Source organism: Gadus morhua, chromosome 4 (genome assembly GCF_902167405.1).
Source record: "Gadus morhua chromosome 4, gadMor3.0, whole genome shotgun sequence".
Classification (NCBI taxonomy): domain Eukaryota; kingdom Metazoa; phylum Chordata; class Actinopteri; order Gadiformes; family Gadidae; genus Gadus; species Gadus morhua.
Genome location: NC_044051.1, coordinates 16158374 through 16230462, shown reverse-complemented (window position 1 = coordinate 16230462; position 72089 = coordinate 16158374). Strand labels below are relative to the sequence as shown.

Genomic DNA, 72089 nt, shown 5'->3' with positions numbered 1-72089 from the left:
ATTAATTCATGTCCCAATTGATTTTCAGAATGCATCTATGACAACGACTGAAGGAAGACAATAAACTGGGATTTATTTTCGACAGGCTTTGTTGAATTATTACCTTTTGGTATAACTTGTTTCATGTTGTTTGATTATTTATTACGTGCAAAGATATTACAACCAATCACAAGAGCAGCAGTCTAAGGCCCCACACACACAATGTTTTTCGTGTTTGGATTCGTGTGGCCGCCAGATACGCAAACGATGGCGTCATCGCCCCCCCACCACGAAGGAAACTTTGGAGGTCCGTCAAATTTGTTTTGTTTGATTTGATTTGTTTGATTTTTGTAGCTTTAAATACAGCCCCTTGCTAAATTGTATTACTAACTCTACATTAAAAAGTATTCTCTGCAAAATCTAAAAGGTTTAAAAACTGCTTTCCCCGCCTCGTCTTCTTCTTTTAATGGTGGAGAATCAGCGCCACACAGTGGCCCTGAATATATACCACAGCGTTTCTACAGCTAGATGCGATTTCGCAATGAGTGTCTTTACAGAGATATTCCTGAAACGCATCAAAGGAAAACGGAGGGGAAAAGATTGTTGTCGCCAGTGTGGACGGGGCCTTAGTTAGAGCCGACACTTGTACAGTCTCACACTGTGAGACTGTATAAGTCTGACACTTGGTATATCTGGGGAAGGAGATATTGTGTTCAGTAAGCTACAAATGCACAGACAAACACATTTTCTACTGTAAAGTAAATATTTATCGCTGAATATTATTTGCTGAATACACCACCTGAAAAGTAACTAACGAAAGTGGGGTTGTTGTCACCCTTTTGAAATGTCACAACATTATTGTGAATTTGGTTGATTTCAATCAGTTAACTTCCTGTTTGAAATAAAAAAAATTAAAGCTACGTTGCACGAAGTCTGTTTCTTTAACCAGCCGCTATGCAGAAGTTGACACAGACACCTCCTGAAGTGTGCTCTGTCCCACACTCTCAGCAGAACTCAACTCAAGGCCCAGTCCTTGGCCCTCTATTATTCTCCATGTATACGTTACTGCTAGGTTAATCTGTTTCAATGGTTATGTGTTGATGAATCCCAGCTATTTTAGGGATGTTAAAGGGCCCCTATTTTACTGCCATGTGTGAGTGGGAATAGCCATTAAAAGCGATTTCAAAATCTCCTTTGTGATATAGTGACTTCACAAGGGAGTTTCCACCTAGATGTATGATGGATAGATAAGCCAACCAGCTTGTATTTTCCACTGGGTAGGCTGGTATGGTAGAGAAATCATGAATGCATACATTTAGATTAAAAACACAATATTTACTGCCATAGAAGCAGTCAAGCAGATACATATTTCAGTGATTCTGTCTTACCTCTTGATTTTACTCTGTGTCTTTAAATGTCTGAGACTGTATAAGGAATTGGAAGGTTTATCTATAAGATCATTTATAGATAACCCTTTCAAAGATTTGGCTTATTATTATGAAAAAGTGAGCGGAACATTGGGTTTTTTGGCAAAGTGTGGTAAGGAAGGGCCACAGCATAATGCAGTGTAACATGTTTCACTTCGTTGTGTCATTTTCCTGCAAAGATAAAAACAATACCAAAAGGGTACTTCCATTCTACATTATAATCCATATTTGCATTGGATGTACTGGGAAATGCTGCTGGGAATCCATGCAAATCAATTTTGTCACACTGCATTTTAAAAGCAGAAGTTTCGATCAAACGACCAGGTGCACATGGGGTGAAATTCATAACAATCCCTATTACGGCTTTACTTCTACTTAGGTTATATCATTACATGAGAATAAGTCGTTTTTGTATCGTCCTGTTTTGATCAGTATATGCCAATGTTGTTATCAATAAAAAAAGGCAAGCAGATGCACTTCTCCATGTTGATAAGAGCATTAAAATGAGGAAAATCAATGTTACAAAGAAATCAAGGGATATTTAGCATAGACATTTTTTTTAGCAATCGCGATTAATCGTGAGTTAACTATGACATTAATGAGATTAATCGCGATTAAATATTTGAATCGCTTGACAGCACTAATGAGAATAGATATCCTCATATCAATATCCATTGGAGTCTGTTCATATTATCTTTGGCGTTTTTTCCCCTAGTTATTCATGGTTTAATGTTGGCCAGCAACCAGTAGGGAGAGCCGTTCACCTACTCAGCAGAGTCCCTGCTGTACTGTCTACAAACGCTGGCCCGGCCCCACTTCAGAAACACCATCAGTGCAGCAACGTATTTTCCACAGGATGGAATTGAAGAAAGCACACCACATTCTTGCCGTCGCTGATATAGTCGATTACATTTACATTTAGGGCATTTAGCGGACGCTTTTATCCAAAGCGACTTACAATAAGTACATTTGTCATAAGAAGTGAAACAATATATCGCTGTCAGTACAGTAAAGATGTTCAAAGAACCAAGTGCCAATACTAACAATCGCTAGCCTAACCCATTCCCTGTGTACAGCAGTGATAGCAGCTACTGCAGATGCAATACAATTAAGTACTATAAATAAGTGCGTACAATAAGTGCGTACATTAAGTGCCAGGACGTACAACATACAATGGTGGCCGGAAGGGGCTGGGTGGCTATGCAGAGTCAAGGTGAACTCTGAACAGGTGAGTTTTGAGTCTTTTGCGGAAGCTGGTGAGCGACTCCGTGATCCTGACATCGGCAGGGAGCTTGTTCCACCACTGAGGTCCCAAAACAGAGAAAAGTTGTGACTTTGCAGACGACCTTTGCTTGCTCTTAGCGATGGCCGTACCAGCTGCCAGCTGAGGTAGTTGAGCGGAGGGATCGAGCTGGGGTGTGTGGCATCTCCTTCTCCAACTGCCAGAAACCTCGGTGTGGTACTAGACAATCAGTTATGCTGCACCGCAAACATCACCGCGGTGGCCCGATCCTACAGATTTGCACTTTACATTAGCAGGAGCTCAGTCTTGTTGAGGTTATGCCTCAGGTGATGGGCAGTTGTCCAAGTGCTGACGTCTGCCAGACATTCAGATATGCGTGTTGCAATCAGGGCTTTGTCAGATGAGAGAAATAGCTGAGTGTCATCAGCGTATCAGTGATAGGAAAAGCCGTGTGATGTAATTACAGAGCCCAGAGATCTGGTATAGAGGGAGAACTGAAGAGGCCCCAGTACAGAGCCTTTAGGGACACCAGTTTCAAGCGTGAAAGGTTTGGACAAGGAGCCATTCCATGTTACCTGATAAGTGCGATTCGTCAGATAGGATGTGACCCAGGAAAGGGCAGATTCAGCAATGCCAAGTTCGGGGCGAGTGGCAAGGAGAATCTGGTGGTTCCCGTGTCAAATGCTGCAGACAGGTCAAGGAGAATGAGAACCGATGAGAGGGACGAGGCTCTGGCAGCACGGAGGGACTCAGTCACCGCGAGGAGAGCCGTCTCACTGTCCGTCCACACCAGAAGCGAATTGAGCGACCAAATCGCCGGAAGTCATTCACTTTCTATGGGCAAGAGCGACCAAAGCGACCAAAGCGACCAACGCTACCAGCGGCCAAAGTTGAGCGACCAGAGCGTCAAAAAGAAGTTGAAAACTTTTTAACTTTATGCAAATGACTATTATTCGCTTCAGCGACCAAACACTGACATCCAATCGGAATGTAGACGCTCTTCGCTTGCGTGGATCTCAGGGAACATCGGCAGGCACTTTGGTTCCTACCTACCTTTATTCACTCACTGAACAAAATGTCGGCTGAAGTATTAATCGCGGCTGTAACTGGGCACCCGGTGTTGTACGAACCCACCCTTTTTCAGTTCAGAGATCGAAACGCCATAGTGGTTTGGATATCAAGTGATGATAAGCGGGAGTATTTATAGGCTACATCTAGAACGTTCGTATTTAAGCGGGAATCATTATAATTTGCTCTACATGCCACCAATCTAACCAACCAATCGCGTGTAGCATGCTTTAAACAAAACCAAAAAAGTTTTTGAAATCGTCACATAAACAAACTAATCGACAAGACGAGGCTCACACCTCAAGCTCCGTGAATAGTGGGGAATAGAGGGATAAAAGACAAGAGATTTATCCCTTGTCATTTATCCCTCTATTCCCCACTATTCACGGAGCCTGAGGTGAATAATTTTTAATTAAATAGTCTAGATAGATAGATAGTCAAGTCTTTATTAATACCAAACGACACAAATCGTCGGGAATCCATTTCGGTGGTTCGTCCCACACAGGACAGTAGCCTACAAGACCACACAGAACAAGTCTGACTGGACATACACACAATACATCACATTAAAACTAGACACGCGTTGATAGATAGATAGAAAGAAAGAAAGGCCTAGATAGATAGATATGTTCCATTATTTGCCTTGCGGAGCCAACCAGTCCTGTGCACGTATGCAAATTAGCCATGTGCGCTAATGTCTATTTGTTTGAATGCGACGAATGAGTGCAGATCATGATTTGCAGATCCAGATCAGTGAAACATATTTTAACTACTACAGCACGCAGGGTTTTTTGTTCTCGGTTGTAATTAGCCTACATTTTAGGATTTTTTGTATATTGGGGGGAATCACTGTCCTACTTGTTGTCGAAGCACTTTATCGAACAAGAAACCGTCTCGGCAATATGGCCAAGGTGTATGGGAGAGTTCACTATTTGATATGGCTGTCTGTAGGGCCTACTAAACGCATACGGCTCCTTTAAATGCGTCTGCATAGTTGAATTGTACGTCATGAGCGACTTGAGCGACCAAAGCGAACAGAAAAATTCGCAGCGAAACTTTGTGAGCGACCAAAGCGTCTTTGACGCTATGGTCGCTCCTGGTGTGGACGTACAGTCAGTGGAGTGTGCCATCTTGAAGCCTGACTGGTGAGGTTCAAGTAGGTTGTTGGATGAGAGATAGGAGGAGAGTTGGTTATGTAACCCACAGTATTTTTAATTAGGTAATATAACACAATGCAGTGGTGCATCAATTCCAGGTTATAAGGAGACTGGCTTGTATTCTTAATAGAACTCTGATAAAAGGAATAACACACAGACACAGTGAGGCACGTTTGACCTTTTATCTAACGATCACTCAGAATCAATCAAAGATTATTCACACAATACTAATAACAACACTGAACCTAAAACACTGAACTCAAAACACTGAACCCAAAATAGGTCCCTAAGAAAAATAACAAACTAAATAAAATGGGTACCCAGCAAGTCTTTGAGTGCACTCAATTCAATGAAAGGGGGCGTTGCATACGGGCGTTTAGAGAACAGGGTTGTGTGTTAGACGTGTAGGCGGGTGACCATGCACAACCACACACACACAAATCATGTATGCAAAAGTATTGATAAACAATGGAGTCATAGTAGTCAGGGTGTGATAACCAATCAGACACCACAATGGTCGTTTTGCGACCAACCGGTTTCTCTTTGTTAATAGGGAAAATACACTTCTTTAAACATATGTCCATTGTCCACCTTTAATAATAACCCCAGCCGGTGATGTTCATGGAGAGAGTTCTTCTAGGGAGCCACATCACCGCTAGGCTAGTCCAATGGCATTATCTTAACTCCTCCATGACCGCCATCTTCTCCTCTCTCCCCTTCACCACCTTCTCACCCAATGCGCAATGCATTGTAGATCCGTGCGCTGAAGGCTCCGTCAAAAAGTTGAAAAATGTTCAACTTTTTCGGCAGCGACGGATACGTCATCCAATCAGATCACGTATGCGAATTTAAGCACTGTGACGCTCTGACGACCCTGGAAACCTCCCCCATCCGTCAGCCACGCCTTCTGACATCCTTTGACTGACGGTGCAGTGGGCACGAGGCGAACACTTGGGACCAGGGTTGGATTTAGTGATTCGTTTCCGTGATTCATTTCGCGTCATTCAGTTTGCCAAGAGGAGTCGTTCGCGAATCGTTTGTTCATTCGTTCAGTCGAGTTTCCGGTAGCGGTGAATCGAATCATGTACGGTTCTCTGAGTCAGTCAGACTCAGCCCCTCCCTCGTTCGTTGTTCGTTCGTTCAGTCGAGTTTCCGGTAGCGGTGAATCGAATCATGGAATGCACGGTTCTCAGACCCTCGTTCTCATTCTCAAACGTCAACATTCCAACTTTAACCAAACGCAGCGGGATGGGGGCGTAGTTGATTATTGGATGTTTAACATGTCAGCAAGATAATATACTTGATTTAGCAATGATGGTGGGGGTCCCGGGCGTTTTAGGCTCTCATAAACAGAACCCTGTGCAGCCCAAGACTAAATCTACCTGCCAAAATTAACACTGCCTTCCAAACGAGAGCTGGTTAATTGTGAAAAATGCATTCAACTGTAATCAGACAACACGGTTATATGCTATATACCCTAGAGCAGGGGTGGGGAACCTTTTTCACATCAAGGGCCATTTCAATTTTTCCAAAGTCCTCAGAGGGCCATACCATTATGAACACATAACTAAAGATGAAAAAAAAGACAAAAAAAGTCTATAACTGCTGTGTTACTAGGCCTCATGTTTGCTGCATTTCTAGACTCACCTAATGTGATGGCTGGAATTGTTTTTCTCTAGCAAGGCGTCTGATGTCAGCTGGCAGTGATGATGATGCTACTCAAAGCTGGTTTTCCAAGTTTGAGTCAGTCAGTCTTTAGCGGAAGCGAGTCTTTGCAAGAGTCAGTTTTGAAAAAGAACTGTTCACAGCGATACGTTGTCCCAAACAGAGATGCAAACTTCAGGGCATGTCTCCTCAGGATGGGAAAATCCTCAGCACGAACATACAGTTTGTAAAAGTCCAGCAGAGAAAGGTTGTGGTACTTGGCTTTGAGCTCGTTGTTGTTTTGCAGATCAATTATTTCCATTTGGAGGTTGTCTGGCACATCAGACGGTTGCACATTAAATGGTGTCGCAAACACGTCGAGTTCCTTTTGTATATTTTTCACATCATGAAACCTCTCATCAAATGCCTGGATGAGTTTTGCACACTCACCAGCATATTCAGTCGTAACATCAGGCTTTTGTTCTTGTAGGGTGGGAAAGTGCACAGTGTTTCCCCTTTCCAGCTGTCCTTGCCACAGCCTTAACTTCACTTCAAATGATTTCACATTTGAAAGCAGAGAGCTGATGAGCTGGTTGGGACCTTGCAGCTTGATGTTTAGCTCTGACAGGTGCTTGCTGATGTCCACCATGAAGGCCAGATCACGGAGGAATTTGCCATCACTGAGCTCCATGACAGGTTTACCCTTCATCTCCATGAAGCGTCTGACTTCTTCCCGCAGTGTATAAAACCGTGCGAGCATATTTGCACGACTCAGCCATCGCACTTCACAATGATAAACCAGATCACCATACTCCAACTCCTTGAACTGGCGGTTGTTCAGTCCTCTGCTTTTAATGAAGTTTATGGTGGACACAACTGTTTATCACATTGTTAAGCTTCAGGGAATGTGCACACAAACTCTCTTGATGTATGATACAGTGGCATACAACTAAATCACTTGGATCCAGACTCAGTCGGCTCATTTCTTTTTTGACTAAAGCAGTAAATCCTTTTTGCGCCCCAACCATTGCGGGAGCTCCGTCAGCGGCGATGCCGCTCAACTTCTCAAATGGCAGTTCAAAATTGTTCATGGCCACAATAACTTGATTGAACAAATCCTCACCTTTAGTAGTGCCATGCATGGCTTGCAAAGACAGCAACACCTCCTTTGTTTCAAACTCAGACGTAATCCCACGCAGAAAAATGGCAAGCTGCGCTGTGTGTGTGATGTCTGTTGTCTCGTCACAGGCCAGAGAAAAATACTCAAAGTCTCTTGCAGTGTTCTTGAGTGTTTTTTCAATATCTTGCGCCATATCAGTAATCCTTTCTGAAACGGTTCTCTGGGACAAACTGACGCTTTGAAATAATTTCACTTTGTCGGGCGCGAGCAGCTCCGCGGCGGCTACGAGGCACTCCTTCACGAACTCTCCTTCAGCTTCGTGGCTATCAGTTCATTCACCACAAAACTTGCACGCGTAATATTCTCTCTGTCAGTCTGTGGCCGTGTGAAAGCTGCTTGTTGAGCACCCAAACTCCGACGAAGAGCGTTAATTTTATCCAAACGCATTTGTCCTTTCAACTCGTCGGGTTTAGCATGTTTCGAGCTGTAATGGCCCTCGACATTGGCCTTTTTCATCACCGCAAGCGCCTCGCCACAAACTAGGCACACTGGCTTGCCTTTCACTTCAACAAAGAAAAAGTCATTTGTCAATTTTTCCTGAAATACGCAGCATTCTGCGTCCACCTGACAGTCGCCATGATGCATCACTTGTCTGTGTCGGTACTTGTCATGTGTCAGTCACTCCGACCCAATGCAGTGGTACGTACATCACATGCTGTATTCACTGACCCTGACGTTGACTCGGACATAGGACTCTCTCTCGGAAAACTAATGACGGGCGATATTTTTTTTTTCCTGATTTTTTTTTTTATTCATGTATGCATATATGAAGATATAAAATATAAAAATTGTATTGCATTGCGGGCCAGTTGAAATGGCCTCGCGGGCCGTATACGGCCCGGAGGCCGGACGTTCCCCACCCCTGCCCTAGAGTATATGTGGTATAAAAAATGTCTCTCAGTCAGCCCCTCCTCACCACTGAACCACAGTGAATGAACTGTAAGCGAGTCAGCGACTAGTGGGTCTGGGAGGAGTCGAGTCTGAGAACGAACGAGACGAACAAGACGAACGAGAGAGAGCAACCAGTTCGGTTCGTTCGTTTTAAAGATTCGTTCCTTCGAACTGATTCGTTCGCGACCGAGCCTACTGTACTCGGGACGGACTTGTCAACGCGCTGCGGCATCACTTACTTGATGTTGTTTTGATTGAAGATCGGCAGGTTGAGTGGGTGCGTGCGTGAATGAATGAGCGCGTGTATGTGTGTGTGTGTGTGTGTGTGTGTGTGTGTGTGTGTGTGTGTGTGTGTGTGTGTGTGTGTGTGTGTGTGCGCTTTGCGAGCGAATGCAATTTCAAAGTAACAAACAAACTCAAAGCCGATGCATGCATCCAAAACTATCTGTTCAAAACCAAATAGACAAATCAAAAACAGAGTCGCTTATTCGCTTCAAATACCTTATTTTCTTTTCAAAACTTGGGAATTAATACGGCGCGGTACCGAGCGGTTGAAAACAATGTTGGCGTCTCCTGTGGCTGGCTTGCGCACCTGCGTTCAGTACCGCGGGAAGTAGGGGTGCTGGGGGTGCTGCAGCACCCCCTGTCTGAGACCCTGTCTTATCACAGAAAACGATTATTTCTAAAACCTCCGGCCACAGTGGAGATTTCTGAAAACGCCGGTTATGTGTTGTCGTGTCAACGGGGAGAAACGGGATTTTAGGTTCTGAAGCGTCACATTATGCACCAGGAAATGCTTAACGTCATGTGAGCGCCCGCTGTACCGTATTGGTCCGAATATAAACACAAACCCGACCTATATTTGGAAAAAAGATTTGAAGACCAGATCTTGTTTTTATAAATAAATAAATTGTATTCATTGAAATAATATACGAAAATTAAAAGGCATAGAATAAAACACTGCATTGCCACTAAACAGTAGTGCAAATAGGCCGTACTGATGTGTACACCAAAGACTATTCCTGACACTCCTCTGCCCCGCTGTGTTCGCTCTGGCTGTGGTCGCTCCGCACTGTTTCGGCCCGTGGCAAAGCGGGTCATCGTCGCTGCTGTCCAAGGCATTTTGAGACGCAGCATTTATTTAATGCTCAGATGACCTAGTGCTGAAAAAAAGTTATATGAAAAAGTGTGAGGGGAGCGGTGGTGCGCTAAATTTGTTCTGTGAGCAGCTGGATGTGAACCATGGTGTGACACAACGATCGATTTTCGACTGTGCGCGCATGCACTGGTGTAATTGAGCTGCGCTGCTATATATCTTTTTTATCAATGTAGCGAGTTGCGAGTTTAGTCCAGGCTGTTTTTTTTTCCAGCACCCCCTGCTGAGAATACGTTCCTGCGGCTATGCCTGCGTTACATTACTTAATGGCAGTAATGTTGCGCCATGCAAGCAAGTGTAAACGCGAGCAGCATAGCTGCGGGCCTGCCTGCTTTCACGAGTAATTGATATTATTTGTTAAAAAAAAGAAAAAAAACTATTTTTTCAAAAGATATTTATCAGTCACAGCCACATACCTATGTTTTTCGTATCCGTGCTTCCGTAAATTTACAGAAGGAGTCGCTAATGTTTTACGTACGGACATGAATTTATTTACGGAGAAAAGATGGGGGAGCGTATGGTAATGGACGTTTTTAGGAGACCGGTACTTTGGAACATGAGGATCGACATATGCAGAGATAAAAACAAAACCAACCAGGCTTGGAAAGAGATAGGCAACAACCCTAACCCTAACCCTAGATCGGCGGGGTAGTCTGCCCTTCGCCGGGTTTGAGAAGGTGAATAATAGGAGTCGGAAAATGCCTAGATCGGCGGGGTAGGATGTCGTGGTAGCCTAGCCACCGCACACCTACTTACTTCTGACATCCCTCTCTCTCTCACTCTCTCACTCTCTCTAAACCTAAACCCTTCAACATTTTAAAATTAAAAGGATTCTATTTTAATCCTAAACCTAACCTTTAGCTGTATTCCCTAAACCCACCCCTAAAAAAATAAGACTTTATAGAGTGTAGTGTGGGGAGGGGGGCCTTGACCTTGGTGACCATTTTGTATTTATTTAGAATGATAGTCACAGATTTTAAGCACATAAACTGCCCCCACATAGCCACTAGAAAGCAGGATCTAAAGGCACGAACCCACCAAACGCGTATCTCGCGTAATTTTTACGCGCGTAACGCAGCTAAAATGTTGCTTGACCAATTTGTGTCAAAAATGGTCCTACGCATACGCTCCTAACGCGCCTACGCTCCTAGATGAGTCCATGTCCATGCAAGTGAACGGAGCGTTCCCTCTTCGTCATAACTATCAAACCAAACATCCTTCACATTCACCGAGCGAACATTATGAAAGTAAAATGCACATTTCTCGCTAAAAATGTTTCCATAAAAGCATTTAATGGCGTAACTATGTTACTATTTCCACCCAGAATAAAGAAAGTTGTCGGCCGTGGCTGCCATGGACATGGCTGCGCTGGAGTCCGAGGTAGGAAGCCCAAACGCCGCCGTGTTTGGGTGATAGAGTTTAGATCGGGTTAGATTAAATAATCTCGGATATAAATAACAATAATCGGGTTAAATAACTTCACATGGTGTGTCTGGTGTGTTTCCAGCATTCGTAGTGTTGATCAGCAGATATATAGTCCGCCAAGACGTTGAGGTTGCTTAGTAACCAGAGACTCTGTCCATGCAAGTGAACGGAGCGTTCCCTGTTCGTCATAACTATCAAACCAAACATCCTTCACATTCACCGAGCGAACATTATGAAAGTAAAATGCACATTTCTCGCTAAAAATGTTTCCATAAAAGCATTTAATGGCGTAACTATGTTACTATTTCCACACAGAATAAAGAAAGATGTCGGCCGTATGCTTCTGTCCAAGCTCACTACTCTCTGCCAGTGACGTCGGGTCAAGCTCAACGCTGATTGGGCAACGCGGCTAATCGTCATGCGCAGTGGCGTAACTATCGGTAAGCAGGGTATGCGGGCGCGTATGGGCCCGGGCCAATCAGGGGCCCGCCCGTCGGTCTACGAAATGTTCCACTTACAATGTGTGTTCCGGTGCCGGCCGCGTGTCGTCATGCCTTCGTTGGTGTCGTCCTCTCACGTGCGTGTGCGTGTCGTACCTCAGTGAACGGCGTGAGCACGGTTGCGGAGGCCGTGGGCGAGCGGCTGGCGGGGGGGAACATCCTGCATACGGGCCCGTCGTTGCCTTGTTACGCCACTGGTCATGCGTATGAGCGTAAAAAGTTAAATTTTTTGAACTCCTCGCGTACGCGCGTAAATATACGCGGCTAACGCAGGAAAAATGTTGCTTTAGCGCATGTAACGCGTGTACACGTCTCATACGCGCGTAAACCAATGGTTCCCTATGGAAAAATTTACGATTTTATACGCGAGGTATGCGGGTAACGCGTTTGGTGTGGCCGCACCTTAACACACAAGCTGCATAACCCTCACATAGCCACTAGGAAGCGGGATCAAACACCATTAAACAGGCTAGGAGGGAGGAACCATTACGTCACATTGGCTATGCCCACTTGACCCTATAAAAGTCGACAGAGAGATGGGCCTATCTCACAAAAATCGGAAATGACGTCACACCGGGTAAACATTCTTCCGGCGTGGTCATTTTTGTATTGCCGTCAATGCAAAAATGGATCGTTTCTTCCCACTTCCCTGGTGGGTATTCCCAAATTGCGATTCGAAGATGTGCAGAAGATTGCGGAGACACACTCAGCAACACCACAGCCCAGGCTGACAAAGGGGTACACGTTTTTTGTGGAGGAGTTTGTACACAATTATCAAGGTAAGTTGTCTAAGGTGTTTTGTTGTCAGTAGGCTACTCAATGGCCGCCTTGCTCATTCATGTTTTGTGATGACAAGCAAACCATATACGATCCATATAAATCGTCAGAAATATTGTCTGTGTGTGAAATGTGTGTAAATGATCATATTTGTTACGTGTAGACTATAATATTATGAATATAATTAGCCATGGTGGCTATGAAGTCTCCGTGTGTAGCGTTAGCATTTTAGCATTAGTTTAGCCAAGGATAGGTTCAGCTAGTTATTTGCTGACCAGTTTTCTTCCGATCAGCGACATATTATTAACATTATGTATATGCTTATGTATAAGTATAAGTGTCAAATATAGTTGATGGAAAGGTGGTAGTGACTATGCAACCGCTCGATGAGGAGCCCCACATACTACAGGTTTCTGCTGAGTTAGGGCCCGTTGGCCCAAGTCTGTTAGTTTTGATAGTCTGTCTGGACTAACAACTGCAGTTGCAGTTTTCCTCTTCTTCTGAAGTTCAGATCATTTTCATTGTTCTTTCTTACAAACAGTAGCGTGCTTAAGACTTGGCCCACCTAGCTTGCTGCAATGTTGTGGCTGTACAGAGTAGACCTATGTATTTTTCTTCCTCTTCATTAAGGCACAAGCCGTAAATAAAGGAAATGTGTTGAGTGCATTAAAAGGACAAACATCTGGGCTAGTTCCATGTTATAACATTGCTAAAACAACAGATTGTGGCATCCCGCCACGTGGTCCTCGGCCTGGACGGGCCCGGGGTACCGTGGACGACGGGGTGTACCACCCCCACCCACCAGCCGGCGATGGAGAGCAGCCCTTTCGGCACCCCAATCAGGGTGATTGGGGGACACCTGGCCGAAAGCACGGGAGCCATTTTAAAAGGAGGCACAGCACAGCACGGGTCGGGAGCAGGAAGGAAGGGCTCGTGGCAGTGAGAGAGCCTGGAGGCCCTAGAGACCACGTCCCCTTCTTTGATTGTTTGAGTTAAGTTGATTGTTAAATAAATGCCTGCCATGGCTTTAACCCCAATGCCGAGCGAGTTTTGTACGTGGATTCCTGCTCAACCGAGCACCGGGATACCACACTTGGTGGAGAATGCAGGCAAAACGAAGGTCCCACTACGGCTCCCCGGTACAGACGCCGCCGCCGCCGCAAGGGCCGCCGCCGCCGCCGCAAGGGACGCCGCCGCCGCCGCCGCAAGGGACGCCGCCGCCGCCGCAAGGGACGTCGCCGCCGCCGCCAGAGACGTTCCGGCTCAACCGAGCACCGGGATACCACAAGATGTAATGGTGGCCCAAGAGTTTTGCACAGAACTGTACATGGCTTTTCTGCGGTTGCAGGCTCCTTGCCGGTTTCCAATGGCCTTATATCAAGGTCCTACCTACTAAGTTCAGTAACTCAATTCTTATGGTGTTCACAGATCACCCTGGAGGCTGTTGGACAACTGGGTCTCTCAGAGCTGTAGCTGTGCTGCGGGCAAAGGCTTCTGTAGCCATATAACCGCTCTGCTGTTCCAGACAGCGCATTATGTGCAGCTGGGCCTTGATGTGGTTCCACCTTCCCTGGCCTGTACCAGTCAACCACAGATGTGGCATCGACCTCGAACCCACGTGTGCTGTTGTGTCCTCTGTTCAAATCATACACAGTATTTGTCTAAAGTATGAGCATTTCCTGTATTGTTGTTCGCCTCAGGGAATCCATCCAGAGGCTGTGAGTGACCTGGTGGTGAAGAAACCCAAGTCGGTGGGGAAGACTGGAGTCAAGTCTACACTCTACAGAGCGTATGCTGGTAAGACATTTGTTTTGCAATTTGCACTCTGTTAAACTTGCTCATTATGAAAAGATGCATATTAGAATACATCTGCTATCACTACAATATAAAAAAAAAGTCACATTTTTATTTGACGTTTCGCCCTTTGATGTCCCACATCCTAGAGGGAATATCCAGCTTGGAGTTGGTACCATCTCAGCTGTGCTAACCTGGAAGATGTCAGCAATGACCTGTTCTTTAAGGCCAGTTGCTACTCTACAACAGTAGATGAAAAACTCATCAATGACTGGAATCTTCCTTGAAGGGCGTGGTGTTGGAATCGCCTCTTGTCCAATCCTCTGTGCTTTGCTCCAATAAAGAATATATCGTGTTGAGGGGCAAAAAAGACTCCCAAAACACTTGAAACACTTCTTGAGATGGAAACCGAGTATAATATGTCATGGTCTGATCAGACACACAAAACCTGTTGAGGACAGTTTGTGGCCCCATGGACATTTCTTGCAGCCTTGCCTCCAGCTCAGCAATAAACTCCAGGGCATCATCCAGTGCACCTACAAAAAAAGAAGACAAATCAGTCTTCATTACCATTCATTCGTATTCACCCTTTCTTTTTATTGTATTGTTATTCTGTATACTTAAGTTTATTTGTATTTCTTATTTTATTTGTTCTGTTTTTCTTTTTTATGTACTATAGGTTGAGTGTTGTACATAGAGTAAAAACCAAAGTCAAATTCCTCGTTTGTTCGCAAACCTGGCCAATAAAGCTGACTGTATCACACAGGGACTCTTCATCTTCTTCTGAAGCAGACCTTCCACGGAGGCGAAGCTCTGGACGGACCATCAGCGCTGATAAGGGACTTAGACATATTTGATCTCTCACGCATTATGACTATGTATAACCGTTGCCACTTTACTTAATAAATCCAAGGTCCTCGTGCCGACAGACTTTATTACCTCTCCGTCTCATTTCATCTGGTCCAGTAACTAGACAGACCGTTTTTCCCCTCACTATGTACACCATAGTAAATTATTGATATGCCGCATAATGTCCTCCTTTTTGGTGTTATTGAAATAGTCACCCTATCCTTGGGTGAGAGTGTCTTGTGATAATGGCCGAAACACTCGATGATCCCAAGGTCCACGACTGAACATGTCCTGCAACCCTACAAGGGAATTTTCAACAAACATAATTTTAAGAGGAATAACATTTCCACTAATACCTAGCCTTGGTTCCAAATGGCCCTCCAGGCCCTTACGGACTACCATCCGAAACAATCCGGGGTTCTTCTATAACAGAATACGAAAAACCTGTCAATCTATTAAACCAAACCAGAAAGAATAACATCTCCACCAATGGTTTCAAAATTAATATGAATAACAATTCTATCAATGCTCAATATTGGCTCCAAATGGTCCTCCAGACCTTTATGGAATACCATCCGAAACAATCCGGGGTTCTTCTATAACAGAAGGCGAAAAACCTGTCAATCTATTAAACCAAACCAGAAAAAATAACATCTCCACCAATAGATTCAAAAATAATATGAATAACAATTCTATCAATGCTCAATATTGGCTCCAGATGGTCCTCCAGACCTTTACGGAATACCATCCGAAACAATCTGGGGTCCCAATAAAACAAAATACGGAAAACCCTTCTATCAGAAAAAACCCCAACCGGAATGAAACAAACACTTTTTTTTGGGTCAAAAATGCATGTGGACATCTAGACCATGAATGACAAGCGCCGGCCCGTGCCTTGCCTTAGATCTCTATTTAAACCGCGGAAGTCGACGGACGACCCGGGGAGACCTATGGGATACGAAAAAACACCTAACCCTAACCCTAACAAGATAGATAACAAGTCGTGCATGTATGCAAGTGTGTGTGGTTTCGTTTTTTTAAGTACCGATCGAGAACCGTTTTAGCAACGGAACCGTTTGAAAAGTACTGAGTAGGCACCGGAATCGGATAAAACCCAAGCGATACCCAACCCTACTCGTAAGGGTGGTGTAAGAGCATGGTAAAGTTGGTTTTATATTGGACGTTGGAAATATATATTTTGATTTTATATAATTTTTAATGTTGATAAATGCTTTAAATCTATTATGTGGCCTCACCTTTTGACTTACCCTTGTCAAAACACATAGGTAGGGCCATATGAAATCGGTTTTATTTTTTTCCAAATTCCGTTTTGTTTTTTTCCAAATTCCGTTTTTTCCGTTTTAATTTTCATTAATTCCGTTTTTACACTTAAAATCATCAGAACGAGTGTCAAATAAGTGCGAACGAATACAATTTAATCAGATAGAAGACTACATTTATTAAAACATCACAACATTGCACTGTTTTTAGTGCTTCAAATAAAAACATGACATAAATATTAAAGTGCTTATAAACTATTTTTTTATAAACTCAAAGTGTTGTTTGAAGGGGCGTGCCCTGGCTACGGCGTTCATTGTTTTTCATATGGATTTTGGACTTCAAGTGGTCATCGCACGTATCTTTGCGTTTCCAATCGATAGTATGTTGACATATTCTACAAAACACCTGAGTGATAAAAGTGTTTTGGATATTGTTCGGCTCTGAATTTGGGGTTAGAACCGAATTACGGGCGCTTCAACTTCTTCTTCGGCTTCTTGTTAGGAGCGGGACCTATTGTTTGCGTGGTGGACCGGGGATTTTTTTTTAACATTGTTGTGCTAGTGACTGCTAAACATTCAGTGACGTTAATGTCACCTGTGTTGTTTCCCTTTTCCCTCGAAACTGAATTGCACCAAAATAATGGCGAATTCCGCTGCATTCCGCTGCATATTGTAAATGTGACGTCTGATGTGCCTTGTCCCTGTTGCATGTTATATGTGCTGAAGAACAGGAACCTGCTGGAAATCAGTTATTTTACTAAGACAGGCCCGTTTTAAATTGTAACTTTGTTACTTTTAATACTTTCCTGCTTAATAAAATAAATAAAAAAATAAAATAAAAAAATAAAAAATTATCAGTTGATTCCGTTTTTATTGTCCAATTCCGTGATTCCGTCCGCGTTTTCGTTATCGCGGATTTCATAGGGCCCTACATAGGGTGAACTCCAACTGCCAACTGCCCTACACATAACACAAAGCTTATTCTCTAAAAAAAAAACTCCCTTTGATTTTATAACATTTTTAAATGTTAAATGCTATAAATCTATTATGCGGCTTGAACTTTTGACCTACACATGTCAAAACACTTGTGATGAACTCAGCTTACTGTCCTACACATAACACAAAGCTTAATTTCTCAAAAAAAAAAACACTGTTTGATTTTATATATTTTTTTAATGTAAAGAAAATGCTTTAAATGCTTCAAGTCTATTTTGCGGCTTGGCCTTTTCACCTACCCATGTCAAAAGACATCTGATGAACCCAGCTAACTGTCCCACACATAACAGAAAGCATATTTTTTCCAAAAACCGACCTTTTGATTTTAGACTATTTCTATAATGTTAAAAAGGGCTAAAAATCTATTAAGCGGCTTGACCTTTTCAACTGCCCATATCAAAACATATCTGGTGAACTCAGCTAACTTCCCCACACATAACACAAAGCTTATTTTCTCAAAAAACCCACCCTTTGATTTTCTAAATATTTTTTACTCTCAAAAAAGGATATAGATCTATTATGCGGCTTGACCTTTTGACCTACCCATATCAAAACACATCCGATGAACCCAGCTTACCCACACATAACACAAAGCTTATTTCTTCCAAAAACCGACCATTGATTTTATACTATTTTTTTAATGTTAAAAAAGGCTATAAATCAATTATGCGGCTTGACCTTTTGACCTACCCATATCAAAACACATCTGGTGTAATCAACTAACTGCCCCACACATAACACAAAACTTATTTTCTCAGAAAAAAAAATGGTATAAAATCAAATTGTTTTTGGAAAATAAATAAGCTTTGTTTTACATAGGCAGGCCTTGTATTAACACATCTAAGTTGGTTTTGTCAAAAATTTGTCCATCGAAGCCAGTGCTAAATAGATTCTTCGAATGTATGGAATATCCAACGTCCAATATAAATTAACTTTATCACGCTTGGTGTAAGAGGCATCTGGATCACACCATAAGAGCCTTCAGCCCTTAATGTCCCAAAGGTGGTCATATCAAACAATCCGTCTGAAACTAACAATTACAATAGGATCCCCCGCACTTGGTGCTTGGCCCCCTATATGGTAAAGAGGAACTACACAATCTCCAACATTTCTTTATATTTCCCTGTTCTCTTTACTTCCCCATCACAATGGTTTACCTACCTACCTTCCTTCCTCTACCTCTATAGACTAACACCACATAACATTGCTTTGACTTTGTTTGTAAGCCTGTGAAGAAAGTCTCCGCTGTATTTGAGTGAATTTAAAAAGTGAAGTTGAAAGTGTATGATGTCCAGGACTGGGAATGGGAATGTGGCTGCTGGGGACACCACCAAGGGGGTTAAGGAGAGGATTGTGGATATTTACGTCAGTGTGGAAAGTCTGTTTGTTTACGATAAACCCTGGAAGGAAGGAGACAGTAAAGGGGCAGCTGTGGATAACGAATACTCAGGTATGAGATAACAACACAATGCCTTATAGTATTTAACATGATAACACAATTGAGTACTAAATGTTTAAGCTGCATATTTGATAGAGACATACGTTAGCACAGCAGTGTGAGAGACTCTTAAATGTTCTCTTCCAGAAAATGATGTTAAATAGGTCAATATATATTATATAGCACCGGCATTCCTGGCAGAATGAAAACATTAAAATGTAAAACAGAAATACAATCTATTATTTTCTGCAGGACTGTGTCACTGTGTATCAATGGTAAAGCATTTTAACAACATCAGAATTGTATCAAGGATCTGATTTATTATTAATGTAATTCTTGTAGTAGCAGCCGTGGTAGTGGTAGCAGTAGTAGTAGTGGTAGTTTTGTAGTAGTAGTAGTAGTGGTCGTTTTGTACTAGTAGTTGTATTAGTTAGAAACAACATGGTCAGTCTATTATGTTCCATGCTCCACACTCCCACTAGGACCAGTGAGGGCTTGAGACTGCAGTCTCTAACCGGTCAGTTGTTCTGTTCCTCTCTCCCTCTTTAAGAGGTGGCCGAGGCTTCAGGGCAGAAGAAGGCCTGCAGGTTCCGAGCCGTGCTGCCTTGGCTCCTCGTGGTTCTCCTCCTTGTGGTCGTCACAGGCCTCGGAATCGCCCGTGAGTAGAGCCAAGATGGCCGTACTCGATCATACTCAGATGATTCCTATGCAGTATTTGATGCATTTGGCAAAACAAACCTTGAATCTTATACAAGGGCATATCTTTTATTGATTGCGATAAACCCATTAGACAGAGGACAAACACAGGAATCGCTCATAATAACATTTATTATGGTTCATTTTTGCACCAAGGCACGATGGTAGACTAAACTAGTAAAGAACAGTTTACTACCAGTGCCCTGGTACATCAGAGGAGCAGAACCATCATTAGTGTGATGGGTGTTAAAGGGGACCTATTATGCTTTTTAGACTTTTATGACCTATAAACGTTGTTATAATGATTGATAGTCATGTTTAACCATACTAAAGTGTCAAATAATGACATACATGCATTTCGACGTATTGCCTGCTGACAGTCTGGGGGGTGTGTGCAGAGCGCTGAACACTCGGAACAACGATTGCGATTCACTTGCTCACATTTCCGGGAAATCATCTACGTAGAGGCACTCCTGCCACGCCCCCATATGCCTGGTCAAATCTGCCCGCGCGTGCGCTTCAAGTCTGCACTTTTCACTTCACAGTGTAGCTTTGCACGTTTGTGGAACAATGCCTTCCCCTCCCAAAAAATTTTTTTTTGGTTGTGAGGGAAACTTATTTAATTTATTTGGTTTTCCGAAAGACCCAAGTACCAGTAGTAGGCTACATGCAAGCGCAAAAGGAGGGGGTGGAGCTCGACTGCCCTTCGCAGGTCTTCCGGAAGGTAACCAATCACAACGGAGTGGGGTTGGCAGGAGGGGGGCGAGGGGGCGGAGAAGGGCGAAACCAAGCGTTGACAGAAAATGCTGAAAGCGCCCAGATGAGAGGAAGAGTTTCCCGAAAATCTGCATCGTCTTTTGTGCTGTGATTCGTGTCAGGTTGCGCTATAGGAGTCATTAATAACAAATTAAGACCAGAAAAGTTGCATAATAAGGTCTCTTTAAGGACAGGCCATTTCCTTTAGGAGATCGCCACTTTATTCAATCATAGGGCCAGGTGATCTCGGTTCCTAAATTAGTTATTCCGTTATTTTAAATGTCTCCGGCTTGCTTGATATACAATGAAATGGGATTTGACAAGTATGGGACTAATGTATGGGCTAGATTGATTTGATCCCCCTGTGACCCGGAAGTTCTAGGGAGTTCCCTATTTTTCGATCTGTATTCTGACGGAGAGGGAGAAGGCTTGCTCCGACATCAGGGACTGAGACGGCACATCCTACCGCCTGTCAATAGGAAAACACGTTGAAGCCAAGAAAGCTGGAGTGGGGGTACCGTCGTCTATCCATTTCGTCGTTCAATTGAGCAAGCCTTGTTAGTTTTACATCAGGCTAGAGAGCGGTTTACGCCCTGATACACTATGAAGCCGGTGATGCAGGAGGCTTGTGATCTCTCTGCCCAGTGTACCGTGACGTGAACGCCACCTGTGTTAGTCCTCAGTGACGCCTCTTTGAAAAGAGTCTTGTGTGATGAGTTGGCAAATGACAAATTTAAGTAATTGATTGACTCTCACCCTGAGGGGAAAAACGGTCTGTCTAGTTACTGGACCAGATGAAATGAGACGGAGAGGTAATAAAGTCTGTCGGCACGAGGACCTTGGATTTATTAAGTAAAGTGGCAACGGTTATACAGAGTCATAAAGCGTGAGAGATCGAATATGTCTAAGTCCCTAATCAGCGCTGATGGTTCGTCCAGAGCTTCGCCTCCGTGGAAGGTCTGCTTCAGAAGAAGATGCAGAGTCCCTGTGTGATACAGTCTTATGCTGTATCCTCCTCTCGATGAGGTGTGTGCGTTTGAGGTGTGTGTGGTTCTGTGTGTTTTTGCTTGACCTTGGCTCCCAGGCCCTAGTATATGCATGTGTATCTTCTTGTGTTCTTCCTAACGGGGGAGAGCTTCAAAGTGTCTCCTGTGTGATAAATTAATGTGGCTCTCCCGTTCTTGAGGATGACTGGTGCATTGTCTGAGTGTCTACCATTTGCCTGCTTGGGAAATGGGGCCTTGGCTCTGGCCTTGACCTGACTATATTATCATGTTTGTGTTATGTGTTAAAAGTTGACTATATTGTAATGTGACTGCCATGTGATGTGCTCATCAGGCTAGGGTAGGAGTTAGCTATATTTGTAATGTACATGTGATGTACTCAGCAGGTTATTTTTCCCAACATATCCCCCTCAAGTCGTCGCAAGACGACTTTTACTCATTAGGGGTACGAGGGATAGGACTCCAGCGCGGGACTACCATTAGAAATAACAGAAGGAAGGCAAAATGATCATAAAAACAAACAACCATGAGCATGGGACTAAAACAACTCGCTGGACCGGGTGTATGGGGAACCACGTGGGAGAAACGCTACCCATGCTTCAGACATGGGTATGCCATACACACCCCACCTAGGGGGTGGCATCCATCCCGGCCTTACATCGCGAGCAGACAATACCAACAATACTGGCAGCAGATGATACACAACAAAACCAACACCAAACCATAACAACAACAACAAAATGCAACAACAAAACTAACAATAAACAATAACGATATAAACAAAATGCAACAATCACACAAAAACTACACAATAACAATCACAGGAAAGAAATGTAACCATGAAACGTGTCCCTAAATAATAATAATAATATCAGAAAGATATGAGGTACACAACGAATGGCAATCCCCCTCAACCCATCCCTAGATGACCACACACTAAGGATGTGAGGAGGAGTTAACTGGTCGTGTAACAATAAGCAATCACACGCATGGGGTATCCAGGGTAGGCCCGGGGCACGGGAACAACTGAAACCACGGAATAGTCCTGAGCGTCATCACGGGCAGGTGGTCGCAAGGCGCCACCTGAGCATTAGACCCTTTTGGTTGCGTAGACGCGGGCATAGATATGGGAGCGGCTAAAAACAGTGAAGCGTACAGAAGCGAATACAGCCAGGGGCGCCCTCAAGCCTTAAGGGAACGGGCCGCAGCCCCTGGTACCGGAACGCAGATCCCTGGTCCGGTCGACGTGGGTGCATCAGGTGGGAGGGGGGTGGTGCCGTTGGCGGGGACAGGAATGGGGCAGCCCACCTGGAGAGGTTACTAGCACGTCACAGGCGGGGGGGGAGGGGGGTGTGGTGGTGGGGCTCTTGGACAATGGTGCAGGGGGTCTATTCTATGTTCTCCAGCCAGATCAGGTCGGGCCCCTCTGGTGGTCCCTCGTCCAAACACTCCGGTGTATACTCGATCCCCAGGTAAGCTTGGATGGCACCTGCTGCACCTGTAGCACCCATCGCTCATAGGGCTCTCCATCCATCCTGTGAAGGGGTCATTAATGCCGGAGCTCTCTGCCAACTCTAATCTGAGGGACTGTAACCCTGCCAGCGCCCTGGCCACCGACCCATCCGTACTGTGTTATTGGGGATAAAAGTACAACATGTCGTCCTTATCATCCCAAACACACCTCCTTGCTCTGCCAATAGCATATCTATATCTATATAGTCCCTTGACCTTATCCGTGGAAAAATTGACAAACCGTTGCTGATTATAGTATATATTATTTATCCAATCAACATTTTTGTTAATAGTGGACCACCAAAACAGGACTGATTCAAACCCTGCCGAAATTTGATTGCATCATTCTTGGGTAGTTCGTCGGCTCCGGGCGTGTCTGCATCTGGCTCCTCCTCCGGCCCTGGAACTTTGTGTTGCTCTTGCTGGAATTACAAACTTATGTACAACAGTTAGATGTTTAAACATATTTTCCTTAATTCTATTTCTAATTACTCTACTGGAAGTCCCTTTTGGGACCCTCGAATGTTAAGTGAAGGCATGGGTCGACCCTTAAGCATTTCATGCGGGGTTAGATGTGTCGTTCTGTTAGTTTTCATGCGATAACTCATTAGTGTCAGTCGTAGTGCATTAGTCCTTTAATTTAGTACTCTAATTTAATTTTGTTAATCTTTGTCTGAAGCGTCCCATTCCTCTCTCCACCATACCTTGTGGTTTGAGGATTGTAGACACAGACTAGTCTTTGTTTGACATGCAGATGTTAAATCACTCGTTTGAGTGTTTTCTGAATAAACACTGCCCTATCGCCTGAGCTAATTTGTGACGGAATTCCAAACCTTGGCATGACTTCTCTAGTCAGAACCTTGATTACCGTAGCCGCACTTTGGTCTTCTGATGGGACTGCTTCAACCCATCTGTTGAACACTGTTTTTTCAAATATTTCACACTCATTTAGCTGGATGTCAATCATTGTTTGCAAGTATGGTGAAGAAAAACCTTGTTTTCAAAAAATTTCCTAATTCTCCTCAATACCTCCCCCCTTGCGCAATGGTCAAAACCATGCGCATTAAATGATAAGCAAATCTAAGAACGCCGTTGGTGCAACCAACGTCGAAACCTTAAGCATCAGCAAACTGAAACCAATCTTTTGGGAAGGGAAATCGAAACCAGTATGTCCAAATCCAAAGCCCAATATGGGTGGGTTTACCATCAGCCGCCTGAAACCACGCTGTTCCAAAGTCATGCACTAAACCGAAAAAACGTACATGCGTTAGTGGCCTTCTATACCACAAAGGTAAAATAAAATAAAACGCGACATGCCCCGTTCCAAGACCACCTCTGCTGCAAGAGCTGACATATCTGACTCCTGTTCCTCCTCCACCCTACACCCCATCCGGCACTTCCTATGATTGTTGCAGCTCGTCACTTCATGATCAAGTGAGCCAGTGCCCACAGCGACTCTGCCAAGTAATCGTGACTGTGCCTGCCTTAGGTCGTCCCGGGCTTCAAGGTGGGATCTTACCCGTCGTTGGCTAACCAGCCTTCCATACTGGCTTATTGCAGGATGCCGTACCTGGGATACGATCAATCCCCACCTATATGGTGGTATAGATCGCAAGGTGGAGGGATGGAGACAGAGTCTTCAGCCGCTTCTGCCCTATGCAGCGTGTGTGTGCGTAAAAGATACACCTCAGGGAAACTATAAAACAAAAAGTCATTTATCAGAGTTAAAATTATTAAAGTGTTGCAGCAGCAGTAGTGGCATTTGAAAGGTAAACCCACTACTTCCGAATCCAAATTGACAACATAGCATGTAGGATCCCTTCCCAGCAGATGTAGCGCTAATCCCCGTCATCCTTGACCAAAGAGATTTACCCCTATATTTTAATTGGTGTAGTCCTACTTGTACAGTTTATCAAGATTACGTTTTTACTTTATGTATATATTTTTAATTATTATCCTCATCTTTATCATATCCATATTTATTCAATTATTCTTTCCTGTGTGAAAATAATAATAATCACTTAGTTAATAGCAACACCTTCTTTAGTCCAATTGCATTAGATTATCATTACTGTTGTCCTAGGAAGACAAAAAAACAAAATAAAAACTAAACTTAAAGAAAAACAAATTAGCCATAATGTGAATATCCACTGCATGTCTCCCTGTGACTCTCTCCCTCCTTCAGGAGAACACGCTCTCTCTCCCTCCTCAGTACGGGGTGCTGTTTGGTGCAAGACAACAGATAAGGGTGGAATGTGGCTTCTCTCTCTCTCTGCGTGTCTCCCTCCCACTTTGGGTGCGGCCATAACGCCTTGAAGCGAGCGTGCTCCGGGGGATGGGTGTGGGAGAAACCAGTGGTAGTTCCTTTTCTAGGCCAGCAGAGGGGTTGTTCAGGTGAAACCTATGGACAGAGACTACAAAGAACTTCAAACATGGCAGATGGGGAACTACAAATTTATCAAAGCCTGAAAACTCAACAGAGCTCTACCTGTATTCCTTGGATATGTGGTATTTTATGGCGTATGGCCACCACACGCTTTCAGTTGAACACACTCTATTTCCTTTCTCTGTACTGTGTGTTAGTGTGTCTCTCTGTACTGCCTTAATGGTGTAGGTCGACAAATGGGGGTGAAATGTGTTCTCTCTCTTATTCTTCCTCACTCCCCTTAGGGTCAAGCAGCACCTAGGATTGTTAAAAGATAAGCCTGGAATGCAACATCCTGAACTCCCCATCATGGAATAAGGCCTTATAACTATCTCTCACACACAAAAAGAACCTTCTGTCCCTTCATTCACAAATAACTTTTCACTTTATTATAAATAACTTAATACTGCTCCCCCTTTCCAAATTTCTATATACACAAAACTACGAAGCTGACCACCGAAATTGGTACAGGCCTCGTCAGGCCGAACCAAAACACCCTCACAGGTTCTAACTTCCATACAATTCTAGGGAGGGGAACTTCAACATGAGGTGGAGTAGAGGACTTCAAATATGGTGGACGGGGACCTCAAATGGGAGGACTACACATATGGGAAAGGGGATTACACTCTGGGCCTGAAAACTATACAGAGTCCCTTCTCGTGGTCCTGAAACAACCGTTCATTGTTAGAAAAACACGCACTCTATCGCTACCTCCAACTGACTCGATCGTCCTCCGACTTTAGCTCTCCTTGCTATCTCTCTCGCTCCCTCTCACACAAACGCACATTGACATGTACATGCTGTCAAGCACATTCACACTGACTTCACACACGGCTCCTCTCATTCTGTCTCCCGCAGACGCACACACATAAACGCACGTTGACGCATACACGCTGACACGCACGTACACACTGACATACACACACAGAATCGCTCACAGCCTTTCTCTCTCTCTTTCTGACACACATGCACAGGGAGTCTGGACAGAGATATATGCCCAGCCGCTCACACCTTACTAGTGAGGGGCAACAGGTGTCTACTATTCCCGTCCGCTATGGTCAATGCAATTATCCGTCTGCTACCGCACTCACAATCATCAGACACGGCAAAATAGCGTTGAGCATAACAAAGCAAGCAAGCGTTGCACACATAGCCGGGTTATCATTGATTTATTTATTTCTATATTTAGCCGGCCCACAAATACGCTCGCTCTCTTTCTTTCTCTCTCTCTGGGCCTCTTACACACACACACAGCCACTCTGTCTCTCTCTCTCTCGCGCATACACACACTGTCTCTCTGGTCTTGAAGGTGGGGGTGAGAGGTCTCTGCTATCCCTAGTCTGCGTCAGTTCAGGTTTCTGTCCGTCAGTCCCCGCATATGCAATGAATATATGGCCAAGAAATCGTTGTGCTTCTTCGGGCACCTCAGATTCACTTATCAAGGGCGGCGAGCCTTAGGCCTCGAGGGTGTTCTTTCACCACGCAACGAGCCTAGTTTATCTTATTCTCTCTGTGTGTCACTCATGCCCCAGGCATACCGTTTCCTCTGCAAAGGGACTCTAACCCTGATAAAGGACTCTAACCTTCTTACCACATAGAATTATTCAATACACAAACGCCGGTGGGGACCCTAACCCTCTTTAAAACGCCGGTGGGGACCCTAACCCTCTTTAAAACGCCGGTGGGGATAACAAACCTCTTTAAAACGCCGGTGGGGATAACAACCCTCTTTAAAACGCCGTTGGGGATACTAAACCCTCTTTAAAACGCCGGTGGGGATCACAACCCTCTTTAAAAACGCCGGTGGGGATCACAACTCTCTTTAAAACGCCGGTGGGGATTCTAAACCCTCTTTAAAACACCGGTGGGGATCACAACCCTCTTTAAAACGCCGGTGGGGATACTAAACCCTCTTTAAAACGCCGGTGGGGATCACAACCCTCTTTAAAACGCCGGTGGGGATACTAAACCCTCTTTAAAACGCCGGTGGGGATCACAACCCTCTTTAAAACGCCGGTGGGGATACTAAACCCTCTTTAAAACGCCGGTGGGGATCACAACCCACTTTAAAACGCCGGTGGGGATACTAAACCCTCTTTAAAACGCCGGTGGGGATCACAACTCTCTTTAAAACGCCGGTGGGGATACTAAACCCTCTTTAAAATGCCGGTGGGGATCACAACCCTCTTTAAAACGCCGGTGGGGATACTAAACCCTCTTTAAAACGCCGGTGGGGATCACAACCCTCTTTAAAACGCCGGTGGGGATACTAAACCCTCTTTAAAACGCCGGTGGGGATCACAACCCTCTTTAAAACGCCGGTGGGGATACTAAACCCTCTTTAAAACGCCGGTGGGGATCACAACTCTCTTTAAAACGCCGGTGGGGATACTAAACCCTCTTTAAAACGCCGGTGGGGATCACAACCCTCTTTAAAACGCTGGTTGGGATACTAAACCCTCTTTAAAACGCCGGTGGGGATCACAACCCTCTTTAAAACGCCGGTGGGGATACTAAACCCTCTTTAAAACGCCGGTGGGGATCACAACCCTCTTTAAAACGCCGGTGGGGATACTAAACCCTCTTTAAAACGCCGGTGGGGATCACAACCCTCTTTAAGACGCAGGTGTATTTAATACACATCCATTACTTGGCCATCGGTAGTCTTGTATCACTATGCCCGATTCTTATAGGCCCTATGGTCTCGTGGGTATTCCTTCACCATGCAACGAGCCGATATTCGATGTGTCACGCGCTCAGGGTCAATTGGGTTTATGGGGAAATGCTGGGATGCAGTCCTATTCGTCCCCACGAGATATCCCGTAGCGAACCGCTCTCACAGTCTCACCTCCTAATGTGGTTCCTATATAACTATGCAGAGTTTGGATTTTATCAACAGGTTCTGCCTACCTTTTGTTGGGCCCGAGGTGAGACTGCAGGAATCGGTCCGATGCTCCGGGGTCCCGAGGTTGTGCCGCTCTCCGTCTCTCGTTTCCCAGTTGCGGTTCAATTCAGAAAAAATCACGTCGGGGTCACCAAATTGAGGGGAAAAACGGTCTGTCTAGTTACTGGACCAGATGAAATGAGACGGGGAGGTAATAAAGTCTGTCGGCACGAGGACCTTGGATTTATTAAGTAAAGTGGCAACGGTTATACAGAGTCATAAAGCGTGAGAGATCGAATATGTCTAAGTCCCTAATCAGCGCTGATGGTTCGTCCAGAGCTTCGCCTCCGTGGAAGGTCTGCTTCAGAAGAAGATGCAGAGTCCCTGTGTGATACAGTCTTATGCTGTATCCTCCTCTCGATGAGGTGTGTGCGTTTGAGGTGTGTGTGGTTCTGTGTGTTTTTGCTTGACCTTGGCTCCCAGGCCCTAGTATATGCATGTGTATCTTCTTGTGTTCTTCCTAACGGGGGAGAGCTTCAAAGTGTCTCCTGTGTGATAAATTAATGTGGCTCTCCCGTTCTTGAGGATGACTGGTGCATTGTCTGAGTGTCTACCATTTGCCTGCTTGGGAAATGGGGCCTTGGCTCTGGCCTTGACCTGACTATATTATCATGTTTGTGTTATGTGTTAAAAGTTGACTATATTGTAATGTGACTGCCATGTGATGTGCTCATCAGGCTAGGGTAGGAGTTAGCTATATTTGTAATGTACATGTGATGTACTCAGCAGGTTATTTTTCCCAACAACCCCTACGTCCAGTCAAAGAAGAACAGGCCGATAATGTCAACCAAACCAGCACACTAATGGAGGTCCTGGAGAAACTATGTGGTGAGTGAAACAGTACTGCATAGCAACATATATAACAAAGTGTTATGTTTGTTCCTTATATATGACAAACCAGGCGCAGCAGCATGTTTAGTTCCTAGCACTCTTCAGGGCTCTCAAGTTTTGAACTGAGTTCAGAGTGAGATTCTGTCGACTCTTTATTGCATTAGCGGTCCAACACATGTACTCGCTCATAGCTCTCTCACAAAGGCTATCACCTGCCTCTAACTGGTGCTAAGCCTTATGGGAAACATAGTCCAATAAACCTTATCCACACATCTCCCTTCCTTTAGAAGTAAAGCATTTTCTTTCTAAACAAATGCATTCAAAATAAGTAACTGCATTACCACATAACAACAATTAAACAACATTTGTTTACTTAATTATTTAGCCCATAAGCATCAAACTTTGTTTTCTCATTATAAAATATTCAAAGCGAAACATAAATTATACTGCCATAACCACAGTTACAAACATTCACTTATTTATGTCCCCCCCCATTTTGCAGTGGCGCGCTCCTGTAGATCAATAAACTTATGTGAAAGTCCTCATTTCCCTCATGTGCTCATTATTCCTTTGATGATCGTAACTGAGCTCTCTGCAAGTCCATTTGACCTTGGGTAGTTTGGGCTTGACGTGTGGTGGTTAAAACCCCACTCTTTAGCGAATGCTTCAAATTCGCATTGCAATCGAACAAGTCAACTCCGACCTTGTAGTATGGGTATTTCGGCACTTGGTGTGGCATCAGCGGCTCTGCCTGCTGTTTTGGTCTGTATGTGAGACATAATTCACAAGAAGCCGTAGTATGGCTGATATCTGTGTTCATTATTGGCCAATACATAACTTCTTGTGCCCTCTGCTTGCATTTTTCTTCTCCCAAAGGTCCTTCATGTATCTTTTGTAACATTTTCTTCGCATTGCAGGTGGAATGACAAACCTGTTTCCTTTGTATATGATGCCATCCACAACAGTGACTTTTGTTCTACACATCAAGTAGTCCTGTATTGCAGCTGGACATGTTTGTCTTTGTTCAGGCCATCCTCTCAGTATTGTCTTTTTTTCTCGATCCGTGCATATCTAGTTTCATCTGATGTCAACGCTCTGGACGCATAGGCAACAGGTTGCCAGTCTTTTTCATGTAGCTGTAGCAATACTGCCTCTAGTCCGTACTGTGACGCGTCAGCTTTAATCCGTGCCTCCGGGTCATAGAACTTAAGCACAGGCTCGTTGGTGAGTATCAGTGTTGGGCGTAACGCGTTACAAAAGTAACGCGTTACCGTAATATATTAAATTTAGGCAGTAACGGAGTAATATAACGCGTTACTAACTATATTTCGGTAATATTATTACAGTTACTGAGTCCGGTAACGCGTTACAATCATGGACATAATAAAGGATGGACCACGGACTGGAAAGTGGCCGCCCATTCATTCCTATACAAACTGCTCAGTGGCGCAGGGTAACATACAGGAGCGATTTGCTTCCGCGTTATGGGGCCAAGACACGTGGCCTAGTCCGTGACGTACCGGATGCAGAAATATAGAACGCATGCGTGCCCACCCCCCCACTCCGGTCCAACAACAATATAAAATGATACCGTAATGCACCTGTTCTTTGTCTTTGGATCTTTTGAATAAATGGATCAATACATGATGAATCACAATGATCGCAAGCAGAGGACCGTGAGAGTTATTGAGCAGCAGATGAACCAGTCCAAAAATCGGACACGTTAACGGAGCACTGAACTAGGCCCTCTCGGATGCCATTTGTTTCACTACGACTCCTTTCAGCTGCACACCCCTCTTCCCCAGCGAGATAACGGCTAATAAAACGCTTGAGGTGGCGTTTTGAGGACATGGCATTTAAGGTAATTATGAGCCTTTGATTGATATCCAGACATTTTTTGCGGCGACACATTCCTGTTCCCCACTTGTATTGGAGTCAACGGAGATATCTACTTCTGGGTCCCATGATTTGAGGGACCCGTCCACAGCCCGCTTAAACAGCTGCAATACCAGGCTTGGCCGCTGAGCACTGGTGGATTGCGGAAGTATGCAGTGTTCCTGGGGGCTTGTTTACAATCCGAACCACACAAACTCCAGCCCTTGTTTGGATGTATATTTTGTCTATTAAGACTTTGTTGTTTGGTCCTAACCAAAACATTAATAGGCTCTAAGCATAAGTTCCTTGTAAAGTCTCTGTGGGACTGAAATGTTGAATGTGTTTCATTATTTATGCTCTTCTCATGCTCTTTTTTATTACTGCTATTTCAGGGCAGGATATATGCTCAGGTTCTAAAATACTTACAAAACATGCCCTGTCTGGTGGCTGTTAGACGTCATTCTTGAAGTGCACTTTTATTTTATTATTGAAATAGTATAAACTATTAACATGTTTGCTTTCATGGGAATGCAACTTTTTTGTTAAATGTTTGTGTGGCTGCACTTTGTAACTCAGGAGCTAATAAATGAGGCATAGAAAAAGAGTTTGTGTCTTGTCGTGTAAAGGTTTTGGTTATTTAATTATTCTATATCATAACATTATTGTAATTCAGCTATTCATGGTACACACTACATGCAGATGCAATATAGACCTCATTAGACTGTAATGTTTGCCCCCCCCATCCACCTTGTCCTGAATGTTTATTTTGGTGAAAGTAGTAAGTAACTTATTACTTATTACTCTACACAGAAGGTAATATTGTAAAGAAACTTATTACTTTCAAATGCAAGTAACTAGTAATATGAAATATATTACATTTTGGAAGTAACTTGCCCAACACTGGTGAGTATTCCCTTCAAGTTTTTAAAGCAGTCTTCCTGTTCTGGTGACCATGTCGATTCATTTTTTTCCTCCAGAGTGGCGCTGACTTTGTTGACAGCTGAGGTATGAATTTTGCAAGGGGAGTTACCATACCTAGAAACTAGGGATGCACCGAAATTAAAATTCTTGGCCGAAACCGAAAACCGAAAATGAGGAAACCAAGGCCGAAAACCGAAAACCGAAACACTGAAAGAAATTATTATGCCAATTATTAGTACCATTTAGGGTTGCCGCGGTATACGGTATTACCTGTGTTACCGGTGTTGAGGCCAACACCGAGTTATTTTTTATAATTTTTTTCCAGTAATAAAAAAAAAATCGCCATTATCTTTAGGTCTATTTGATTAAAAAAAAAGTTTGGCAGTTTGTCTTTGCACTGTTTTATTTTTGATGTGTTTTATTCATAAAAAAATTAAATATACAAACCTAATAGATAGGCTACCTATTAAAGCGTTGGTACACACAAGACCGGTAACTATAGCAATACCTGACAAATCCCTGCCTCAGGGACAACATCCCGAACAAATGTCAATGACTTTAATCCAAACAGGCATATATCTTTGTTGAGTTTTAAGTTTACTTGCCGTGTCAGGTCGAGCACCTGTCTCAGTCGCACATCATGTTCTTCAGTTCGGCTGGACGCCCACACGATGATGTCATCCATCATGATATCGACTCCTGGTATGTGTTGAAAGAACACATACCAGGGTTAGGGTTAGGTGTCAGCGCTTTGGCGCTGACAGGATCCCATATGCCAGACGTAAGAATCTGTACCTTCCCTCTGGCGTGTTGAAAGTACAAAGCTTGGAGCTTTCCTTGGAATATTTTGCTTTTCACGGTGAGTTTCTCATACTCATTCACAGATATGGGGTTGACTGAGGCTCCCGTGTCCAGTTTGAATGGAATGATAGTGCTGTTAACAGTCTATGGCACTATCCATTCTTCTTAATCTTTAGCCTCCTTTATATGCACAGCATCCACAAAGAACTCCTTATGTTCCTCTTCAACTGCAGGTGCCTTCTTTTTCTTAAAGGCGTCCGCTTTGCAGTATTTTGAGAAGTGGTTATTTTTCCCGCAGTTATGACACTCCTTGCCATATGCTGGACACGACTGGTTTGTGGCTTCCTCCACATTTCCCATATTTAAAGTCTGTTTTAGCCTCTCTTTGTGACTTCTATTTATTTGGATTTATTTGGCTCTGCACATGTTAATAGTTTTGTCCAATGTCAAGTTTTGCTGCCGCAACAGTCTTTCTCTGAGTCCATTATCGGGTATGCCACAGACGATTTTGTCTCTAACTAGCTAGTCTTTCAAATTTACAAATTAACACGTCTTATTCAATGTGTGCAACCTACTCCTTCTTTTTGATCACATGAGAAAAACTTATATCTCTCAAACATAATGTTCTGTTTTGGCACAAAGTACTCTTCAAACTTGTCCATTAGCTCATCCAGGCTCGCATCATCATCAAGTTGGGAACTGTTGCACATATCCAATGCATCCTCACCTATCACGTGCAGCAAGATTGACGCTTTTACTTTATCTTCTTCTCCACTTGCAGCCATAAAGTTGAATCTCTGCTTAACAAATACTTTCCCGCAACAAATGCCCTAAATAAATGCTTCTTCATCAATTGCCCTGCCTCCAGGGAATTCAATTAATTATTAGTGTGTCTATGTCAATTCATGTTTTTTTCGTATTTTTCGCAGAGCAAATGGGGTGTACTCATAATTGGAAAAGACTTCCCTGCAGTGGTTACTCCATCTGCCTGCAAATTGAAAGCCAAGAAAGAAAGAGCAGTGAGGAAAGCGGAAAAGATTGTGTCTACACACAAGCCGACCTAGCCAGCATAACCACTAGAGAGGAGCAGGTGAGCTGTCCTTCTCCTTAACATTGAGCGTTACGTTGTCGACCTCTCTCCCCCCAACCGTGCTAATCAATGATCCCTTTCATTTGGTCATTCTCCATTTTTGTGAAACAAGGAAATTGTTTCTAGATTGTCTTCTGACAAGCCAGCATGGGTGGGTCTGAAGAGCAACGATGATGGAGAGTGTCATTGGGTGGATTGTACTCGTCTCCCCACTAAAAGGTAAGAGAACTATTTTTCAATAGATATTCAAAAGAGGCCTGTGTGTCTGAGAAAATCTCAGTAGGATGCTTGTTTCAGCATCCGTCGGGATGGAGAGGGTATTTACTTTGATTGGCATGGGGTTTGTAGGGGGTTAAATTATTACCATAGCATTAAATAATGATTAATGGAATAATTTGCATAATTTCAACTAAACGTAAGCAAACAACACGGCGGTGGTTACATTCACAGCCTATCCAAACCATTCTCCACAAGGTCACTCCCATCACCGTTGCTTTGTGAATATTAGGGCTGGCCCGAATACCATTTTTCAGGCTTCGAATACTCGTTGGTTTTTCCGAGCGAATATTCGAATACTCGTTCCAGAAAAACACACCATCAGTAACAACATTAATAATCCCTATATACTCCCTGGAACCGATTTAGACAGTATCTGCATATTTTGTTGAAGATTTAATAGCTTTTGAACGTTAATTATTAGGCCTAAGTAAGTTGGAGTTCCTTAGTTTTTCCCCGTGGAAGCGAACAGCTGTTGCTCCGTTCCAAATCAGCTGTCCTCTGGCATCTCAGCCCTTAGGGGAGCTTTTCAATTCATTGTGGAACGTGCATATTTTCAGGGAATTTGAACAATAAATCCATAACAAATACTGAATATTGATTGTCTTATGTGTCCATATTATATCCATTATATTGACCGGGTATTCCCAAGACGCACACGCTCTGCAGCAAGCCAGTCACAGTTGATTGGCGCAGTGCTGTACAGCGAAAGTAAACAAACTAAGCTACGGTTAGCATTTCGCTAAGCATTACTTTTCCTCCCGAGATCCCGCTAATGTTGTGTTGTAAAGTAAAGGGAAACAAGATATCTATTCTTCATCCACCTCTCTCGCTTCTCTGCTTGGTGTCGCTTATAGTTTGCCTCCCTCGCTCTGGTAACGTCAGGTACGTGGAAAAAAAACAACGAAGCTCAGAATACTGATTTAAGCTTCGAATACAAATTTTCCGAACGAGTATTCGAATATTCGAATAATTCGGGCCAGCCCTAGTGAATATCAGACCTACAATCCCTTGATGTGGAAGTACCCCTTTCAGAATCATGGTCACCCGATGTATCTCTGAAGATGCTTGGTAAATGCTGCCGATGATTTACCGGTTGTTTCTTTCACAATTTCAGGCACGACAGCCCGGAAGAAGAACCCTGTGCTTTGGGACCTCTGAGTTGTTTCGCCTGCAGCTCCAAACAAAACTGGATCTGTGAGAAAATAATAGAATGAGCTCACCATGGCAGGGTACAGCCAACCAGCACACCGACACACTGGTGTGGAAAATGGTATCATTTTAATAACATCACAGATACATTTGCTCATCTTCTTTACTGTATCACTGATTCACTTAGAAAGCCCTTAGTGTATGTATTTAAGTTACGTTATTTGCCGTCTACTAAATACTTTGAACATGTGCACATTCCACTGTCCTATTTTGCACATTCTTGCATAGCAGTAAAGCTTATATTTTAAAGAACAGACTGTTCTAAATCTCTTTTATATTCCTCAGATATTTGCCATAATGTTCTCTTTAAGTAAATGTTTCTATTTCTATAGTTTTCTGCTTTCAGTGCTTGTGGCTTATTTTCTCACTTTACCAAAGTTTGTTTGTTATTGATTGCACCAAATACCAAGAAAAATTCCTTGTAATAAAACACATTTTGAGGAGGATCCACCTGATTGGAGGTGTGTATTGCTTGTGACAGGGGGAGAGGATGTGTGAGAGGGATCCTGCCATAATCCGTCTTTCTATCACGAAGAAAGTGTATTGGACTAATTTGGCCTTCCAGCGGCCATGTTGTTGCAGGCAATGGGTTACTTAGGGAACATTTGGTCATCGTGCGGAGAAACAAATGTCTACAAAGTTTCAAGACCGTAGCAGGGGCGGATGGTGTACAGGGGCGATGTGGGCGACGCACTACCAACTGAGAGAAAGAGGATTTTTTTAGCAAATTCTATCACAGAAAAAGTAGTTTTCAGTGTTCTAGACATATATTGTCATTGTCCAACAAGTAGAGTTTCAAATGGTCCCGCCTCTCATTGACGTGGAAAATCGCCCAAGCATTCGACCATTGACTGTAATGTTAAAACTTTTTTTTTCTGAAAATGAGCCTTCAAAGCATTTTCAATGGAGATTTGGGACTCACCCTAACGTGCTTAGGTCATACATAACTGAGCAAAGAGCGCGAAGGGCTATCTTTGATCAAGTGCGTCTCTGAAAGAAGTTCCATTTAGTCGACGATCCAATTCAGACAAATTGGCATTAAAACAATCAGGACCTCCAATACCAAAATTTATAATTAAACAAATTTCTACAAAGGGGGGAAACTCCTACACCCAAAAATTTTCAACAAATTGGTACGAGAAAAAAAGCTGGCTAGCAGGTTGTGAAGAAGCTAACAGTCTTCTGCTACCACTGCCTACTCTTCCACCCTGACGACAGACAGCACTGTTTGGCTATCGACTGGTGTGAAAGATGCACCATCTATCTGAGAAAATCAAGAAGCATGAGATGCCAAAGATCCACATGGATAGCTGCTTGAGATTTGCGACTATTGGGAGGGTGAACATTGCCACTCAACTGGACGAGGGATACCAGCTAGCTGTTCGTCGCCACAACGATGAGGTGAGCAAGAAGGGGTCATCCCTATGTTCCCCGGGTCCTATGTTCCCCGTTTTTCCCAAAAAGGGTCCTATGTTCCCCTGTGGCCATACATACCGGGGACCATCGGACCCTTTTTGGGAAAAGCGGGGAACATAGGACCCTTTTCTGGGAAAGGGGTCCTATGTTCCCCGCAATCTATCAATCTTTAAAAATATTTAAACTTTGACGCGACATTAGCGTGACGACAGCCAATCGGCGTTCAACAGCGTGGCTACTGAGTGACATGTGTAACGTAACAGCCAATCAGCGTTCAACCGGCCAACTCTTTGGTTCAACCGGCCAATTGTAGTTATCTCGGCCGGAATTTGAGTGAAGTTACCAACACAATAGATAAAAAACAGTGTTTAACACTAATATTATGCATCCCTGCCCATTTTAAGTGGGTATACTGACATCTTTGTACTGGATAAAGTGTGAACATGTGCATCACGTAGACTACAGTACTGTACACAGCCTAACAAACAAATTATTGGTTTGTTTGCATTCAGAGACTTTGACCAGCTGCAAGAGCCATTAGGAACAGACGAAGCAGAGGCTTTCTGAAGAGTTCTGCGACACCATCCTGGCTCACACCAAAGCAAGGTTCTCTTTCACTGGCCACCTTGTGAGTGCTACCTTAGTACAAGGAAATATGTTTGAAAGGTACTGCCATTAATTTCATGCTGATGCTCTGAATGCCACTGTGAAGGCATATCCAATGCTGAACAAGGCAAAGCTCAAGACGGAACTGTCTGATCAATGAGAATCCTGAATTCAAGGCTTGCAGTGGTGCACTGGCACTGTACCGGATTATCATGAGCTACAACCTCCAGGAGACATTATCTGAGACTGTGAGTTTGTTGAACATTATCATAACTACTCCTGAGACAACAGCTGAAGCTGAGAGATGTTTCTCAACTTTGAAAAGAATGAAGACATTCCTGCGAAATTCAATGGGCCAGGAACGTCAGAATGCACTTGCCATGCTCTCCATGGAGAGGGAACTAGTCCTCAACATGCGTGATTTCAATGAGAAAGTCATTGACCGCTTTGCTGCACTGAAAGAGAGACGAGCAAAGTTTCAGCACAAGTAATGTAGTCTCTCTCTGTCTCTCTGTCTCTGTCTCTCTCTCTCTCTGTCCCCTTCCCCTGAGGATGGACACTGGGTTACAGCGGCCCTCACAACAACCCCCACATCCCCCCTTCCCGTGAGGATGGATACTGGGTTAAAGCGGCCCTCACAACCCCCCCCCCCCCTTCCCCTGAGGATGGACACTGGGTTACAGCGGCCCTCACACCCCCCCTTCCCCCCTTCCCGTGAGGATGGATACTGGGTTACAGCGGCCCTCACAACCCAACACCACCACCCCACCCCTTTCGAGTGTATATTGTATATAGTTCTCTTCTAACCTATGGTGGCAGCATGCCTTCAGTGTGCATATTGTATATAGTTCTCTTCTAACCTATGGTGGCAGCATGCCTTCAGTGTGCATATTGTATATAGTTCTCTTCTAACCTATGGTGGCAGCATGCCTTCAGTGTGCATATTGTGTATAGTTCTCTGCAAACCTATGGTGGTATCATGCCTTCAGTGTGTAGATTGTATAATTCTCTGCAAACCTATGGTGGCATCATGCCTTCAGTGTGTATATTGTAAATAGTTCTCTGCAAACCTATGGGGGCATCATGCCTTCAGTGTGTCTTGAACAACCACACATAAAAGGTTGCACATATTATATTGATATTTTATCGTATTTTTCTAATGCATACTTGACTGTAGTTAGATTTAAGGGTGAAGATACCAGCGCAATAGATTGGCTCTAACACACTCACCCCTTTTAGAATCACTTTCCCTCTCCCTCTCACTCTCTCATAAACACACATACAGATAGAGACAGAGAGAGAATGTTAACTTGTGTAAAATTCCCAATTATTATTGATGTATTTGCACTTTTAATCTTGCTGAATTCTACAAGGCAAATAAATCAAGCTAAAACTTTGTTCCCCGCCTCCATTCGTCTTTGTAAGGAAATGTTCTATTTTGTCTTTATTATTTTGTCAGAATGCACCAGCATGCTTATTTTGTCAGTGAAAATCACAAAAAATCTCCGGGGAGGATGCCCCCAGACCCCCCTACAGGGGTTTGGTTTACAAACTTTCAGCCCCCCCTAAAGAAAAATCCACCAGCCTCCACTGGATTGTAGGCTAACGGGGTAAGGAAATACGACCATCCAAAGTTGTTTGATATATCGCCACCTATGGCCCAATCTGGATGGCCTTCACATTAATTAATCATCACCCATGTGGCTTTAACTACCCCAAGTTTGATAATGATTAGCTGTTTAGATAACCTCGCCTTTTGGCTCCTTCCGTTTGATTGGGCCATTTTATGCGCCTGACGGCAATATTCTTTTGTCAATCGACTTGCTCTTACTTGAGCAGTTATGCTGCGTTCTCTAGCGAGAACATGACGTAATTTCCTGGCTCGCAGCAATTATGGCGTTCCCATTTGTCATTGGCTAGTCATTGTTATTGTTAGCTCCATTAGCCTCTTTAGCAAACCAGCTCGAAAACAAACTACACAACTTTACATTGTATTGCATGCACAGCAAGACCGTGAAATGTATACATTGGTGACCGGAATAAAGTAGAAATGTATCAAGCGTGTAAGGGCATTTAAAATCGACATTTTAAAATGGCCAACGTGGTACAAATACAAAGCAAATAAATCTCTTAACGGGCACAGCCATTTTTGTTGTCGAGTCGTACAGTCAACCTCACTGAACTCGGTATACTCTCAGCATTCACGACTAGGACTGACCAAAAGAGGCATTCCTCTGTGAAATGCCGCAAGAAATCTTGGAGATTTCCCCACTTGCAATTCGTAAGGGTGGTGTAAGAGGTATCTGGATGACACCATTAGAGCCTTTGGCCCTTAATGTCCCAAAGGTGGTCAAATCAAACAATCTGCCTGAAACTAACAATTACAATTGGATCCCCCGCACTTGCTGCTTGACCCCCTATATGGTAAAGAGGAACTAGACAATCTCCAACATTTCTATGTATTTCCCTGTTCTCTTTACCTTCCTATCACAATGGTTTACCTACCTACCTACCTTCCTCTAGTTCTATAGATTAACACCATATAAAAGACACAATACCATGTATCTTTGACATTGTTTTGACTTTGTTTGTAAGGCTGTGAAGTAAGTCTCCGCGGTATTTGTGTGAATTAAAGAAGTGAAGTTGAAAGCGCATTATGTCCAGGACTGAGAATGGGAATGTGGCCGCTGGGGCTGGGGTCACCACCAAGGGGGTTTAGGAGAGGATTGTGGATTTTTACGTCAGTGCGGAAAGTCTGTTTGTTTACGATAAACCCTGGATGGAAGGAGACAGTAAAGGGGCATCTGTGGATAAAAAATACTCAGGTATGGGTTATTATTAACCCATACTCAGGTATGGGTTAATAATTAATTGTTATTGAGTGTATATTAAAGGATTTATAAACCTTAATAAGCATGGTTCCCACTTTAGATCCCGTACCTGCAAAATGCATAATTGGCAGTTTAATATAGGATTTATTAACCTTAATAAGCATAAAAAATGCCTAGCAAAGGTTTAACAATGACATAATTGGTAAGTTAGTAAGACTCAATAAATGGGTTTGTGATGTCTTTATTAACAACTATAAGAATCTCATTATTATATAGAAGACCATTATTAATGTTATTAAGCAATCAATAAATAGTCAACAAGTTTATATAAAGTGCTTATAAAAGTCTTATTAATCTCACAATAAACATGTTTATTATGTCGTTATTAACACTTAATGATAGTCTTAATAAAACAAATTCATGTTAATAAGCATATAATAAGGTCTTATTACATATTAACTAGGGGTGTAACGGTACACAAAAATCTCGGTTCGGTATACGTACCTCGGTTTTGAGGTCACGGTTCGGTTCATTTTCGGTACAGTAAAAAATCAAAATGCTAAATATAAATGTGCTTCATAACATGTGCTTCAAGTTGTTCATAACACACTTTTGTGCTTTTTACAATAATACAACATTAGACAATACAAAGCTAGAATTCTGCTCAAAAATATAAAGATTCTGAAATGTAGAAATAAAAATAAATAACATTGGCTCAGACAGTTTTTTTAAAAACAAATCTTTTCTCAATCTAATGTGCAACAATGAACAATTGCAACACTAAACAGTTTCAAGTTGTTGCTCAGATTAATTTTTACTCCCCCCCCCCCCCCCCACCCTTCATTAACCCTGATGACTTTCACTCAATCTTTATGTTTTTTGCCAGAAAAATCTCCTTATCCACATTATCTGCAGGATAATAATACCCAAAATTTGAGTGTATTGTACATACGATGTACCCTACATGTTACTCCCGTATACCACAATGCAATGTGGTTGTGTTTTTCCGGAGGAGAAGAAGAAGCTGAATAACTGCGAAAACGAATATATTTAATGATGGAGTCTCCGGCTTTCGTTTAGAAATGTCAACAATTTATTTGGGATTTAACACAGATGTGGGCGCATCTGTCTGCGTGAATGTTAAATAGAATATCTAACATTCAAAATTAATTAAAAAAAAACTTGAACAAGGAAATGTAACATTCAACATCAATACAACCTCCAGCTTTCCTCGTGAGTGCCCGGTTTGTTTACAAGATGTGGGCGCATCTGTCTGCGTCACACAAATACCCGGCGCATTTACTGACGCAAATGACGTTTAGAAATGTTCAGCGTAGTGTCCGAATTCTCGTTTGTTCGTTCCCTAAATAGTGCACTATGTCATGAACACTATATATTTAATATTGATTGAGTGAGTTAAAGGCATATTGTACGATTTTCAGTGATATGCACTTTTTAATATGTTGTTGAAATTGGTTTTTACATCCTGACAGCAATAAATAACTTATGGGCAATGAAAAAGAAGCGAAAAAAAAACGAATTCTGTATCTGCTATAAACCTGTTAAAATGCTTACCAATCGGAGACATTGTACCCGAATCTAAAGAACCAATCACAAGCCTGCGCGTTCTCTCCCCTCTGTGTACGAGCCTGAGCCGGCCTGAGCGCGTTCACGGAGGGCAAAGAAAGCGTTGTTATCATAGTAGTTCATGACAGTGGACTAGACCTAGTGAGCCTACAACGTTAACACGATGGAAGAAAAAAAACAGAAGTTACCACTGCCACCGTTACTTGCCCCGGTTCATCCTTTTAAAAAGGCAATAAAAAAGAAAGACAGAAAATGAAAAGGCAGCAACAAAAAAAAAGTTGGAGAATGCTCGAGGAAAAACGAGAATAAATATTGGATTCGCTTTTCAGCGATGGCGACAGCTGAGGGAGTTGAATGGCCTGAAAAGTGACGCAATGGTTGCCGTTGAAGTAAGCCGTAAGCAGCATTAGCGCTCGTGCACGGCTCTGTGTCGAGGGGTTGGGGCAGGGAGTCCTGAAGGGTGGGGGAGGAGTTAAACGGAACTCCGAAGAGAAGCTAATTTCAAATCATGCTAGCTCTCTCACATCGTACAGTATAGCTTTAATAGGGAACGATTTCGAACACAGCTACGGTGTGCGCAACTGTCCATGTGCGGCCGCAGCATGTTCCACACATGCGGTCCTCTACTCAATATGTCCGTATGGAAACTCGTTCGGTACGCCTCCGCACCGAACCGAGCACCCTGTACCGAAACGGTTCAATACAAATACATGTACCGTTACACCCCTAATATTAACTAAGGCTTATTACAAGGACCTTAATATGAAGCATTACTGTCCATCTTAATCCATCTTCAGCATTTCAGTTTACAAATGTTTTAAACCACACCCTTTTGCATAGTTATTGGCTCCTGGGGGCTTTTTTATGAAGGTATTATTGTAACAAAAGTCTTTAGCACTTGTAACTGCAGATTTTGTATGCGTACACTGAAGTCACAAATGAGTAACAGTACATTTTAAGTATTAAATATTTATTTTGCATGTGTACTCTAAAGTCACAAATTTGTAACAGTACATTATATGTCGTGAATATTTTTTCTACCATTGTAAACACTAAATAGGGTCTACGAGTTCACAATTCTGTGTTACAGGTGCACAAATCCTATCCTGTGCATCACAACTTCAAAGAGTCATGCACTTCAAGTTCAAGTGTTTTTATTTGTCACATACAATAAATTGAAGTGAAATGTTAAAGGGTCAAAGCTCCACACTGTTTAAAAATAAATAAAAATATAAAATAAAATAAATTAGTTAATTTATTTAGATAAAATAAAAAATGTAAATAAAATCAAATTTAAAAATAAGGTGTTGAATTAAAAATTTGAATTCAAGTGTCTCACTGCCTGTGGATAAAAACTTCTCTTAAGTCTCTCAGTCCTTGAGTTAAGGCTTCGTAGGCGTCTACCCGACGGCAGCAGGGTGAAGAGGCTGGCATTGGGGTGTGTGTCATCCCTCCTGATGTTTTTTGCCCTCGACTCCACCCTCTTGTGGTAGATGTCCTTCACGTTGGGTAGGGACGCTCTGATAGTCCGCTCAGCTGAGCGCACCACCCTCTGTAGGTTGGCCTGGTCTTGAGCGGTACAGCTTCCGTACCAGACGGAGATGCATCCTGTGAGGACGCTCTCCACGGCTGAGGAGTAGAAGGTCTTCAGGATGGAAGGGGAGACCTTGAATTTCCTCAGCCTCCGGAGGAAGTACAGTCGCTGCCTAGATGACTTTGTCACATGTTGTGTGTGGAGGGTCCAGGTTAGGTCTTCAGTGATGTGCACACCCAGGTACTTAAAACTAGGAACCCTCTCCACAGGCTCCCCGTTGATGATGAGGGGGGTGAACCCGCTGTCCTGATTCCGCCGGAAGTCCACCACCATTTCCTTTGTCTTTTTTATATTTAGGGCCAAATTGTTGGACTGACACCACAGTGCCAGGTCTGCACTTGGTTCTGGTAGGGCTGCTCGTTGTTATCAGAGATAAGACCAGCACCACAGTGTCGTCTGCAAATTTAATGATGGAGGTTGAACTTCCGGAGGCTGTGCAGTCATAAGTGTAGATGTTGTACAGCAGCGGGCTCAGGACACAGCCCTGGGGGGAACCGATGTTGAGGGTCAGCGGCCCAGAGGTTACACCACCCTCCACTTTCACCACCTGGGGGCGGTCAGTAAGGAAGCTGAGCACCCAGTTGCACATTTGGGTGTTGATCCCCAGCGACCTCATCTTGTCGATCAGGCGGAGGGGGACTATGGTATTGAAAGCTGAACTGTAATCAATGAACAGCATCCTCACATAGTTCCCCCCCCCACCATCCAGATGAGTAAGAATGGTGTTTAGCAGGTTGGAGATGGCATCGTCTCTGCTTCTGTTTGCTTTGTAAGCAAACTGGAGGGGGTCGAACGAGTTTGGCAGGGAGGTGCAGATGTATTTTTTCACCAGCCTTTCGAAACATTTCATCACTGCAGAGGTCAGGGCCACTGGACGGTAATCGTTCAAACATGATGGTTTACTATTTTTGGGCACCGGTACAATGATAGACTTTTTAAAGCAAGATGGGACGACAGCTTGGGCCAGGGATGTATTAAAGATCATGGTGTACACTGGAGCTAGTTGGTCAGCACAGGATTTAAGGACCCTTTCAGGGATCTGGTCAGGCCCGGCAGCCTTTTTCCCATTTACCCCTTTGAACACCCTCCTCACATCACTCTCACTTACTATGAAGGGGGGTTTGGTGTTATTCCCAAACATGTCGGCCATGACTACCATTGAGTTATGATCCTCACTCTCCATCTCAAACCGTGCAAAGAAAGTGTTGAGTTCATCAGCAAGGGAGGGAGCTACACACCGAGCCGGCCTTGTTCTTAAAGTCTGTCATTATTCGCAGGCCCTTCCACACACTAGCGGGGTCACCAGCGGTGAAGTTGGCTTCCACTTTGTCCTTATATCGGCACTTTGCAGCTTTTACGACCTTCCTTAGGCCATAAGCAGCCACTTTGTAGTCCAAAATGCCCCCCGTAGTAATCCCAACATTATAGGCAGCAGTACGCGCTGAAAGTGCTGCCCTGATTTCCACTTGACACTTTTGGTACAATCATTGCAGCGCAGTTGGTGCAAAACACATTCCCACACCATCAGAAGTTGTACATCTGTGAAATATTTCCTCAGAAATGAAATTATATAGATCGCTATGTTGGATGAGCATTTTAATGAGCGAGCACAAGTCCATCGATGCAACTGCTCGAATCTGCTGCTACGAGTCTCAACTGTTGTTTACTTTTGCAACACGTCTATGTGATACAAGTGTAGCAAAAATGATTTGTATGCGTGTGAAGCAGAGCGTCCGTGGGCGGGACAAAATTGCAGCATTAACCAATGAAAGTCGCCAGCAGGGAGTGCATTTTTCAAACTACACTGGGACCATCCAAGCAAACTCTTACTTTCTGGAGTCTTGAAAGTAGACAAGAGGGTATCCTGCACGACGGAGTTGGGTATCTTACATTATGTCAAAGTAATTACTTAGTTAAACTGAATTCCCCCCAAATTATTGCATTAACATGCCGCAAGTTTCCTTCAATGTATTTTTATGGTCTGCTTGGATGGTCCCAGTGTAGTTGAAAAATGCACCCCCTGCCGGCGACATTCATTGGTTACTGCGGCAATTTTGTCCAGCCCACGGACGCTCTGCCTCATACAGATACAAATCACTTTTGCTACACATGTACCACCTAGACGTGTTGCAAAACTATCTGCAAAAAACCCCACAGCTGAGCCTTGCAGGAGCAGATTCGAGCAGTTGTAACGATGGACTTGTGCTCGCTCATTAAAATGCTGAATCAACATAGCATTCTATAACATCTTATTTGTGAGGAAATTGTTCACAGATGTGCAACTTCTGATGCATTAGTTCACATTTGGGTTTACGAATGCACATATTTTGGGCATGTTCTCAAACTATGAAACACGGGTGTGCGAATGTGTTTTGCACCGCGCTGCAATGATTGTAGCAAAAGTGTCAATTGCATGACTCTGAAGTTGTGATGCACAGGATAGGATTTGTGCACCTGTAACAGACTTTTGAACTCGTAGACCCTATTTAGTGTTTACAATGGTAGAAAAAATATTTACGACTTCAAATGTACTGTTGCACATTTGTGGCTTTAGTGTTCGCGTACAAAATCTGCAGTTACAGGTGCTAAAGACTTTTGCTACAACAATACCTTCATACTTTTTGGTGTACAGACCTCACTTCTAATGAGATATAAGCTATTGATCCATAGATGGTAGATTTTGCTAAAGGATTTTGATGTAAGTTAAAAGGCCTGGATCCTAATGGTATTTTGTATTTTTCGCAGAATTCTAAATCAAGGTAAATCTTTCAGAGGGAAGACTGAAGGATCTTGAGGCAGATTTCTTCAGTAACCCTCTACAACTGTGGAAAGTTTCAGAAAAAGCGTGATAGCGGTTTAGGCTGTGTAGGTATTTTTGGTGGAATAATAATACAACTAACAATTAAAAAAGATAGATTCACACTTTGTGCTTGGCTCCCTGTATGGTAAAGAGGAACTAGACACTCTTCACCATTTATTTGTATTTCCCTTTTTTCTTTACTTCCCCAACAGAATGTTTACCTAAGGCTTTCAACTTCCTCTACCTCCCTATAGTTTAGCACCATATAAGAGACACAATACCATTAGACAATTAGACATTGATTTAACTTAGCGTATTTCAGTGAAATATAAACAACTGTTACATAAAATGACATTAATTTGAAAACAAAATAGAAGGTAAATAGTTTGTCAGCCTGTGAGGTAAGTATCCTCTGTATTTGAGTGAATTTAAAAAGTGAAGTTGAAAGTGCATGATGTCCAGGACTGACAATGGGAATGTGGCCGATCGGGTCGCCACCAAGGGGGTTAAGGAGAGGATTGTGGATATTTACGTCAGTGCGGAAAGTCTGTTTGTTTATGATAAACCTTGGATCGAAGGAGACAGTAAAGGGGAAGCTGTGGAGAACGAATACTCAGGTATGAGATTACAACACAATGCCTTATAGTATTTAACACAACTCAAACACAATTTGAGTACTAAATGTTAACACTGCATATTTTTAAAGACATAAATATATGATGAGTCTCTTAATAGCTTTCTCTTCAGAAATGTATTACTTTTAAGCATAAAGCACGTGCTTTCCTGGCAGAAGGAAAAACTCAAATGTAAACACAGAAAAAAAATCTATATTTGCTGCAGGACTTTCATTGTTTATCAAAGGTAAAGCACTTTAACAACACAATAATCTCAATTGTAACAAGGATCAGATATTTATAATCAGGTTATTATTATTATTGAGTAGAGGTAGTTGTAATAGGAGTACTATTCTCGTAGTAGTAAAAGTTGTGTCAGTGGTAGTATTAGAAATATTATTATTTTTATAAGTAGTAGTAGTAGCAATGATAATAGCAATATAATTGTAGTAGTAATAATAGTAGCACTGGTAGTAGTAAGTGTAATAGTAGAAGCGCTATTGTAAATAGTAGTAGTAGTATTATTAGTAATGCTAGACATATTCAGATACAACCTAGTCAGTCTATTGTGTTCCATGCTCCACGCTCCCACCAGGACCAGCGAGGGCTTGAGACTGCAGTCTCTAACCGGTCAGTTGTTCTGTTCCTCTCACACTCTCCGTCTTTAAGAGGTGGCCAAGGTTTCAGGGCAGAAGAAGGCCTACAGGATCCGAGCCGTGCTCCCTTGGCTCCTCGTGGTTCTCCTCCTTGTGGTCGTCACAGGCCTCGGAATCGCCCGTGAGTAGAGCCAAGATGGCCGTACTCATACTCAGATGATTCCACTGCAGTATTTGGTGCATTTGGCAAAACAAACCTTGAATCTTATATATATCTTATATTTTGATGATTGCAATGTACACATTAGAAAGAGGACAAACACAGAAAACAAACAAACTCAATCGTTCATCACAATAATTATTGATTGGCTCCATTTATGCACAGAACATGCAAACTATTGGCGAACAGTTTACTACCAGTGCCCTTGTACATCAGGCGAGCAGACCTATCATTAGTGTGATGAGTTTACTCTGACGCATTACTGCGTTTGTCCTACGATGGTGCCTCTTTGAAAAGAGTCTTGTCTGACGAGTTGGCAATGACAAAGTTAAGTATTTGATTCACTCCCACCCCCACATCCAGTAAAGGAAGAGAAGATCCAGAGGAATTTTGAAAGAAAGGAGGCCATGGCCAATCATTTAAACAAAACCAGCCCACTAACGGAGGAGTCTGACCAGGTCCAGGAGAAACTATGTGGTGGGTACAACAGTTCTGCATCATAAAATAGTAATAGTGTACGTGCTTATGTGTGTTGATGCATGCAAACATATACATTGCTGTTGTGGAAAAATACATCCTGATATTAATTTCAGGTTATGAACAAATTATAACCAAATTATAACATTATTACTAGTACATCTAATAAATGCATTTCTACAAATGATCATTGCACCTAGAGATGGCTCCCTTTCTTTCTTCATTAAGTTAAAGGGATACTTCACCCATTTAGAACCGGCGTTCTATCATTATAAAATCGCTATTGTAATATAAATAAATATATAAATAAATATCAGTCTAAACCAGTCTCCCCTTGGCCCATTTTTTCTCATCTAATTTTCTCCCGAAATGACGTCAAATGACGCATTTGACATCATTTCGGGAGAAACCTCTTGTCCTGCTAGAAGGGCCGAGGACTACAACACACTTTTGATGGCAAATTTTTCCACCAATAAGGAATGAGAGGGGGCGGGAGCTCGCGTACTGAGGGGGAATGAGGGGGACGGGAGACCCACAGGTGGGCGGGGCAGCGAGCGCAATGCACTGTGGTAGTTGGAGGTTTTCTTACTTTGAGCCAGAGAGACCATGAAAACACTTTCTGCCTTTTTTCAGGCTAGGATGAACCGATTTCAATTTTTTTTTCACATTTATAATACATTGAATTATTGAATTCATGAAACCTTCATATTCCCACCGGTGAAGTATCTCTTTAAGTTAGTTAGCATTTCAATAAATGTTTCTTCATGAATTGCCCTGCATTCAGGGAATTCCATTAATTATTACTGTGTCTAAATTCATGATTTCGTATTTCAATAGGTGGTCGTGGTGAGTGGAAAAGATATCGCTGCAGTTGTTACTCCATCTGCTCGCAAAATAAAAAAAAGAACCAGAAGGCAAGCCGAGAACATTGAGGTTAAACAAGCCGACCTCGCCACCGTAACCACTACAGAACAACCGTGCTATTCAATGCTCCCTTTCATTTGGACATTCTCCATTTTTGTGAAACAAGGGATTTGGGACAACAGCATGTGTGGGTCCGAAGACACGATGTGTGTATGTGTGGAGGTGGTAGGATGGAACTATTTTCCCCACTATGAGGTAAGAGAATTATTTTTCAATAGATATTCAAAAGAGGTAGGATGCTTCTCAGTAGGATGCCTGTTTCAGCATGTGTCAGGATGGAGAGGCTGTTTACTTTGATTGGCATGGGGTTTTAAAGGGGTTCAATTATTATCATAGAATGGAATAATGATTAATTTAATGATTTACATAATTTCCACTAAACGCAAACAACACAGCAGTGGTTACAGTCACAGCCTATCCGTACCAGTCTCCAGAAGGTCACTCCCATCACCTTTGCTTTGTTGATATCAGACCTACAAACCCGTGATGTGAAAGTACCCCTTTCAGAATCATGGACACCTGATGTATCTCTGAAGATGCTTGGTAAATGCTGCCGATGATTTACCGGTTGTTTCTTTCAGTTTCGGGTACGACAGCCCGGATGAAGAAGCCTGTGCTTTGATGAAAGACATCAACCCTTCAGCGCAGAGACCTCGGAGACGTTTCACCTGCAGCTCCAAATAAAACTGGACCTGTAAGAAAATAATAGAATGAGCTCACCATGGGTACAGCCAACCAGCACACAGACACACCGGTGTGGAAAATTGTATCATTTTAATAACATCACAGATACATTTGCTCATCTTCTTTACTGTATCACTGATTCACTTAGAAAGCCCTTTGTGTATGTATTTAAGTTACGTAATTTGCCGTCTACTTAATACTTTGAAAATGTGCACATTCCACGGTCCTATTTTGCACTTTCTTGCACAGCAAAAAAAAAAAACAGACTGTTCTAAATCTCTTTTATATTCCTCAGATATTTGCCATATTGTTTTCTTAATGTAAATGTTTCTATTTTTATATTTATGTTTTCTGCTTTCAGTACTTGTGCCTTATTTTCTTACTGTATCCTATCTTTGTTTGTTATTGTTTGCACCAAATACCAAGAAAAAAATCCATGTAATAAAGCACATTTTGGGGAGGATCCACCTGATTGAAGGTGTGTAATGCTTGTGACAGGGGGAGAGGATGTGTGCAAGGGACCTTGCCATGAACCATCTTTCTATCACGTAGATCAGGTAGTTCCTCATAGGATGCTGATTGACTTGATTGTGTCAGTGACACAATATACATTTTTTATTCTGCAAATTCATATTATAGGTGTGAGATTTGTTAAAAAATTCACCTCCATAGTCACCCTGGACTCACAGGCCGACAGAGTCTCGTCATCGTTTATGTCCTGAAAGAATCAGGGAAAACTATTATAGGCCATTCTTCCAAAATTCTGCTAACATTTAGAATAAAACATGACACTTTGCCTTGACAGTTATAGGCTACCTCTGCTTGGAGATTGAACCAGCACTACCACCATTACCACCGTCGGCAGCTCCCTCAATACAATGTCTGCTCGTTCAACTAAAAATTACACAAATTAATTTACACTCTCACATTTGATAAGAAAGACAATTTTGTATATTCATTGCCCATGCATGAATACATACCCATTACAAAAGTATCCGAGAACAAGGCAGTGGGGTCAGATGACAACCCCCCTTCCACCCAGGCCATCATCGGCTGCCCTTCATTATTAGCGAGGGCCAGCTCCCCGAAACGGTGAAGGGCGGTGGAGTTGACCCCCTTCCAATGGTGTTGCTCAGGACTTCAACAGGTACAGCTACAATCAACATCAGAATGAAGGTTAGTGCTTAGCCTATTGTTAATCACAGGCTACATTCACCGGAAATTATTCTCTTTGACGCTTAAAACTTACCACATTGAATTATGCTTTTGTGCTTATTCCGAACTTGAACCCATGTCCTCAAGGTCATGCTGGCACCACATCTACATGGGAGCAATAGGCATGATGATGGACGGGCGAAATTTGATCCCTGACTAACGCTGGCGTTCTGGTCTTATACTAATCCACTACGCCAGCGCCGCTACCTCTCAGCAGTTAAAAACATATGCGATACATTTCTTACATAGGGTGTATTTAATATGAATTCCCTAAATGATAGAACAAAGCAGGTTGGACGTTGCTTTTGTATTTTGAAATCATCATGATTCTTTTGGGATTAATGGTGAACAATTCTGCATTGGGCATAGTTATTTTTTAGACAATATGCCGAAACTTTTCACTTACGAACGGTTATTTTTTTGCCAGCACGCCTCCCTAGAATTATTATGTGCAACTGTGTTGCCCCTAGCTGTAATCTCATTCTTGAACTCATAGGAGTTTATTATAACAATCTGTTCCTCTTCAGTGAAATACAATGCTCTGGATCTATCCATTTTGTAATGGGGAAAACCTGGCTTGACAAATTGACTCCTAAGTGAGCTTGGTGGTACCATTTAACTCTGACTGTGAGGTCGTCTGTCGATCCACCAGGTTATCAAAATCAAGCCTTGGTATGTTCAGCGCGCTTAGTAAGAGTGGTGGGAGTGTGTGTGGATGATAGCTGGTTGATTCAGCCTCACCTGGCCGAGTCTGATTGGACTCTGGGGCCAGGTGAGTCTGCAAACCTGTGGCACATTGAGCAATCAGTGTGCAACAGCTAAACCACCCAACACCACACACACTCAGGTTACAATTACACGTGGCCAGCTATTCTAGTAAACGGCCATTTCCCCCTCTCCTTTTTAAAAAATAACATCGTTCACACACTTCCTCTTTCTGAATGTAAACATAGGTCGCACTTTTGGGGCAGAATTCTCAGTTTGCGTGTAAAAGAAGGCCACAAACAAAGGGAAATTTCTCAGCTTTTCAAAATAACCATGTACGTGTAAACAGGGTTTCAGTGAGTTCTCCTAGATGGCAACATGTAACACCAGGCCAGGTATAATTTACCGCAAACTTTGCAATAAACTCTGAGCACATATTCGTCCCCTAGGTGGAATGAGGTACTTTAAGACAGAACATCCTGAGTCAATCAACCTCTAATTAGTCTCTACGTTTGTTTTGTGTGTAAGTGTTGATGCAGACCCGAATGGTGTCCGTTTACTTTTGGCACGCACAAAAAAACTAAATCCTGTTTACTGTGTTGAACTTATTTGTTTCACAAATGTCAAAGGTCTTGTCAGGTTATTAACTCTGACGTTAAAACATAAAGCATTCATACAGTGAGAAAGGAAATCAATGGAAGAAAAAAAATTATACAGGACAACATTTAAATAATCATTTAGAAATTCACTTAGTAATTACCTTTCGAAACAGCGTGTCAACAGATGGATAACTTGCAGATAGCTACGTTAGATTGCTTTACTGTTATACCGCCTTTATAGTCGAAAAAAAAATATGGATGCTATAGGTGTATGTCTATAGAGGTCAGAGCAAACCAGTCAAAAGTTGTTGATATCAGTAAAGTAAGGCCGAGTGAAACAAAACCAAAACAATCAGGTGACTGTACTGTAAAAGTACTAGAGAGCTGTATTATACTGCATTTCCTTTTCGAAGATTCATCTTATAAATAATCCCCAGGGCCGATGATATCAATCGCCTCTCGAAGTTATCAGGTGAAAGAGGTGCCAAGTACCTGTAGAAGTAGATTGTACACTCTTCATAAACCATTCACGTCGACTAAGCCAGGACTAAAACGTATAAAAAATGTTGATATAAAACAAAGGAAAGTATGACTTTTGATTATATAGCTAAGATAAGTCTAGTCATGCCATCAACCACCAGTGTTCAGTTCACCAAGGCCGATCCCTCAGTCGGCACCGTCCTGCCACTCCTCTTGCCCTGTGAGTCATGTGACATCACTGCGGACCGACACCTTCCTCTCCTGCCCCCTCCCTCTCCTGCCCCCTCCCTCCTCTATCGGGCCAGTTCTCCTGTACGGCTCAGTAGTGGACAGAAACAGGCTCACTCTGCTCGTTAAGTCATCACAGGGCCCAGAGTTGCCTACACCCTATGACCTTCACATTGCCTTCACCATCAAGGATCCTCTGTAGTGTGTCTATTTTGTTGATTCTGCTGTTGACAGCCAGCAAGTTTGCACATTCCTCCTCGGACTGAGATAACCTCTGGGTGAGGTTGTGGTTTTCACTTTTCAGTTTGTTCGCCGGTCACCTGCGATTTTAAAGCTGGCCTTCCCATATCTGTCACAGAAGAAGGTGAACTCCATATGAATGTGCAGATTAATTATTATCACATTGGTGCTTACCGCTCCTCCTTACATAATAGAGATAATGGATTGAGTCACTAAATTACGTATCGGGTTATACTCACAGTGGATCCCCACGAGGGTTTGGCCAATAGCAGCAAGGTCAGCATGCCAAGACCCACTGCAACCGGTCTGTACCGGTTTCTCTTCTGTAAACCCACACCCCAGAGGGTGCGTCAATCACCTTTTGTGAACCTGAATGACCATGGTTTACTTTATCGCATTTTACATTCTCTGCAGTTAGAGCTGACAGGATTATTTACCATGTTAAAGTTCACCGTTTGTTGTATGACTGTGAACAAGCTCTCCGTGAAGCTGTGTATAATGAGTGGTCTATCTATATGTTGTACGCAATGGAAAGCATTTGTGTGATGAAAATCGTTTGGTTAAATATAATAACAGAAAATCATCACAGCATACTTGTGGTGGCCTCTCTTCTATACCTTTGGATTTTTCTCCTGTGTATTCAAGATCCAACCCTTGAAATGTCCTTATATTATCATATTCCTCATGCTATTCTGTGAAAAGTAACTCACGATCATGTGTTAATCAGACTTTTTTCTTTGCTCACTTTCAGCTCAACATTATGAGAACCACGATTCAGGAAAGGAAGTAAAAAGTAACTTTTTACACTAAATGCAGTTGAATAAAAACACAATATCACCATCATCTAGGTCATATTTTACCTATATTAAATAACCTTTTTTAAAACATGCGTTGGACACGGACCGAGCCGTTGATCCTGTGGGTTATTACATTATTACACCGTTAGAAAGCGCAATAACGCTCAGTGTTTGAGCCTCTAGATAGTAATAACAACTTCATTCCACTAGGAGGCGCCAGAACCATGGTCATTTATACATGTCGCACTGGCCTATGGTTTGTACGTCAATGTCGCCGCCATGTTGGAGAGGGCAATATTACCCTAAAGTAGCTAAAAGGGTGAGGTGCCGTTTTTATGGATAAAAAGCACTTAACATTTCTCAACCGATTTTAAGGTGTCCTTTTTTATTTAACGGTTAATTATCTACGTTGAGTATTTTTTATACATAAATATATATATATAAAAAAATACAAGTATATATATATATATATATATATATATATATATATATATATATATATATATATATATATATATATATATATATATATATATATATATATAATTGATATAATTGAAATAGGATGACAAATGAAAACGATTTACTGGTTTTTATTTTACTGCCCTGATATTTTTTTACAGCCCAGCTTTGCCTCTCCAGTATGGCGGCTCCGTTGACGTCTACGTCCATGATATAAATCTGTCCGGAACCCTCAGCGCTCTTGCTGCTGCTCTCTTCCGCTCGACCCGGAAACTCATCAATATCTCTCCAGCGCTAGAATGGTTCCTCCAGTCGCAGTGTCACCGCTTATCAAGGTAAAAACTCATATTCCTTGACTTAAAAATAACGCTTTATACCGATAAAGCATCGGCATATATGCAGTAGTCGACGCACTACCTTTTAAAATGTAATACAACCAGCTGACCCGTACGACCCGCCTGCTGCGAAGCCAGCTCCTCATGACATTGACACCGTCGCGGTGACAACTACACGTTCTTCACACAGTGGCTTCTGCTGGAATCATATACATTAGATTTGACCATAATCTAGATATGGAATTGTGGTTATGGTTTTTATTTTGTAACGAGCAATTGTCCTTCGGTCATGAGGGATTAATCGAACTACAAGGTCAATGAGTCCTGTTCAGAGCGGACTTTGCCATGGGAATCACCTCCCTCCTCCACCTGCTGACGCTTTACAATCATACAATACACCGTTCTACAGATCTATAGCTTTAGGTAAAACACACCGATATACATCTCTACTGCCTTGTGTACAGCTCTGATGTTGTCAAACCATACGATGCGCCAATATACAGTTGTAATGCTTTACAATCATATGATGCACCAATGTACCGCTCTAATGTTTTAAATTTAAATGCATTACGAAGATACTGTTGTGATACTTTAAAACCATATGATGCAACCATATGCAGCTCTGATGCTTTACTTACCGCCATACTATGCACGGATGACGTCAAATGCTTAACAACTATGCATTACACCAATATAGTGATTGATTGATAGATGGATCGAACGATGGATACTCTTGCTGAAACGAACCACCGTTGTCATATTGGTATTGATTTGGCTCTAACTCCCCTCCTCCAGACGGCCAGATGGTCCGCCTTGTTCCTTGGCATGCTGTATGGCAAGCAGCGGTTCGGTGAGTACGATGCCTGATCGGTGCACATCTGCATGAGTTCTGCTACTTGTAAGACATCGCGGTCACTTAAAAGATTGGCTCAAGATAAGACGAGGTATTGTGCAAATATCAGTTCTGATGACGTGAGGTGTTGACTGATGCAGATTACAAACAAGGCTATTATTTGCGCATACTTAATAAAGATGGTTAAACAATGAACTGCTTTCACTGAACAGTAGACGGTGACCTTTTTTGTTTGTTTGGGATCTGTAGAATATGGGTTATGTTGGAGGGTTGGCTGTGGTTGACAGTATCGTTGTGTGTTCTTATCAAGAATACCTGGCGCCCATCGCTGCGGAGGAGAGGAAGATTGAGGAGGCGGAGAAGGCGACCAGAGAAGAGCAGGAGCGCATCGCCAAAGCACTTGCCGAAGGTAACGCATGCAGACACCCACGGCACTGTATTTAGACCTTCCGCTTGAGTCATGTATCATTTAGCGCGATTACATTTTACCTGACCTCTTCTTTCTTTCTTTCTCTGCAGCAAGTACGGACACCATCCTGAAGTGAAGTCCCCTTGCAGCTGTACAGTTATGATTCAACCAGAATAAAGATTTGCTCAACTATTAAGAGTGCTTCGGTTTGATTGTGTTGTCATGGGTGGCCCGTGTGTGTGTGTGTGTGTGTGTGTGTGTGTGTGTGTGTGTGTGTGTGTGTGTGTGTGTGTGTGTGTGTGTGTGTGTGTGTGTGTGTGTGTGTGTGTGTGTGTGTGTGTGTTGCCCTTCAGTGGGAGATGAGCCCTAGGGTTATAATCCTCTTCTGCCTTAGCACCAATCCCAGGATTGGGGTCAGATGCCTGCTGAGAAAGTGCTGTATGGACAATACCCCCGGACGTGTTGCATGGAATATAGTAACCTCCTCGGTGACAAACTCACACTTTGAACTATAGAAGAAAAAAGAAAATGGCACACAATTCTAATGAAAATACATTGCTTTATTTACGTCATACATCCAAACTTTAAATAGTTTTATTCAGCCAATGTGTGCTAATACTCCATGGTATTATTACTCCCTATCATTTTGTGTTCATCTTAATTCTCAGAGCCTATGTCCTCTGATCAGCACAACACATTTAGTGGAGCCCCCATTGAAACACATCTTAGTGGAACATGTTTACCATAAGAGACTTGCTGGTTCTTCACCAAAGAAAGCATTAATATAATGAAATGAGTAGTGCACTACTCTACTTGGGAACTAGAAAAATAATATTCTTGGGAAGGTATTTACAGCGGTATTTACAACATTTTGAATTACTCTGCCCTTTAGTCAACTTCATCTTGAAGTTGAGCAATCGTTGAAATTATTTAAAAATTCCATTTAGATTTGTACAAAACCAGGTTTGAGAAGCATTGTTCGATCAAAATATATGTAGGAGTCCCCTGGTACTTCTGTGCTTGGGCTTCAACTAGAATTTCTGTGGCCTTTACATAACCTGATGCTATACTTTGTCTTATGTCCTTGAATCGAAGTAGGCGATTCTTACAGACTTGTACAGTATAAAGGGGTTGTTTCGGAAGCATCTTAACTTTGTTAATGTTGTGGGAAAATGAATCCATAGATTACTTTAATGTAGATTATGTAGAACACTGGCCAGGGATTGTATGGGTTACAAAGGTAAACAATCTTGTTTGTAAATGTCTCATGACTGGATGTAATATTAAAGTAGGGGAAACCTTCTTTGTGAAAATACAATATTATCATGTTAAAATGTAAATTCTAAACCATTTAACATAGTATCATTTGCAGAGAAGCATACTCACAAGAAATGTATTTACTTTTGCTTGATTAAAGGGTTGGCAATATCTACTCTAAATTTGACAGACAGAAATATAAATGTTTGTAACCAGATGTAGGATGTAGTAGGTACACTACGGTCTGTAACCAGGATGTAGTAGGTACACTGTACTGTGTGTAACCAGGATGTAGTGGGCACACTGTACGTACTATGTAACCAGGATGTAGGATGTAGTAGGTACACTCTAGGTACGCTCTGTAACCAGGATGTAGGGTGTAGTTGGTACACTCTAGGTACGCTCTGTAACCAGGATGTAGTAGGTACACTGTAGGTATGGTCTGTAACCGTACGGATGTAGGATGGAGCAGGTTCACTTTACCCACTGATGATTGGTCGAGGGTCTGAGGGTCCTACCCTTCTATCCTTTGTTTTTCGTGAGCCAGAATAATTCCAACAAACAGGAAAACCTATAACTCATCATTTGGTGTTGCCTAAATGTGAAGCCTCATGTCTGCTGTGCGTAACGCCATCGTTCTCCTCCAACGCATCGGATGCTTTCATGGCGGCTGCTCCGTATCCTCTAACACAGAGTACAGGTCTTAGCCCCGCCTGCCGCCCCGGGGTTGGCCGACCCAGCTGTGAAGAGAACATGGGAAGGGATGGTCATCGTGGGGAACTCTGTCTGTCTGTCTGTCTGTGAGTGTGTCTGTCTGTCTGTGAGTGTGTCTGTCTGTGAGTGTGTCTGACTGAGGCGTCATGCCCAGATGAAATGACGACATATATTGGGCTATTTTTATAAACAGTGTGATGAAGATCAATTCAATGCTTGCCGACAAATACAGGATAGGGGAAGGATACGAATGATAAATTATATGTATATGTGTCCTTGATACTTATTATATTATATATAATAAGCATATATTATTTTCCTCATACATTATATATGACAAGTATCCTAAAGGAGCCTTTATTATGTTTCTAATTATCATAAAAGTATATATCAAGATCTTGATACTTATTATACTATATATAATAAGCATCTCTTATGTTATTATATCTTACATGATAAGTATCCTTGAGAAGCCTTTACAATCTTTCTAATCATAATGTAAATGAAGCTATGTATATGTAGATATATCTAAATATATCTATATGTGTAGAGAGAGAGAGTCATCTATATATAAAGCTACTGCTTATATATTGATATAATGTATAAACATCCCACCTTTGGGGCCTGCTGGGGCCTTGGCCGCCTTCTCCTCCTCCAGGGCCTTGAGCTTGGCCTCGTACTCCTCCTTGCAGTTGTTCCACTCCTTCCTGTTGTTCAGGATGCCATCCAGCATGGGAGTGATTGTCGGGTGGAAACGGGAGAACTCCTGGACCCCAAAAGAAACATATACACACAGAAACATGAGGTATTGTTGACGTACACGATGACATTGTAATATTATTTTGTATAAGATAAAAAATAGGACATGGGACAAACAATCGTTTGGTTTGAATCACCAAATGATTGATGCTTTCGTTGTATGATTTGTATGATGTAGCGACCAGTACCTTATAGACAAAGGTGCAGACAAAGTCGATGAAACCACACTGCATCTTTGGAAGTTCGGCTGATTTAGTTCGATCCATCATGGGCTAAGAGGGAGAGAGAGATAGAGGGGGAGAGATATAGAGGGGGAGAGAGAGAGAGTCAGAGAGCGAGAGTCAGAGAGCAGGCCAACAGACGGTGAACACAGCCTGGCCATAAGAAAGATCATAGCAGCCTGCTATGGTGCAGCTTATTTCATTTGATTAATTTAAGTACTTTTATCCTTGTTTTCCTTCTGCTCTCAATGGGTTTTACTCTCAAATTACGTATAATTTTTGTCTCAAAAATAACCTTGATTCTAAGAGCGGACACCAGATGATTTTTACTTTTTAGTACAACAGGGTTGTAGAGGCATCGGCGTTCACGCAGGCCTTTGGTATGTATAGTATAACGGCTGTGTGTGAAGATGTGTGGAGCTTGGTCTGGCCAGCAGTCGATTCAAGAGAGGGTTGAGCTTACTGGACACTTAAAGTTCCCTATAATTTAGTGGCTAGATGCCTATAAATTCTACAGACACACACATACATGTTTAACCAAGTCTATAACCAAATCTTTATTTTCTTTTTTATGACATCTCATCCACGATAAGTCTGTGATAGTGTTGATGCGAGGGATATGTAAAGATGCTTAATATCTTATTCTAAATATTACAAATCAAGAACTGGAACATTAACAGCAAGAAGCAGTGAAATGAAACGACGTTGAGCTCACCAGGACCCAGTAAACAATGAGCCGTTGGGATGGATGAACGAAACAACAGTTTTAATAGTGAAACTCACAATAGGCTGCTGGTCCAGAACATTCCTCTCCAGGTCTCCTTGCTCCCAGAACTCAGCTGCCACCAACAGGGCCACCTGCAAGGATCATGAGCATCATCTCAACACAGGTTTACATCTACAGGGTACACACACATGACTTGATAACGGTGAGACTAATTTATATAGGCAAGGCAAGGCAACTTTATTTATATAGCACTTTTCATACACAAGGCAGACTCAAAGTGCTTCACATATAAACATTGTCATACAATAAAATAATAGATAACATAAAAGAAGTGAAAACAATAAAGAAAACATATGCAAAGAAATGAGTAAAATAGAAAGTTAAAAAGGTTTAGGGTATTTGCCTTGCCTTTATTTTAGTATTCAAATAGAAAATAAAGGCAAAGTTAAAGCTTTTTAGAAAGTGCAATGTAAGATTTAGCAGAATGCTAAAGCAAACATAAAAGTCTTCAGTCTTGTCATAAAATGTATTTGTTGTTATTTGTGTTTCTTTCTTTCTTTCTTTCTTTCTTTCTCCCTCCCTCCCTTCCTTTTCCATCCTTCTCTTCTATTTCACTCCCTCCTTCCTTACCACCCTCCCTCCCTCCACCCTCCCTCCCTTGTGTAACAATAACAGCATCACATGGAGTAGCTCACCTTGCTCTGCACCTCCCAGGGCTTAGTGATAGCAGATAAGTCACAGGCTGTCATCATCATCGCCCTGACATACAAAATGAACACGTTGGGATATGACTTATGAAAGCAGGCAACATACTGCGCACCACGCGTGATGTGTTGGAGGGCGCTTGTCCCACTCACATGACAATCTCCTTCCTGGTGGTTTCCAGAGACATGAAGTCCACCCACTTCTTCTCATCATCATAGGTTTTCGATAGGTCCACGATCTTCTGGAACATGGTCCTCTTCCTGGTGGGGAGGGGGGGTGGGGGATACCAGTGTGATGTTCCAGCACTAAAACAGGTCGTTCATAAAGAGCTTCGACCATCTGAAGCCTGGAGTATTAAAACAGGTCGTTCATAAAGAGCTTGGATCATTTGAGAGCTGGAGTATTATAACAGGTCGTTCATGAAGAGCTAGACCATCTGAAACAGGTCGTTCATAAAGAGCTTGGATCATCTGAGAGCTGGAGTATTATAACAGGTCGTTCATGAAGAGCTAGACCATCTGAAACTGGTCGTTCATAAAGAGCTTGGATCATCTGAGAGCTGGAGTATTATAACAGGTCGTTCATGAAGAGCTAGACCATCTGAAACAGGTCGTTCATAAAGAGCTTGGAGCATCTGAGGCCCAGAGTATTAAAACAGGTCGTTCATGAAGAGCTTGAACCATCTGAGGATGGGGAATGGGGAGATTGAGGCGCAGCCTACTTGAAGTACAGAGCCAGGTCCGTGGCGATGATGGCGATGTCCATGAGGTGGATCACATGCTCATGCTGTCGCCTGTTGAGGTTCTGGTAGATATTCAATTGCTGCGAGTGAGACAAACAGGGATAAGTTCAGTGAAGGACACCCACTGTACAATATAGATAGAGATAGAGAGTTCTTTTTTAAGAAAGTATGATACAGATACTACAAATAGGGAGGGTTCTGAAAAAATATCGTCGGTTCCCATTGGATACCACGGACCATACTGCACATGCCATACATCATTAACATTTGTTTCTGTTGCCCTCCTTCGGTTCTCACCTCGTCAGCTAAGAGGAACTTGCCAATCTCTAGATGGTGTCTTTCCATAATCGAGGTACCGTGCAACTTGGCCAGAGGATTGCCTGACCTGTTGGATTAAAGGTAACTACCGTGAACATAACACCCTGAACACAGCCAAACATCACACACCAGGTCATCTGGGTTTCAGCATTCCATTCCATCTATGGTGTAGCGAGTGTTTAAAGCGTTCAGAAGGGGATTTGAATAAGTGCATTTCTACAATGGGCTGAGACAAAACCTATAGACACTTTTATTAAGAACGTTGTTGTCCTGGCGTTTTTGGCTTGTCTTTCCGCCGGGGGGAAAGTGGACTATTGCTTGCCAAGTTTGTGTTCTCTGTTTTCACAGACTCCCAGCTCCAGCAACATGATCGGTTGACACAAATAGGAAGCAAAAGAAAGTGAAACGCAGCGTTGGTTGGCTCAGAACGGAGAACGTCTGCTACCAGACACAAGGTTCTTCATACATTGGTGAGAACACACAGCAGGGCCAGCCAAAGCGTCTGGTACTTACTTGGTCTGGTAGAGGTTGTTGGTGCCCCGGTGATCGATGTCGTGCAGGAAGCCAGCGGTGATCATAGCCATCACCTCCAGGTCGGTGTAGTATCGCTTCAGCAGCCCTGTCTGAAACGGTGGAGAACAACACGTGAACTTTGGGTGAACAGGGCGGGCTGCAGCTGGTGCAGTGTTCACTGAGGAGAGGACAAGGGTCAGGTTAGGGTTTTTAAGGAGGAACAGGAGAAGGTGCAACGATTTAGCCTGTTTAGTTATGACTAGTAATAGTGCCGTGACCACAGAGTGATCAGTCATCAGCAGAGTGCTAACATTTGTGATCTGGTATCGCCACATAGGATAGAGCACGAATGATGGATGAATGCATGGACAAATACTGAATGCATGAATGGCACAAAGGAATGAATGAACGACTAGATACCGTTAGGAGTGTGAACATAGTCTGGCCGACATTGAAGCCGTGGCGCCAGTTATGGTAGGTGATCTTCCTGTATCCCTTACTGATGGAGTACATGAAGCGCACCAGCACCTGGACAGAAAGAAGGAGGGGAAAAAATAAACAAAACAAAGGTTTGTTTGGAGTGTTTAGTAGCTCTTTAAATAAGGTATAAAGCGTAAAATATAATCAAAGAGATATATAATCATCTCCTTGCATAATGACGGACCAGACAGAAATGGCAGAAGTCTGATGTCCCTGTGCTTACCTCCTGGGGTACTTGGAACTTCTTGACCACCCCGACCTCATAGTACATCTGGATCCCACACTTGACCAGCTCCATCTCTGTGCAATTGAGGTCTGAGAAGTGGAACTCGTAGATCTCAAACTTCTTAATGAGCTGAGGGAGATTCTTTTTCTAAAGATAAAGACCCAAAACAGTATAAAAAACAGCATTAAAGAGAGCCAGTAGAACACACACACAACCAAAAGAGAGGATTCACATATTGTACTAAAGTAGTACCCAACACTCCTCAGGTCTTCCACAATACCAACAAGGTACGTAGCAGTAAGTGACAGCCGTTAACGGATTCTTACCAGGATCTGCAGGAGTTCGTCCTCCTCACAGTCTGCGGGTTCAGACCCATACAGCTCCCTTGTGTTCTACAAAGACAACAATGTTATGTTTGTAACCCTAATAACAATGAAAGAGCACTAGTGAATGAGCCATTAGCACCTCCCTGGTGAGGGGTTCCAGTCTCACAAACCGCCTATGCAAAAACTCTCTGCACACTGTAATGAAAGGCACTTTGGAGAAAGTCATCCACCAAATGGTGTTTATTGATTAAACGGAGGCCTATGATTAGAGGACAGTTGTCACGTGGGTGTTGGGACTGACCAGGATGTTCTGCAGCTCGTCGTCACGACACTTGACGTGGTACATCACCATGTCCTGGGCAATGTCTTTGCGGTTCTCCAGTTTGTTCATCTTGTCGTATGTGTCCGTGTTCAGAGCTGACCAGCCTAGGAACTGAGTCAGGGCCTGCAGATACAAAGCAACATGTCCTTAAGATAATGAGGTTCAAACTTTAGATATACCTGCCATTGTGTATACTAGGGGTGGGACAAAATATCCATACGGTGATATATCTTTTTTAAGAATTCATTTTGCATTTTTATGCTTGATTCATCAAGAGTTAAACAATAAATATCACCCCAAATATTTAGAATTTAATTAATAAAGTAAGGTGCTCTAAACAGATTTCCCTGCTCCTCGAGGTGGCACTCTTAAATAGCTAGAGACAAGTAACTGAAATACTCAGTTCCGAACATGAATAACGACCAAAATACAGCAATTTACTAAATTGACCTCACAGTCATTTTGTACTCATCGTTAGACATACGTCGTGATATATCGTTCTGACAATATATTGATTGTTGCAGAATCGCTTTATTGCGATATTATCGGTAATGAGTAAAACTACACTAAAGTTGCCACCACAGAACATGCAAGACTCAGACCTCCATAAGCTGTTCGTCCTGTTCATCAAAGGGCTTTCCATCCTTCCTGTTGTAGAAGGTGGCCACGCCCACTATCTCTTCCTTCTTGTTGACGATGGGAAGGGACAGAACGTTCTTTATGGTCCAGCCACTGCTATCCAAAGGCTCTTTCTGCAAAATAGTTCAGGCCAAGTTTAGTAATTATATATTTCGGTCTGAATGAATAGCAGGGGAATGAATTGACCAGGGGAATCTAGGCTGTTACCTGGAATTGAAACATGTCCTCGGCGGAGGCATTCATAATGTTGCAAATCTACAGAACAAAATAAGAGAATGTAAGGTTTAAGTTGAAATCGTTTTTTGAATATAATATATAGATATAAACTTAACACAAAAAGTAAGGAAATTTGTGTTTGGTTGATTATTTCTCTGTGGGAACAATGCTTTTTGGTAATAAATCTTATACCGTTGGAAAGCCTGTATAGTTCCCTATCAAATGGTGCTCCATTTGTAAGGAGCATGCACTTGTGGGATGAGCAGCAGAGCTGAGTATGTGGGTTGCGGAAAAATTTGCCAATGCCAAACAGCTTATTCTGCCATTGACTCGGTTGGTGTTTGGTGGATTGGATGATTGAAGTTTGAAGAAACAAGACATATTGGCAATTTAATAATTTATTCATTTCACAAACAGAAGCCTCAGTAGCGTGTGGAAGAACCATACACAGCCACAACAGCCTGGCACCTCCTCCTCATGCTGGTCACCAGCCTGGTCACACACTGCTGTGGGATGGCCTCCCATTCTTCAACCAGCATTTGTCGCAAGTCAGCCAACGTGGTTGTGTTGGTCACCCTGGCACGAACAGCACGCCCAAGCTGATCCCACAAGTGTTAAATGGGGTTTTCAGGACTGCTAGCAGGCCATTCCATCCTCTCCACACCCACATTCTGGAGGTAGTCTCTGATAAACCCCACCCTGTGGGGGCGAGCATTGTCATCATGGAGGATAGAGTTCGGTCCCAGACTGTGGAGATATGGGATTGCCACTGGTTGCAGATATCATCTCTATATCTCTCTGCATTGAGATTGCCTCCAATGATGACAAGCCTCGTTTTTCCAGTGAGGGAGATGCCGCCCCACACGGGGCAACAATCAGCATAGCATCCTCCGCGTCTTCTCGACACTTTGACCCTACGATCCAACTGCCGTAGGCAAAATCTGGACTCATCACTGAATATAACGTTCCTCCACATGGTTCAGTGCATGTGTTGCTGACACCAGCGCAAACGGGCCTGACGGTGAAGGGCAGTCATGGCAGGACTCCTGGCAGCCCTATGAGACCGGAGATTGGCTGCGTGTAGTCTGTTCCGGATTGTCTGGGCAAAAATCCGTCTGACATAACGTCCTGCAAACCTTGACTGGAGATCTGTAGAAGGCAGCCTACGGCACCTAAGTGCTGACAGGGTGATGAAATGGTCTTCTTGGGGTGTCGTCTTCTTGGGACGCCCACTTCGCGGCCTGTCTTTGACATCCCCCATTATATGGAACTTGGCCTTCAGTTTGGAGAGGGTACTAGGGCTCACTCCAAATAATGCCGCAACTTGGTTTTGCGAAACACCACCTTGAAGTTCCCCTATCGCAAGGGCCCTATCCAGATCAGTCGAACGCGGCATGCCGATTCTTGGAGCAGATGCTTACTGACTGTAGCTGTATTTACAGTAGTAGGTCCCATGCTCACAGGTGCTGCCAATCAGGTGTCAATCAGGCACCTGATTGGCAGACCCTGGGGGTACAAGAAGCTCAAAACAAGTGTCAATAGCAACAGCAAAATAACCTGTTTGGTAATGGCAGAAAAGATTTGGCAAATTTTTCATGGGCGCAACCCACATACTCAGCGCTGCTGCTCATCCCACAAATGCATCTTCCTTACAAATGGGGCACAATTTGAAAGGGAACTAAAAACGCTTTCCAACGGTATAAGATTTATTGCCAAAAAGCATTGTTACCACAGAGAAATAATATACCAAACACAAATTTCCTTACTATTTGTGCTAAGTTAATGTATAGAACAACTCACAAATCCACTCTCTGCAACGTAGACGGGCAGGCCACTGACCAGTGCCCAGTGGTCTGCTGGTGGAGTTCTGGGACAGATGGAGAGGAGGCCATGTTAGAAGGTTCGGCCACCATTATTGTGCCAATTGTTGGAATGGGGCTTATTCGCCTCACAGCAATCTTGGTTCCTCGCATTTAAAACCAAGATGGTTGAATGAACCCCTTTGTATTTTACAGTGGGTCAGATATGTAAGGATACAGGAAAAAGTAGTAGGATTTACTCACGGTATGACCTTAATCTCTTCCTTGCCGTGTAAAATATAATCAATCACTTTGTAGAATATGACTTCCTAAGTGGAAACAAATGAAGAAAATAGGAAAGGAAACGTTAAAAAAGCAGATTGAAACCAATAGTATTCTCTACTGAATATTAACCTTTAACCTGCCCTATATAAATTGTCCCCTTAGCAGCCTCTAGTGGCTTGAGTTGCAGCTACAGTTGCAGCTACAGTTGCAGCTACAGTTGCAGCTACAGTTGTAGCTACAGTAGTAGCACGGTTATAGCGACTACCAGTAACTGGTAACTGCCAGTTACTGGTAACGGCAAAAGTGGACTTTATTATTTTTAATAAAGTCCAGTTATTTTTAATAAAGTATTTTTTTTTTTTTAATTATTCTCAAAACTTTATTTTGAGAATAATTCCCAGGATGGTTTGACTGGGCGATGAGCACATTCTATTCTCGAGAATTTAATTTTTACGGAGTAAATAGCCTCGGTAGAAAAGGGACATAGTGCAGGTTGAATGTATTACTCGTACCCTCCCATCTGGTGTCAATGGGCCAGAGTACGGAGGCTGCTCCCCCATCAGCACCGGCCAGATATCAAAGAACTCCTAGAGGAAAACCACAGAATACCAATATACACGTTAGAATTAACTCATGTTACACCCTGTAATACATTCACATGAAAATAAGGCGCTTAAATGTCGGTTGTCGGCATGTTTACAGATGCAAGCATGCACACACACCACCCCTATTTACGCAAACACACACACGCGCACACACACACACACACACACACACACACACACACACACACAGACACACACACACACACACACACACACACACACACACACACACAAACACACACACACACACACACACACACACACACACACACACACACACACACACACACACACACACACAGACACACACACACTCACATTCAGTTTCACACTCACATTCAGATTCACACTCACACTGCCACTCACTCTCACATCCACGTCTCCGTACCTTTTCCTTGGTCATGTCTAGCAGGCCTACGGAGTAGCGATCACAGTTGAGGTAGGCGCGGACCGTGTACAAGGCTTTGTGGAACTGTCGCTCTATGTCCGTCAGCTCTTCAAACACCTTGTTGGCAGACCACAGAAGAAGCTTGGGGAGAACACACACACACACACGTCTTGATTTCTGCATCAATTACACCTCAGCAAAGTCCTTTTGGTCTTAAAGTAGTGGCAAAGTGGAGCCCTCTCACCTGTCCTTTGCGTGTCTCACAGTTGTGTAAGTAGCTCAAGTGGAAGATCTTCAAATTCAAGGTGGCGATTTTAAGGTACTTGGTAAAAAGCTAAGGGACAAAGATTAAGAGTGTGTGGATCACATGAGAATGCATCTTATTATATATATATATATGTTTTTAGATATATAATAGCCTGCTAATCATAAATCACACGTGATTGAACATCAAGGTCAATTAAAGAAAAAACTTTTACTTTTACTATGAAACAAATCTATAAATAATGACAATACAAATATACATCATATCTGTGTACACTTTGGTTATTAAATAATTGAGTTAGCTCAAGCGCTTGATTGTGAGTGTGCTTGCTGGCATGGTGTGGGTGGTGTAGTAGTGGTCACTACGTCGCAGACACGTAGGCGTATATCCATTTAACGGCTTAGGTTATTTCTGATTGGGATGACATGATTACGCCTGGTGGATTAATGACCACATAGACGTAACAGTGTGAAGGATGTAGGATGGCTAAAAGGGAATTCCCTACTTGGTAGTGATTTCAGCCCACAGGTGAACTTTAGCTCTGAGCCTTAGAAGCAGGGCATAAAAGTTTGTTACACAATAAGTACATTATGTATCGCCACTTCTATGACCAACCCTACTTTGTCTGTTATATATTTTTATGTATATGTGTGTGTGTGTGTGTGTGTGTGTGTGTGTGTGTGTGTGTGTGTGTGTGTGTGTGTGTGTTGGTTCAGAATGTTTATATTTATACAGGTATACAGTATTTACTGTACATCTGAATCCATATTCAACAGCTGTATTTTCCATATACACGACATTGGAGACTATATAATGGGAATAGAAATATAGTTCTGCATGCGTGCATGCTTGTGTTGCGCATGTTTGTGCAAGCCTTCATGTGTGTGCTATGTGTGCATGTGTGTGTGCACACGCGCGTGCATGCGTGAGTGTGCGTGCATGTGCTTGTCCGTGTGTTTGTGTTTGTGCATGTGTGAGTGCGTTTGCGTGTATGAGCCTGTGCATGTCATTTTCCATGTGTCAGTGTGCGTGCACGTGCGTGTGTGCATTCATATGTGTGTGTGTGTGTGTGTGCGTACATGCGTATGTGCGTGTGTGTGCGATGCTTACGTGCATGTGTGTATGTGTGTGTGTGTGTGTTTACGCGTGGCGTTATGTCTTACGTCCTCATCCTCTGCGTTGAAGAAGGGTCCGCTGGTCTTGTTCAGGGCCATGATGACGGCCACCAGGTCTTTCCCGTTCAGGATGGGTGCGGCAAGGATGTTGCGCGTCTTGTATTCCGTGAGCTCGTCCACAAAGTCGCTGAAGTGCTGGTTCTGCATGACAACAATGTTTGGAGATGGCCACACAAACAGTGAATTCTTGACATGTAGACTCTTGACTCGTATGACTATGCATTGTATTTATATATTTTTTAAAGATTAAAGTTATACAATATGTCGATATTGACCTGACAATATGAAATACGAAATCAATATGAAACATGAAATCAATAGTATCCATGCCGATGCTCCTTGGAAAAACCCTCACCAAGACAAAATACATGGTTTGCAAAAATGAAAAACATGGTTTGACTAATTGCACTAGACAAGGTTTACAATCAGTTTGTGTTTTTCTCGTTTTTGGATCATGTAATTGCAGTGCATTAAAGCGAATACATCCCAAAAGTCTTGTGATAAACTGAAGCTGGGAGTCATTGGTAGGCCTATTCTTAACAACCCTTAATAACCTAAATCCACCAAAACCACTATGTAAAGCTCTGTCGTTTTATTTATTCAGTGTGAAACTGTTAGCACTATGGAATTCCAGCTGACTTAAGAAACGGGCCAATTATCCAAAGCATTGCATGATGGGATATCAAAATAAATGGATTAAGTCTCATAGGGGGATTTGGGCGGTTATCCCCAGAGGCTAACACAGGCAGTCCATCGCTGCTCGCTTATGTAGTCTCCTTTCAGACCGTTTATAGACATAATACAGAGATGAAATGCTGATTTCCCTTATTAATAGATATGTGGAATGTTATTATAACCATGTGACTGAAGTATAGGATGGTTTCACATGACGTCCCACACATTCCAAGCCGCCATCTTGGCACTTTATCACCACACCAATAATACTAGCTGGTTGCTTGGTATCCTCAAATGTGTTGTCGAGAAGGACCAACATGGCAGCTCTGAATATATACTCTTGGAGCTTTGATACTAACTATTTCGGTGATAGATTGATTCAGTTCTGTCACACCTGGATTTAATGAAATTTAAGAGCCGTGTAAACCACTGTGGTTTAACTGTCCATGAAATTTAAGAGCCGTGTAAACCACTGTTGTCAAGGAGATGCCGCCAATCTTTAGTGGCTTTTTCGTGGTATTATGTAGTGTTTATTCCTCACTCTATGAAAAGCTAAGCACGGGGATATTATTAATATAAACGTAAATCATTAGCATTAGTATAGTACTGTCTGATTTTTACTACCTCCTTCACGTCTTTGACGTTGACCGTCTTCTTGGTCTGAGCCACGTGGCCCACCAGCCCTAGGTCCAGCGGGTACACTATCTCCGAGTCCGGCTGCACCACGCAGTCGTCGAACTCCGACGTGGCGTTGACGTTGAAGAGCCGGGTGGCCAGCTCCCCAACGCCGTTGCGCTGCCGGTACATGAACAGGGAACACCGGTCGGCGTGGATGAGTGAGCTGATTCTTTTCAGTATCTTGAACACCACCTTCTCCATGTTGACGTTCTCCTGCATGTCTTTGATCAGCTCGTACATGATTTGGCTTTCCTCCACCTGGAATGGAGGGAAAGCAAACGAGAACGGTAGGCCTACTCATTCGGATGCTAATTCAACAGTACACCTTTTTTTGGACGTTTTTTCCCAATTATCTGGATAAATGTATGATAATCATGAAACTCATCCCCTACTTTATATTTATATTAACTTGGCCTACCCTGAAAAAAGATAGAGGTTCTTTATATCGTCTACCTCAATTAAGGTTGCCTACACATTTCCCGCCATTTCTATGCATAAACCATGCAGATGTTGAGAGATATAATAAAACGTAAGAAATATATTTTTGGGGATAATGAAGGGACCGGTAAAACGTATAGGTTCAGGTCGTCAAGAAGCACATTTCTTCTTTCATAAAATGTGGTTAATTCTTATGACTTCTCACTACTGATATTTTTCTTCTTACATTTTGTAGCATCAGTAACATACCTGGCTGAGCTCATCAAACTGGCTGAAGTCCACCTGTTTCAGTGGGATGCTCGCCACCTTTGAAATAGAGTCCGGGTTCATTTTTTTGGCAAAATATGTTTTAGTAAACGCCGGGTTTCCGTCCAGGAACTTCTGTACATCCTCCTTTTGTTCCGCCATCTCCTGGTCCCGATCTCAGACTCTTTTCCTCAAATTTTTTTCTTCTTGGTCAGGTCAAGTGTATTGAGAGCCTTCCAAGGCAAAAACCAAACTAAGGCTACAATAATAAAAATAAACTAACAGCAAACACCAACAAAAAGAAACATTGAAGAGCTAATCAATTAATCAACAAAATATTCAAATTAAATCAAATTTTTGTATCCAACAAAATCGCCCATCTGACAGAACGAAAAACGGACACATTCAGAATGTGTGTGTAAAAAATAAACAACAGCCAGATTCTATATTAGTGTTTAAAAATAGAAAGTAAGGAGAGAGCGACGGAGCCCAGTGTTGGTGGAGGCAGGGCGCGTGGAGGGGCTGAATCCATTCAATCCTCTGTCATCAGCAGATAGTGCTGAAGGTTAGCCGGGATCTGCCCGTGCTAAACTGATCAGCTGATCACCTCCTAAACGCTACCAAGGCCAGGTGACCCACTAGCCCAATGGGGCCCAGTCCCCTGGGGTGAGGAGTGGGTTAGACAGTCACACCACCATGCCAATCTGAAGGCCAGTTTGTGTAAAGGACCAATACACACCATTCATTACAGCTCATTTCTGGTTTTGGTTAAAAAAATCAACTTTACTGTTAACTGTGGGGGGCTCTACTTGCTGAAAAATATGTATGACACACACAATGGTCAGAGTCACAAGGAAGTTAGTACATAGTTTAGGATATATATTCTTCTGTCCTGTTATGCTTTTACAATCATACTATTTTACTTTACATCTGCTACTACAGGATTCGATACATTGTATTTCTCTGGTAACTCTGTTCAAACACAGACTCACAAGCTCTTTAAGTTCTTATTAAAGCAACCATCCTCAGCCATAAGCCCTATTTGGTTAGGCCACTGGCTGATTATCTCAGCACCCTGAATCCATCTCCTTCCGTGCGTCTCTTCTGCGGGCCCTTTATTCACGACTACATGAGGTGGGGTTAAAGAATACGTTGTCATTTTGTGTTCTTTGTGTCCCCATTTTCATGGGGTATCACATAAATGTCGTAGGACCGGAATCAGGACAAGGTCAGGGAAAGAGGACACAGAGGGGAGAGATGTTGTGTGCTTGGCAAGAGAGGGTCTATAATCCCTCAATTCAAAGACAAGAGCATGTGTCTACATTAAACCGGCACTATTTTTTCCAATTAGAAGCCTCTAGTGGCTTGAGTTGTAGCTCTGCCTCATTCTAGTATATTTATATTTTAAATAGTAAAAATAGTTAATTGTTGCAGTAGAAAAGTGCAGGTTTAAGCTTCCATAAGCAATCTAAATAAAGTTTCTGCTAGATAATCTGCTGCCACAATACTAGATGACACCAGAACATGTAGGATACAGAGATAGAGAAAAAA

At 42.8% G+C, this 72089-nt stretch overlaps 4 protein-coding genes and 1 long non-coding RNA gene across 6 annotated transcripts in view; 4 read left to right on the top strand and 1 right to left on the bottom strand.

The window, feature by feature from the left end:
- fyb1b (FYN binding protein 1 b) overlaps positions 1-899 on the top strand; it is a 15601-nt gene extending 14702 nt beyond the window's left edge. For both annotated transcript variants that reach the window (XM_030354067.1, XM_030354066.1), the window contains one exon: positions 29-899. In XM_030354067.1, the coding sequence (XP_030209927.1) occupies positions 29-51 (23 nt within the window). In that variant the 3' untranslated portion in view covers positions 52-899. The remainder of the gene's footprint in view (positions 1-28) is intronic.
- An 11433-nt stretch (positions 900-12332) lies between these two features.
- LOC115542033 (uncharacterized) lies at positions 12333-14717 on the top strand. Its single transcript, XR_003976447.1, has 3 exons — positions 12333-12449; positions 13876-14244; positions 14391-14717. It is a non-coding gene; the product is annotated as an uncharacterized LOC115542033 (long non-coding RNA).
- Positions 14718-18533: 3816 nt separating this feature from the next.
- LOC115542138 (C-type lectin domain family 4 member F-like) lies at positions 18534-35582 on the top strand. The gene is made up of 6 exons (XM_030354274.1): positions 18534-18816; positions 19355-19462; positions 28871-28969; positions 33499-33659; positions 33772-33878; positions 35053-35582. The coding sequence occupies exons 1-6, from the start codon at positions 18651-18653 to the stop codon at positions 35150-35152; spliced, it is 741 nt and encodes a 246-aa protein (XP_030210134.1). The 5' UTR covers positions 18534-18650; the 3' UTR covers positions 35153-35582.
- An 18807-nt stretch (positions 35583-54389) lies between these two features.
- atp5mea (ATP synthase membrane subunit ea) lies at positions 54390-56015 on the top strand. Its single transcript, XM_030354247.1, has 4 exons — positions 54390-54557; positions 55353-55407; positions 55721-55819; positions 55930-56015. The coding sequence occupies exons 1-4, from the start codon at positions 54522-54524 to the stop codon at positions 55953-55955; spliced, it is 216 nt and encodes a 71-aa protein (XP_030210107.1). The 5' UTR covers positions 54390-54521; the 3' UTR covers positions 55956-56015.
- Positions 56016-56358: 343 nt separating this feature from the next.
- On the bottom strand, positions 56359-71116 carry pde6b (phosphodiesterase 6B, cGMP-specific, rod, beta). Its single transcript, XM_030354245.1, has 23 exons — positions 70542-71116; positions 69801-70112; positions 68490-68642; positions 67306-67395; positions 67062-67202; positions 66581-66655; positions 66048-66112; positions 65785-65851; positions 63976-64023; positions 63732-63881; positions 63109-63252; positions 62808-62873; positions 62479-62628; positions 62196-62303; positions 61776-61885; positions 61242-61329; positions 60924-61024; positions 60355-60462; positions 60193-60256; positions 59554-59628; positions 58738-58821; positions 58406-58556; positions 56359-57816 (listed from the first exon to the last, which is right to left on the bottom strand). The coding sequence occupies exons 1-23, from the start codon at positions 70698-70700 to the stop codon at positions 57761-57763; spliced, it is 2565 nt and encodes an 854-aa protein (XP_030210105.1). The 5' UTR covers positions 70701-71116; the 3' UTR covers positions 56359-57760.
- Positions 71117-72089: the final 973 nt, after the last annotated feature.

What these genes read in the sequence shown, in the direction of transcription:
- pde6b (XM_030354245.1), bottom strand. Translation starts at nt 70,700, where the DNA reads ATGGCGGAACAAAAGGAGGATGTACAGAAGTTCCTGGACGGAAACCCG. An exon ending in ACGAACTCCTGCAGATCCTG is followed by an intron (nt 62,629 to 62,807) that starts GTAAGAATCCGT and finishes CTTTATCTTTAG; the next exon opens with AAAAAGAATCTCCCTCAGCT. An exon ending in GGCCCCAGCAGGCCCCAAAG is followed by an intron (nt 57,817 to 58,405) that starts GTGGGATGTTTA and finishes TTCTCTTCACAG; the next exon opens with CTGGGTCGGCCAACCCCGGG.
- LOC115542138 (XM_030354274.1), top strand. Translation starts at nt 18,651, where the DNA reads ATGATGTCCAGGACTGGGAATGGGAATGTGGCTGCTGGGGACACCACC. An exon ending in TGTGGATAACGAATACTCAG is followed by an intron (nt 18,817 to 19,354) that starts GTATGAGATAAC and finishes TCCCTCTTTAAG; the next exon opens with AGGTGGCCGAGGCTTCAGGG. An exon ending in CACAGGCCTCGGAATCGCCC is followed by an intron (nt 19,463 to 28,870) that starts GTGAGTAGAGCC and finishes TGTACTCAGCAG; the next exon opens with GTTATTTTTCCCAACAACCC.
- atp5mea (XM_030354247.1), top strand. Translation starts at nt 54,522, where the DNA reads ATGGTTCCTCCAGTCGCAGTGTCACCGCTTATCAAG. An exon ending in GTATGGCAAGCAGCGGTTCG is followed by an intron (nt 55,408 to 55,720) that starts GTGAGTACGATG and finishes GTTCTTATCAAG; the next exon opens with AATACCTGGCGCCCATCGCT. An exon ending in CGCCAAAGCACTTGCCGAAG is followed by an intron (nt 55,820 to 55,929) that starts GTAACGCATGCA and finishes CTTTCTCTGCAG; the next exon opens with CAAGTACGGACACCATCCTG.